Raw genomic sequence first — 72,089 nt, forward strand, 5'->3', positions numbered from 1 at the left:
TCATTAACAAGTAACTTTCAACTAAATAGGCTGTAGGAGTTTAAAAAGTGATTGTATCCAGAATTTTTTAGTGTGAACAGTTTGCTACGAACCTCAAAGATATTAATGGTGACAGTCGGATGTTAACTTTAAAGTTCAATACGACGCAGATAACAAAATCTCAGCCCAAATGTTACGTGAGCTAACCGGAACTTTTTCTGATAATTAAATCATGTTTCAGGGCCTTGCACGTCAGAAAAGACTATAGAGTTTAAAATCATAAAATTATTTAACTGACTCTTGACGCAGGCCATCCTGAATAATCGACTCAGTCCGTTATACACGGTGGTCCATTGATAGTGACCGGGCCAAATATCTCACGAAATAAGCATCAAACGAAAAAACTACAAAGAACGAAACTCGTTTAGCTTGAAGAGGTAAACCACATGGCGCTATGGTTGGCCCGCTAGATGGCGCTGCCATAGGTCAAACGGATACCAGCTGCGTGTTTTAAATAGGAACCCCCATTTTTATTACATATTAGTGTAGTACGTAAAGAAAAATGAATGTTTTAATTGGACCACTTTTTTCGCTTTGTGATAGATGGCGCTGTAATAGTCACAAACGTATGAGTACGTGGTATCACTAACATTCCGCCAATGCGGACGGTATTTGCTTCGTGATACATTACCCGTGATAAAATGGACCGTTTACCAATTGCGGAAAAGGTCGATATCGTGTTGATGTATGGCTGTTGTCATTAAAATGCCCAACGGGCGTGTGCTATGTATGCTGCTCGGTATCCTGGACGACATCATCCAAGTGTCCGGACCGATCGCCGGATAGTTACGTTATTTAAGGAAACAGGAAGTGTTCAGCCACATGTGAAACGTCAACCACGATCTGCAACAAATCACGATGCCCAAGTAGGTGTTTTAGCTGCTGTCGCGGCTAATCCGCACATCAGTAGCAGACAAACTGCGCGAGAATCTGGAATCTCAAAATCGTCAGTGTTGAGAATGCTACATCAACATCGATTGCACCCGTACCATATTTCTATGCTACTGGAATTGCATGGTGACGACTTTGAACGTCGTGTACAGTTCTGCCACTGGGCACAAGAGAAATTACGGGACGATGACAAATTTTTTGCACGCGATCTATTTAGCGACGAAGCGTCGTTCGCCAACAGCGGTAACGTAAACCGGCATAATATGCACTATTGGGCAACGGAAAATCCACGATGGCTGCAACAAGTGGAACATCAGCGACCTTGACGGGTTAATGTATGGTGCTGCATTATGGGAGGAAGGATAATTGCCCCCATTTTATCGATGGCAATGTAAATGGTGCAATGTATGCTGATTTCCTACATAATGTTCTACCGATGTTACTACAAGATGTTTCACTGCATGACAGATCGGCGATGTACTTCCCAGAATATGGATGTCCGGCACATAGCTCGCGTGCGATTGAAGCGGTATTGAATAGCGTATTTCGCGACAGGTGAATCGGTCGCCGAAGCACCATACCATGGCCTGCACGTTCACCGGATCTGACGTCCCCCGATTTCTTTCTGTGGGGAAAGTTGGAGGATATTTGCTATCGTGGTCCACCGACAACGCCTGACAACATGCGTCAGCGCATAGTCAATGCATGTGCGAACGTTACGGAAGGCGAACTACTCGCTGTTGAGAGGAATGTCTTTACACGTATTGCCAAATGCATTGAGGTTGACAGACATCATTTTGAGCATTTATTGCATTAATGTGGTATTTACAGGTAATCACGCTGTAGTAGCATGCGTTCTCAGATATGATAAGTTCACAAAGGTACATGTATCAAATTGGAACAACAGAAATAAAATGTTCAAACGTACCTACGTTCTGTATTTTAATTTAAAAAACCTACCTGTTACCAGCTGTTCGTCTAAAATTGTGAGCCATATGTTTGTGACTATTATAGCGCCATCTATCACAAAGCGAAAAAAGTGGTCCAACTAAAACATTCATATTTCTTTACGTAGTACACGAATATGTAATAAAAATGGGGGTTCCTAATTTTAAAAAAAACCAGTTGATATCCGTTTGACCTATGGCAGCGCCATCTAGGGGGCCAACCATAGCGCCATCTGATTTCCCCCTTCAAGGTAGACGAGTTACGTTCTTTGTAGTTTTTTTGTTTGGTCCTTATTTCGTGAGATATTTGGCCCGGTCACGATCAGTGGTCCATCCTGTACAGCGTGTGGATGAACAGTGCATTAGTACCTATGCCACGCAGTGCGTATTAAAAACTATTAAAACTACATATAATAACGAAGTGTGTTCCTCGGGGCCAAGTAGTATCTAGTCAATGTTTAATACGACGAAAAGAAAGCGAAAATACCAAGAAACAAAATAAAATTCCGACAAACAAATTAAAAGTCTTACTAACATGTGTGACAGGACGGAATGGCGCGAGTAATGAGCGTAACGGGCAGCGTGCAGTCCGCCGGCAGCGCGCGGATGGGTCGAGTGTTTGGGCGTGGCGGGGGGCGTGGCCAGGGCGGTCCGCTGTGTCCGGATGGCGTACTGGTCGGAGCGCCAGGCTGGTAAGCAATAGACCTGGGTTCGACTCCCAGTCTGGCACATATTTTCAACTTTCTCCATTGACTGAAATCAATGCCGACTCGCAGCCAGTGTCTGTAATTCATTTGTGACTTAATTCATAGTGGTTGATGGATCAAAACGGTGTTGTCCTGTAGGAGATATCAGATGGAACAGACGCCACGAACTTAAAATTTAAAAATTTTCAGTGATTCTGGTTTCGGCCGTCGGCGATATCTGTCATCGAGTACGGGGCCTCACTTTCTCCACGATAAGCCACACATTCTTTGCATATAAGCATTATTATATAAGTATATTATTATGTGAGTATATTACGATGTAAGTATGTTATTATGTAAGTAAGAGCATAACTTAACCATAGCTAACACTTGGTTCAAGAATCGTGAAAGAAGGTTGTATACATGGAAGAAGCCTGGAGATACTAGAAGGTATCAGATAGATTATATAATGGTAAGACAGTGACTCAGGAAACAGGTTTTACATTGTAAGACATTTCCAGGGGCAGATGTGGAATCTGACCACAATCTATTGGTTATGAACTTTAGATTAAAACTCAGCAAATTGCAAAAAGGTGTGAATATGAGGAGATGGGACCTGGATAAACTGAAAGAACCAGAGGCTGTAGAGAGCTTCAGGGAGAGCATTAGGGAACGATTGATAAGAATGGGGGAAAGAAATACAGTAGAAGAAGAATGGGTAGCTTTGAGAGACGAAATAGTCAAGGTAGCAGAGGATCAAGTAGGTAAAAAGACGAGGGCTAACAGAAATCCTTGGTTAACAGAAGAGATATTGAATTTAACTGATGAAAGTAGAAAATATAAAAATGCAGTAAATGAAGCAGACAAAGAGGAATACAAACGTCTCAAAAATGAGATCGACAGGAAGTGCAAAATGTCTAAGCAGGGATGGCTAGAGGCCAAATGTAACGATGTAGAGGCACATATCAATAGGGGTGAGATAGATACTGCCTACAGGAAAAATAAAGACATTTGGAGAAAAGAGAACCACTTGCATGAATATCAAGAGCTCAGATGGAAACCCAGTTCTGAATAAAGAAGGGAAAGCAGAAAGGTGGAAGGAGTATATAGAGGGTGTATACAAGGGCGATGTTCTTGAGGACAATATTATAGAAACGGAAGAGAATGTAGATGAAGATGAAATAGGAAATATGATACTGCGTGAAGAGTTTGACAGAGCACTGAAAGACCTGAGTCAAAACAAGGCCTCGGGAGTTGACAACATTCCATTAGAACTACTGACAGCCTTGGGAGAGCCAGTCCTGACAAAACTCTACCATCTGGTGAGCAAGATGTATGTGACAGGCGAAATACCCTCAGACTTCAAGAAGAATATAATAATTCTAATCCCAAAGAAAGCAGGTGTTGAGAGATGTGAAAATTACCGAATTATCAGTTTAGTATGCCACAGCTGCAAAATACTAACACGAATTCTTTACAGACGAATGGAAAAACTGGTAGAAGCCGACCTCGGGGAAGATCAGTTTGGATTCCGTAGAAATATTGGAACACGTGAGGCAATACTGACCCTATGACTTATCTTAGAAAATAGATTAAGGAAAGGCAAACCTATGTTTCTAGCATTTGTAGACTTAGAAAAAGCTTTAGACAACGTTGACTGGAATACTCTCTTTCAAATTCGGAAGGTGGCAGGGGTAAAATACAGGGAGCGAAAGGCTATTTACAATTTGTACAGAAACCAGATGGTAGTTATAAGAGTCGAGGGACATGAAAGGGAAGCAGTGGTTGGGAAGGGAGTGAGACAGGGTTGTAGTCTCTCCCAGATGTTATTCAATCTGTATATTGAGCAAGCAGTATAGGAAACAAAAGAAAAATTTTGAGTAGGTATTAAAATCCATGGAGAAGAAATAAAAACTTTGAGGTTTCCCGATGACATTGTAATTCTATTAGAGACAGCAAAGGACCTGGAAGAGCAGGTTAACGGCATGGGCAGTGTCTTGAATGGAGGATACAAGATGAACATCAACAAAAGCAAAACGAGGATAATGGAATGTAGTCTAATTAAGTCGGGTGATGCTGAGGGAGTTGGATTAGGAAATCGGACACTTAAAGTAGTAAAGGAGTTTTGCTATTTGGGGAGCAAAATAACTGATGATGGTCGAAGTAGAGAGGATATGAAATGTAGACTGGCAATGGCAAGGAAAGCGTTTCTGAAGAAGAGATATTTGTTAACAGCGAGTATAGATTTAAGTGTCAGGAAGTCGTTTCTGAAAGTATTTGTATGGAGTGTAGCCATGTATGGAAGTGAAACATGGACGGTAAATAGTTTGGACAAGAAGAGAATAGAAGCTTTCGAAATGTGGTGCTACAGAAGAATGCTGAAGATTAGATGGGTAGATTACATCACTAGAGGAGGTATTGAATAGGATTGGGGAGAAGAGAAGTTTGTGGCACAACTTGACCAGAAGAAGGGATCGGCTGGTAGGACATATTCTGAGGCATCAAGGGATTACCAATTTAGTACTGGAGGGCAGCGTGGAGGGTAAAAATCGTGGGGGGAGACCAAGAGATGAATACACTAAGCAGATTCAGAAGGATGTACGCTGCAGTAGGTACTGGGAGATGAAGGAGCTTGCACAGGATAGAGTAGCATGGAGAGCTGCATCAAACCAGTCTCAGGACTGAAGACCACAACAACAACAACAACAACAACAACAACATAAATACTATAGAAATGTGGAAAGATTTTCAAAGCCTTTCGCTTGCGATGAACTGCAGTGGTAAATATCCGTGCAGACAAATTAAAATCGATGCCGTCTCTCTGAAATGAAACAAAAGACACTAGACTGGACTGGTTTCGTTTCTTCCAAGATATCGGATTATGTGAATTTTCTTCCATTAGTTCTGCCGATGGTTGGACGTAGACACGGCTTTCCAGCAGAGTCATTCATACTACGCTATTAAAATATGAAGCCATACAAGTATGGAGTTAGCTTTACGCTGTTAAAACTCAATGCAATTCTTCCTTTAGTGGGACTTGTGAAATCCATTTCTTGTTGCAGATAATATGGCTCTGAGCACTATGGGACTCAACTGCTGAGGTCATAAGTCCCCTAGAACTTAGAACTACTTAAACCTAACTAACCTAAGGACATCACACACATCCATACCCGAGGCAGGATTCGAACCTGCGACCGTAGCGGTCACGCGGTTCCAGACTGTAGCGCTAGAACCGCTCGACCACTCCGGCCGGCCTGCAGATAATAGCCGACTACATTCCACCTTGCGAACTCACCCACCTGTACATCCCACACACAGTCTCCCAAAAACACGGCCGACAGTTTTCTCGTTGTACCCACCTTCGCAGCTGGCGTGTGTAGACTGTAGGAGTCTATACGATTTTCTTCATAGTTTCGAACTCGTTTTGGATCTGTTCGCGGAAATTTTTTTCCTAACGAGTCTTTTGTAAGCCATTTCTTTCACGGGTTAATTAAGTTTGCTTCCATTTTTTCGACTCACCGTGATAGCTGTTTTCCCCGCAGGTTGTTTTATATCGTCCCTCCATCTCAGGTTTACCTAGACGGTTACTCCAGGCTACAGATGAAACTTGCGACAGCGTGCTGAACAGCGGTCAGTCGGCGAACGGGGGGAGGGGGGGGGGGGTGCCGTCTGCGTCAGTGTCGTTACTGCCGGCGGGCGACACGTCGGCTTTGCCGCCAACACACCTCGCTCAGAGTCGCATGAGACTGACTATCTGACTCGCCAGTTCACCTAATAACTGTCTGAAAGAATACACATACATCGAAAATTTCAAATGAATTGTTTATACGATTTTCCTATTTCTTATCCATTCATAATTGACGTCCTTTGTGCTAGTCGCTAATTTCGTTCATTTGTGTTTGTTCGATGTTGAGAAGAAATCACAGGAGAAAGAGGGAGGGTGGGACTCGTTTGGACGCCAGCAAGTAGCGTAGCGTTGTCCCGCTGGAATGTCGTATCGCAGTGACGGTGCAGGAACAGACCCTGAATGGGCGTTATTTGGGCACTCACTTAAAAATTCCCGCATCTTGCCCCGAACTGAGGAAAAATGGCCAACTGGAAGACCAGTTCCCACTAACGTTCTCGGAACGTTAGCTGAATTGGCATTATTCGTGCACTCACAATCAGTTTCTCCTCAGTGCAAACAGAGCGCTTTTTAGGCGACATTCCTTGCAACATAATGTCAGGGCACGGTCATGTATGAAACTGTAGGGAAGCTAAGAGAGTTAAGAAATGGCTGAGGTGAATAACAGCACAAGTAAGAAATGTGGATTTCTTCAGTTGCAAGAGAAGGACGGCTGAGCTCAATATTAGCGTAAGTAAGAAATGGGGATTTCTTCAGTTGTAAGAGAGAGAGACCTGATGATTCTCTACAAATGGAATCTGAAGAGGCCTTATTTATCATTCTCACTTCGATGATTCTTCAACAAGGTCAAAACTTATTTTATACTACTGCTCCTCACACAGCTGGCAGATTAGTTTACATTAATGTTTTGGAAACAGAAGCCGAATGGTAATTAGTGATGCCACGTTTTTCAGTATTCCCACAACACATCCAGCGGTCTTTTTAGCCCACATCCCTAAAACACATTACCAGGAGGTATTACTGACATCGCCACAAAGGCTAGTTCCATCCGGTTGTTCCATTCAACTGAAAAACTGAGTCAATCGATAAAGAATTGATTAGCCAGACAGTTGTTGAAACCAGTTGGGTGCATCGTCACTAGTCTTTGAGGAATGCTGCAGTGCATGGCACAAAACCAGCCCGTGATGCTGCCTACACCACGACATGAGTCGGACGTAGTCTTCCAGCAAGACAAGACAGCGCTGCTCCCAAATGCCCTCACACGCTCCTCTCTTATATATTATCCAAAGTTTCGTTGGCAATGGCATACAGCCCGCATGGTAGTTAATGTGTTACAAGGAATTTTGTTTTAAAATGTTGTTGTTGTTGTGGTCTTCAGTGCTCAAACTGGTTTGATACAGTTCTCCATGCTACTCTGTCCTGTGCAATCTTCCTACTGCAACCTACATCCTTCTGAATCTGCTTAGTGTATTAATCTCTCGGTCTCCCTCTACGATTTTTACCCTCCACACTGCCCTCCAATACTAAATTGGTGATCCCTTCATACCTCAGAACATGTCTTACCAACCGTTCCCTTCTTCTAGTCAAGTTGTGCCACAAATTCCTCTTGTCCCCAGTTCTGTTTAGTACCTCCTCATTCGCTATTTGATCTAGCCATTTAATCTTCAGCATTCTTCTGTACGTTCTAAAATAATTTGCAGTTTTTCTAATGAACATAAACGTCTCACTATGGCATATAAACTCTTCCTGCTTGACTGCCAGTCACACACCTGCACTGAGACAGCCACTTTCAACACGTCCACACTGAGTGGCAGAGTTGAATGACAACGTAAGCGAGAAATTATGCATTGTCCTCCTGGAATACTATGTCCCAATAATGTTGTAAAAACAAAGGGAAGGTTAGCCTTATAATTCAACACACTCCAAAGTGCCGTTAGTAACCACCAGAGATTACTTTAGGTTACTGTCCCCTCCTGCCTCATACCTGCAGTTTGCCTTGCATGTCACAGCAAGGGAGCTGAGAAACACACGTGAGGGTTGAAGAACGGTAATTTATAACTAAAGAATGGGTTGTAATCCTGCTTTATTATATGCTGCTGATGCTGTAGTAAATCAAGAGGATTTCGCTATATCTATATTGTTCACTGTTCACTCAGATATTTCGAAACGCTGTTTTAGATTACTGTACACAGGAGTAATGGAGGTGAGGAACTCGATGATGATCGAGAATAGCTATGTGGTAACTTAGGAATGGGGTATCTTGCAGTTGGATCCTTGTGTGGTTACTGATGGTGTCAGAATGGAAGTAAAGTACACTTACCCTGCACACTTCATTGTTCCCTCACAGAACAGAAGACTTTGTGCCAGATTACTATTCGGTAACCGGAGCTGCTCCAGTGTGTCACAGCAAAGGAGGTGAGGAACAGGCGTGAGGGCTGATAGGAGTAACGAGGGAAGCGTGGTCCAGCTGGAAGATGACGCGCCACTGACTGACGTATGGACGTCAGGTCTGCCACCACACTACGTTCTGTGTGCTGCAGAATGTTTCCTCCTGACAGCTGCTCGACGTCATCAGGAGGTGGCGGCTGGCTGCAGCTGGCAAGTAGCAACTGACCACATCCACACAGCGATGGTCTGAACTGTATGAATTCTGTACGAAATGTGAATTCACAGACTGAGCTTTTTTCCGATTGATTACTACCTGCATCTCGATCCAAGGTATATCGTTCTGCATTCCGAGTCTAATGATGATTTTTGTGGTTGATGAGCTATTAATCTCATCCTTATGCACTACTGACCATTAAAATTGCTACACCACGAAGATCACGTGCTACAGACACGAAATTTAACCTACAACAAGAAGATGCTGTGATATGCAAATGATTGGCTTTTCAGAGCATTCACACAAGGTTGGCACCGGCGGCGACACCTACAACGTGCTGACATGAGGAAAGTTTCCAACCGATTTCTCATACACAAACAGCAGCAGACCGGCGTTGCCTGGTGAAACGTTGTTGCGATGCTTCGTGTAAGGAGGAGAAATGCGTACCATCACGTTTCCGACTTTGATAAAGATTGGATTGTAGCCTATCGCGATTGCGGTTTATCATATCGCGACATTGCTGCTCACGTTGGTCGAGATCCATTGACTGTTAGCAGAATATGGAATCGGTGGGTTCAGGAGGGTAATACGGAACGCCGTGGTGGATCCCAACGGCCTCGTATCACTAGCAGTCGAGATGACAGCCATCTAACACACATGGCTGTAACTGATCGTGCAGTCACGTCTCGATCCCTGAGTCAACAGATGGGGACGATTGCAAAAACACGAACAGTTCGACGACGTTTGCAGCAGCATGGACTATCAGCTCGGAGACCACGGCTGCAGTTACCCTTGACGCTGCATCACAGACAGGAGCGTCTGCGATGGTGTAAACGACGAACGTGGGTACTCGAATGTCTAAACGTTATTTTTTCAGATGAATCGAGGTTCTCTTTTCAGCATCACGATGGTCGCATCCGTGTTTGGCGACATCGCGGTGAACGCACATTGGAAGCGTGTATTCGTCATCGCCATACTGACGTATCACCCGGCGTGATGGTATGGAGTGCCATTGGTTACACGTCTCGGTCACCTCTAGTTGGCATTGACGGCACTTTGAACAGTGGACGTTACATTTCAGATGTGTTACGACCCGTAGCTTTAACCTTCTTTCGATCCCTGCGACACCCTACATTTGAGCAGGATAATGCACGACCGAATGTTGCAGGTTCTGTACGGGCTTTTCTGGATACAGAAAATGTTCGACTGCTAACCTGGCCAGCACATTCTCCAGTTCTCTTACCAATTGAAAACGTCTGGTCAATGGTGGCCGAGCAACTGACTCATCACAATACGCCAGTCACTACTTTCAATGAACTGTGGTATCGTGTTGAAGCTGCATGGGCAGCTGTACCTGTACACGCCATCCAAGCTCTGTTTGACTCAATGCCCAGGCGTATCAAGGCCGTTATTACGGCCAGAGGTGGTTGTTCTGGGTACTGATTTCTCAGGATCTATGCACCCAAGTTGCGTGAAAATGCAATCACATGTGGGTTCTATTATATTTGTCCAATGAATACCCGTTTATCATCTGCATTTCTTCTTGGTGTAGCAATTTTAATGGCCGTAGTGTACTTCTAGGTCTGAGAGCTTTCTATGATTTAAAGTTGAGATTGTTTCTAAGTAATCAGAGTTTTCTCTTCAAAGATGATGAAAAGGACTAATAATTGAAATTTAAGTTTAATGTTAACAAGAACCGTTTAAAAGAACGTAATCTGGCAAAATTCATTAATTTTTTCTTTTATTTAAGAATATTAATGAATTTTTGGCTTTGTTTATGTATATCTCTTAGCTACTGCACTGCAGCATCGAAAAAGTGTTTCATTGTCTATTTATACGCCATATTATTACATTAAAACAATGTTCTTAATGATATTCAGATATCTGAAAACTGTATTAGAGTATTTGGCAGTTACAGTGGAAACGAGGTTACACAGTTCATTATCATGTTGTATACGTTAATTACTCATTCGATTATCGATCTACTAATCTCCACATAAAACGAGACGAAGTAAATGCAGCCGGCCGGAGTTGCCGCGCGGTTCTAGGCGCTACAGTCTGGAACCGCGAGATCGCTACGGTCGCAGGTTCGAATCCTGTCTCGGGCATGGATGTGTGTGTTGTCCTTAGGTTATTTAGGTTTAAGTAGTTCTAGGGGACTGATGGCCTCAGAAAATGAGTCCCATAGTGCTCAGAGCCATTTTTGAAGTAAATGCTTCAAAGTTTTCACCTAACTCAATTTTACTATTTCACAAGGACAAAGATTTTCTCTATACGTGTAGTGACTGACACCTTCAGAATGAGTAGGGCAGACTGTTTTGTGTACATAATTGTAATTATAGTTGATTAATTCAGAAACAGATTATGTGCACTAGGTTTGGCGACTGTTTTGATTTATTATTTGATTTTCCATTGGAATAAGAATAATAGTCAACCTTACTTTCGGCTAATGAATAGTTATGAACCATTATCCCAGGTAACCAATCAAAGCTGAACTTAGTAATTACAGTTATTTTACCTAAGTCTCGACAAAGACAGTACAATAAATTACCATTTTGGCCATTAGTTGCGTACTTTCTGATATCGTTTTGTTCCAAATAACTTGCAACTGCTTCCATACCGAATTATTATGTGTACATAATCACAGCAAAACTTAAGTAAGCCTAAGTGGGCGGGCTACAGCCAGGCTGCTGTCAGTTCTTTTCACGTGCTGGGGACTCAGCTTCCAGTTCGGCGTGCAGCAGAGCCTCAGCTGGAACGCCCACGCGGCCAGAGCTCTGCTGGAGAGGGAGGCCACGCTGCTGGGCCCCTCCCCCCTCCCCCTGCCCGTATTGTCTTCTGCCGTACGAGGCTTGAAAAACGGGGGCGCAGAAACTGCTTACAAGCAGCACCTGTTAACTTGTGCAGCGACGTGTCTGGCCCGGGGCGTCTTTGTAATAGAGATTACTGCTGCTCTGCTCCCATTGGCACTCGAGGATTTACACCTGCCCAAACTCGTCTATTGTGGTTATTTATTGTCTCACCTGTACGTAAATCTCTCCTCATGCAGAAATAAAATGCAAGTTGTGAACTTTCGATCTTCAGTGCACGGTCTTAGCATCGAGTGGGAGAACTCCAATCTAGCACACTGGTCTCATCAGTTGAGAGCTCGCACATGCTGTAAGTGATACGGATCAAGTAGCTCTCTACACAGAAGTGACCATCCAAGTGCGTGCATAGCTCCCTCAACAACTCCAGTTAGTCACACACTTTTTGCAGGACCATCTTCTGGTCGTCGCAACCTTCACCACCCCCACGACCCCCCTCCCCCACTATATGTGACACGTGACCTGTGCGAGGTCTACCACGATCTGTTGTCCTTGCTGCGAGTGATCTAATGTCCCAAAGTCGCCAGAACAACCTGCTCAAAGCTGATGCAATGCGGTGTTACAAGATGTCGCTCTGCATACGTGACGACTGCCTGTCGGCTAATGCCGCAGCACAGCGTCACGTCTGGCATTTGCCGGGTGGGATAACAGAATCTAATTTCACTGTTTACACCGATCACACAGCACAGAATCAGCAGTCCTGTCCTGAGGCCAGCACCACCTCAAAACGGTACGTGGGGAACGACTCGTGGACGAGACACTTGTAAGTGTTGTGTCTGAGACGATGGCAGCACAGTGAGAGGGAATAAGCGCACAGGCAAGCAGCAGCAACAGGAGGCGGGCGACGGACGTCTACAGGGAGTCTGCCCGGACTACTGAATACTGCGTCTAAACTATGAGAAGAGGTGGGTAGTATACAGTATGTGTGAGGACCAAGAGGGAGAGAATGAGACCATACACAAAGCGCTCCAATTATGAAGGTGATAAGAAAAATGGCTCTGAGCTCTATGGGACTCAACATCTTAGGTCATAAGTCCCCTAGACCTACTTAAACCTAACTACCCTAAGGACATCACACACACCCATGCCCGAGGCAGGATTCGAACCTACGATCGTAGCAGCCCCGCGGTTCCGGACTGCAGCGCCAGAACCGCACGGTCACCGCGGCCGGCAAAGCCGATAGGACAGGGATGTATTGTGTAGTCTTATTGTTCAGGGTACACATCACTTAATGACAGCAATGAACGAGATTCAGGACTGTGATTAAAATTCGGGATGAAATGATGTCTATAACAAGATTCGCAAGTGACATTGCTATCCTCAGCGATAGAAAGAATCGCAAGACATCTCATTCTGGAAACATCCCCGAGGTTGTGGCTAAGCCATGTCTCCGCAGTATCCTTTCTTTCAGGAGTGCTAGTTCTGCAAGGTTCGCAGGAGAGCTTCTGTAAAGTTTGGAAGGTAGGAGACGAGATACTGGCAGAAGTAAAGCTGTGAGGACCGGGCGTGAGTCGTGCTTCGGTAGCTCAGATGGTAGAGTACTTGCTCGCGAAAGGCAAAGGTCCCGAGTTCGAGTCTCGGTCGGGCACACAGTTTTAATCTGCCAGGAAGTTTCAGTTGCAAGACATGTTAAATGGAATGAACGCTCTGCTAACCACAAAGTGTGGGTTGAAAGGAAAACAGAAAAATACGAAAGAAATAAGGTGTATCAGTTGTGAGATTGGCGATAAAGTTAATATGAAAACTGGGAGGAGTGAGATGGTACAGGCAACAAAGTAGACAAAGTAAATCAGTTTCGCTACATTAGAAGCAAACTGACAGACGGCGGAAGCAGACTCACACGAAGAAAGAAGTCTAGTGCTATCCAACACTGACCTTCATCTGAAGAGGAGATTTCTGTGGAAGTGAATCATGCAGTGTGGAATAAATCGGAAAAAAGAGAATGTACGCGTTTCTGGTGGGGTGCCGTAAACAAGTTCTGAAAATCGAGTGGACTTGTAAGATAAAAGGAGGTTCTGAGTAGGAATGCTGAGAAATGCAACAGGTCGCAAATATTGGCAAAATGAGTGGACAGGATGAGGGGACATTTCTTAAGACATCGACGAATAAAGTCCGTGACACTTGAAGGAGCTGTAGAGGGTAAAAACTGTAGAGGAAGACCGAGATTGGAATATATCCAACGAATAACTGAGGATGTTGATCGCAAGTGCTACTGCGAGATAAAGAAGTTCCCACAGGAGAGCATTTCGTGGAGACGCAAATCGAACCAGCTGCAAGTCTCACGGCCAAAAAAAGTATAGCTACACGAAAGTAAAGAATTATATTATGCATGTGCCGGCCGAGGTGGCCGAGCGGTTCTAGGCGCAACAGTCTGGAACCGCGCGACCGCTACGGTTGCAGGTTCGAATCCTGCCTCGGGCGTGGATGTGTGTGATGTCTTTATGTTAGTTCTATGGGACTGATGACCTGAGAAGTTGAGTCTCACAGTTCTGAGAGCCATTTGAACCAGCCATATTATGCATGTACATATTTTCAAGCGTCACAGACTCATTTGGGCTTCTTTCAGCTGATGTGCTATCCCGCTGTTAATTTCGTGACTGCTGTGACTCGTTACTATTATTGTTCGCCACGTTGCAGCACGGTTTATTTCGGTGTACAGCACGTCCAACACATCCCAGTACGACGTGGTCCAGAGACGTGTCGTCACCTCGGCGTTCACTGCGTGTGGCAGCGGCCGCCCCTCCCCCCCTCCTCAGGAGCACAGGCAGGCGTGCGCGCCGCACCCCTGTCAGGACAGGTGTTGTCGCGCGTCGCCTCACAAGGCGTGGTGCGCTAGACTCGAGCGAATGTCAGCCGGGTTCTCAGCCGCGATACTTGTCACTGCTCCAGTCTCGTACACCACGGCATTTGCTGTGAAAAAATTGTAAATTATTCAGGGAAAGGGGTGACCCATTTTCTCTGATTGACATCAGTCTGTACTGTCGCGTTAAAACGCGTTTATCTAGAAATGTGAGTGAGCTGACAACAAGCGATAAGCTAAAATGCGAGGCCACCTTATCGGAATTCCCGACACCTGTGAACGCCAGTCCGGCGACGTGTCGTCGTGCACGTTCTGAGGTGCGTGAAGGTCGCTTCGCACGGCGTGGGGAACTGCCGTCTACGGTAGGGTCGTCAGAGACGGAACACGGGCTACGGTCAGAGGAGTGTGGGGAAGGAAATAACACGTGCTCTTTTAAAAGGAGCTGTAGTGGCATTCACGATAATTGGTGCCATATTTCCGGATGGGCGTGTCAGAATCCGTGGCAGTATACGAGCAGGAGTCGTCAACTTCACGCGATCTGCGAGAAACCGAGGAAAGCCTGAACATGGGAACCCGACAGGGAGTCGAACCACTGTCCTCCCGAATGTGAGTCCAGAGTGTCTCCCCGCTGCGCCCTTCATATGCGGCCCAATACCTGCGCGTCACACACGTTTCTCACTCGGTTATACGGCGCAGGTGCGTAGGAAGATTGTCTCTCCCAAATGCGCTAAAGGTATTCGAGACCATAGCTCGCTGTCGACGATCGTGCTCAGTGTCTTGGGAGATTCGTCACTAGCTCGGGAAACGTTTGAGTGATCTAGTACGTTACACCGCGAAAGCTCAATGTAAACAACAGTCACACTCCGACCCTGATCTATAAAAGACAGTACATAAAAGATTTGTAAGATGCAATCATCTGTTCCTTAGACGAAGAATGTGTCGTTGCTAGAAGACTATATCGAAGTGTGAACAGCAATGGAGCTTTTTTCACTTCGTTTACTGACGTGCAGTACCACTTAGATGTAGGCAAATACGGTAACAATACCTGTAAACAACAGATTAGAACGCCAGTCTCCAAAGTAATAAGCCAACAGCATTGAGTGAATACTTGGAATGTGGAGGCGAAAAAACCACAAAGCGATATAAAATGGAAACAAGTGTACAATTAACTAACGAGGGGTGGGGAAGGAAGACTTGGGTTGGTCGGGTGGCTTCCAGAAGCCTGCAGTGTACGTGTTGGCCTGCGACCCTGCGCTGACCTCCGGCGCTACGCTCTGTTCAGCACTGCCTCGGCGTCTCCATCCACGTCGAGCGGGCGCGGCAGAAGCCTTCGGACGAGTTCTTAGGCACTCTGCTGGCACCGTAACGGTCCGGTAGACCTCTTACGCTGGCGGAATGGAGATGCTAAGTCGGCAGGTTTCGAAAAAAGTGGACGCCGTGCTCGCGAAACCCACTTGTCTGAATCTAGGAAACCAGTTTACACTGTAGGGTGTGGAACTGTTTCACTGACTCCGTCGTTTGCCCCTCATACGACCAGGAGAGTCAAAACAGTGATGTCGGAGGTGTGACAGATCTTGCTTTGGTTCAGCCATGACGTACGTGTCATCTAATAAGTATCGGAACGTTCTATGGAGCAAAGATACAATATAAACACGCCCACGCCGAAAGGAGATATGTACGAAAAGAAATATGACCGCGCATCCGTATTCTAATATTTCCCCTAAACCCGATATAAATTTTTCACTCTTTTTCAACACTTTCTCTGTTTCCATCTGTGATTCTTGGCTGATGTATGTGCAGAAGTTCCACAATACATCTTCTGGAAAGGGACGCACTGTCGTTGATTTCTAAACTGCTCAGGCTGGAAATGATACCTGGGTACACCACAACCTTCAACTTTCGGATAAGACGGCGACATTATTCATTATTGTATTATACAGCATTCTTTACCACGGAGATGGACGCTGCATCTTTTTCTTAAGAAAGAAGACGCAAATATCAGTCTGTTCAAAGGAGAGAGGCCGAGGGGTGCAGACAGACATCTGTCCCTCGATAGCCGCACCACAGGAATAAGACAGGAAGTGGATAAGATTGGTGGAGAGCGCACACCTTCCTCCGCCAGTCTCTGTTCTTGAGGATTATATAGGCTGTTTGAAACAGTGTTCCATAATCTTAAAAGGTAACTGCGTGAACTCTTACCCTTAGAAACCCATGGAAACTAACTTATAATATAAACTGCTCATTCCAAAATTAATGGTATTGAGCATTCGCATGCAAAACAACACTTCATAGCGCGAGAGACATTTGAATGATGACCCGCTCGAGTTCTAAGTCAAGACTGACAACACGAAGGAACAAATTATCGACATAACAGCATCAAGGACACACACACTTGAATGTCGTGACGTATTGCTGTACTCCCCCCTGCTTAAAATAACTACAGCAACTTTTTCAGCTGACCAGAAAGAGTTGCAGAGCCGTTGACAGTTGGAAGTACGGGAGTTGGGATTTCAGTGCTGAACCGTAGTGGAGTAGAACAATTTTGAGATTACGATTTTGTAGTCAGAAATACGATTTTAGTTTCCCTTCACTCATAAAATAACAAGTCCTGTCAACATGCGGTATATATCTTTGACCTAAGGGTATCCAACGTTTTTTAAATACTTCCCTTTAAGACAACCATCTGTTACTCTGACAAAAGTCAGTGGCATATGACCAGTCAATTTACGCAGAATATACGTTGTATATTTATTGTTAAAAAGTACCTTGTTAGAAAGTATTGAATTTTAACTGAGCTCATAATTTTAACTAAGTTCATACTCAGTGGCTCAAACAAAGGAAGAAAAAGTAAGCATTGCGAAATTATTTCAAACACAATCAATCATAAACAGTTTGAGATGGATTAAGAAAAACATTTCCATAGTACAATATTCCTTTCATTATACACTTCATCACTTCGTGCCTTTGACTGTGTAGCAAGTGCAGAATGATATCCCTTCGCCAGCCAAGACTTTACGTGACGCCCACGTTCGTATCTAGCTGCAGGTGGTCGCAGAAGTCTGATGCGTGATGAACTACAAACAGTGCTGATGTAGAGTGAAGATCTCAGTGGTGTCATAATTAAGTTCACTGCAGAAAAGCCACGCTAACACTCCGCACTCGACACTGCAATGCTGTTCATTACTGATAAGAACGTTTTGAACATTGGTGGCTGTACAAGAATAGTTGGCGTTTCTCCGCTTAGTACTAGTTTCATGCGCTGTTTGTACTCCCTGAAGTCCTTCATTATTTCACGAGGGCTATTGATCTTAAATATTTCACACATTCGCTAAATCTCATTTTCTCCGTAAGTGATCGATATGTTATGAGGCCATAATTTGGAATGAATGACCTTCATGTCATTCATAACAACATCGTAGCTTTCAGATGCATTCACTGTTGATAACAGCCTGTATGACAAATTATTTGCCAAGCTGCGACAAAACTGTTTATCAGAAATCTTAGAAATATTCGTTCTTTCACGAAGTTCGACACATTGAAAGTTCATATTTTCCATTACAATGTTAGCTACATTTGCATGTTATCCCATTGCATCAACCCGACTTTCAAACACTTTTATGAAAAGTGTAATGTCGTAGTGAGCTTGAACAAGGTTTGCACTTGATCTTTGCAGCTGTAGGGATAGATCGGCGAACTCTTCAAAGACATTATACATTACAGCTAGGTTGGAGACTAAAGACGTCGATGACAATGTGTTACAAGGCCCTTTGTAAGTAGGCCGTTGTTTTGAGTCCCGTCGCGTGTCCTCTGATGCTTCTAAAAAATGATTGTACAGAGCCATGGCAATAAGCGGGAGGCCACCCAACGAGTCTCAAGCACACGATCGATTTTCAAAATTTCTTGCTCAAAACCTTTACCAACAACTGCCAGCTCCCTGCTGTTTTTCGGAGAGCAGCTGAACATATTTCTTACTTTATCGATGAATATTTTATAGTGATTAATTCCCGCCACTTCTTCTATCGTGTCGTCCACGGCGAGTTCTATACGACGATTCAAACAATGCCAGGTGAATAAGTTTGGAAACATTTCCAACACCTGCTTTGCGAAGCCAGACTTTTTTCCTAACATGATACAAGCTCCATTGCAAGTCAAATCGATTATATGGTCTTTCAAAAAGTCATAGCCTAGACCTAGGGATTCCAACTACTTTAAAAGTTCTTTCAAGATACCAGATGCTGTTTTGTCATGTAGCTCAAAAATCGTCAAAAAATTGTCATGGGGTTTCCCATTCCTTTTAACAAGGTTTTAAGGTATACAAAGTGTTCTTGACTTCATCCAAAAGAAGTGAAAATTCGGAGTCACTCTTTATTAATTTATTTATTAGATCTGATGTCATCTGATCAGAAATATGAAGCACTATATTAGAGCAAGCAACATTTTAATGTGGTATTCGTCCCATATCCAAACCATTTTTAATTTGCAGATCAATTTCTGTCTCAAACTCATAAAACGGTCTGTTTAACTCTGCTTGCTTATAAGCTGTGCGAAATACACGCTTAGTAACTACTTGTTGCTCCTGTACCATTGAAGCAACTGGCTTCTGAATGTGACGTTTTTCTGCGTTAGTCTGCATTTTGTTCGCTAAACCGTGAGCCTGAGATGTGCGGTTATCAAATAGTTTTTTCCTAAGAGACGTTAGTCGATCTTTTTTGTTTGTTCCATATGAACTTACAGTTCCTAAAATCCATTGCTCACCCAGTTTTAACCCTTTCGTTTTTTCAGCACCTGGTGCATATACACTTCTACAAACTAGCTTTTTTAATAATTAACCACGGGTTTTTAGCTTTATAATCTGTACATTGTTCGATAGACCAACAATCTGGCTTTTCATCATCATTAAAATTTTCATTACTGTCTATAGATGTTTTGCCCATATCCATATCCACCAACTTAGAGAAATTATCATTTAGCGACGACGACTTAGGAGAAGAACCGTCTGCTTTGCTGTTTGCATCTTCTTCTCCAGCCGCAGTTGAAGACGTGGCTGCCGTTTTCGTTGCTCTCACTAACTTTTTGTCTTTTAGGTTTGAAGAAGCCACTTATTTTTTGTAGAGGTACACGTAACTATTGAACTCTCGTGTCCACTCACATTCACAATGTGTGAATAAACACTACGAACAGACCGAAACAATGCTGTCGCTTCTGAGCAGATCAGCAACTGAGCTGCAAGCGACTGACGTACATAGAGTGAGTGAGTAATATTGTTGAATGTGAATTCCGAAGGCAGCTGTTGGACTGTTTGTTGGCTTCTCTGTGAGGCAGCGATGGCTTACAAGGCAAACTGATTCGAACAGAAAAAGCCGTGGTCACGACCCGTCTGAATCCTGGACTACAAAGACTGAATTCACAAACAGACACACAGATAGGCAATTATAACTCGAGAACCACTTATGCGATTCACATGTTTCTTTATTTAACTGACAGATATATTATTTTACTATGTATTAGTATATATTTGGCTACTTTAGCTAGCACAAGAAATAAGCTGTGGGTATAATTGCAAGTGAAGTCGCAAGAAAGTGGGCTGCCGTAGCGCTCTCTTGCAGTACGCTGCTTGAACTATTAGAGGAAAATCATTTGATTTAGTAATGAATTGTAGACCTCAGAAAGAACCACAAAATTCGACGAGAGCATATGTTTGTCTTTCACAGTTGAGTCACAATCACACTTTTTCTGCTTTGTAGGTGCAGAAACAGGCGACTTCAGAAGACAAAAATCATCATTGTCGTTCAACCGTAATCTTTCTATTTAGATACATCTTTTTGAGCTCTACAATCTGGTACTACATAACGTGGTGTAGTTCTTATGGACTACGTAAGGTATTTCAAGAGATCACGCTGGCGGAAAACATTTTTACTTCATGTAGCTGATGAAATTTAAACGGCTGAACAGACTTTCAGAACTATAGGTAAGAACCGTCCAGATTAAACCAGCTTTCAAATTAAAAAAGTGCTTTAAAATTGGAACTTTAATTTGAGAACTATGTAGGGGCAGACAGACAGACAGATAGACTTACGGGTCAAACATATACACCTCCGTTCTACATTGGGAGTTGAAATTTGCCCCCTGTGGGAGCTTAAAGGTCAAGAGTTCTGTGGACAAACGGCCGTATCGTCTCGAAAGGCTGCCAACTTTTAGTCATGCGTGCTCCATACGCACATTTTATTAGTAGTTATGACATAAATTATGTCACGGAATAAATTGATGTCGTGAAAGCACATTGTACAGACGTTGACATTCAAAAACGGCTTACATTATTTATTTGTCATTGACACACATAACATGAGACGTCGCCTTGCTACTACACCGCTGAGGTTGTAGGCAGTCGTAAATAAAAGGCGATATGTACCGATCACAACTTTGGAATGATACTCAACGTATCTTGGGTGTACTGTACGTGCGTACACGCACACACACACACACACACACACACACACACACACACACACACACACACACACACACGCAGTACCTCCTGCCCGTCACATCACGTTGGTGTCCCATTGACACGTTCACTTGTAACTTGTAACTTATCGTTACGTTGTGATTTAATACACGCGTACTATTTCAAATCTCCGGTGCTGAACTGTAAAAGGAAAAAAAAAAGGTCTCTGGGAGGTGTCGGAACGCGTTCGGCTGAAATTGAGCCCTGCACCAGTGTGAAGATCCAAAAACATTACGTGTATTATTTGTGGAGAATATGCCTACTGTGTGGATTTCACTTCCGTCTATTCATTCGAGTCAAAGAGAACTGACTTGCAACCATCAGAAGTACAACCGCAGCCGTCCTGCAGACAATGCGAAAATAAACTGTTTGAGTCTGTTCAGACACAGACTGTGTGGAAAGTTATCTCTTAGGAAGTCCCAAGTTTCAATCGGACAAAGAACCCGTGTCCAAATTTTCGATTTCCCAGCGTCAGGGGCGTCACTTGGCAACAGGAGACTGACTGTACAATATAAGCCCGACGGCTCGGCGCACTTTAGATTAGGGATCGCCTGATACGGGCCATCACCAGCCGTCGGTGACGCGTGCAGCAGCAGACAGGCAGTGACGTCACCCGCCACCGGCCCGAGGCCAACGAGAAAGACAGGCCGCGCCGCGTACGTCACACAGAGGATGTCACGTGACCGGCAGCGTCCTAACATCTTGTCACTTCAGAATAGATAGCACCTCTTTCTCAAATGCGTCCACGAAAGTTTTATACGAATTAAAGTTGTGCTGGGTACATATATACTAGATTTCTGAATACTGGTAAACTTCGATGCGAGATATACTTAGAAACCTAGCAATCAAGAACACTGATGTAGGCACACGTATTTAATAGCTGAAAAACAGCAGGTCTGGCATGACAAATAAAACATATGCATCCCAATTACGAGTTTATTCAATTTGTTTGCTTACTAACCAAGCACAGTTTACGTCTAGATGTATGTGGTTTTAGACATTTTTGTCTCCAGTAACCGGTAAAGTAATTACACTTCACAATAATTGCATGAAGGAAAGGAAAGAATGTGTACAGATTTTTATCTAAAATGCAGTTACAGACAACTAATTTTCGGCAGCCTCTCACATAGAATTCCATTCATAACATTATTTGTAAGTGTATGAACATTTCTAACAGATAGCGAAATATTCAAATCATAATGATCGAAACAAGTTAAAAGATAGACGTGTCGTAGGCATTTTCGTTCTAGATTACATTCACGCAAGGCGCAGAGAAATATAGGTAGGCCGCCTTTGCTCTCAGTAGGTGTTTTTTTCCTCACACGAAAGAAAATGTGAGCAGCCGATATTTTTCCTCTTATATTTCGCCGAATTTTCTCCAAGGTGTTTCATTTTTGATGAGTGAAAATTTAATTACAAAAGATGCTCATCTCTACAGAATGATTTCGACGACGTTGTGCATTACGCCACAGTTTTGACAACACTTGTAGGGCGATCACCTGAATGTAATAGATGTACCTTATTTCCTGTTTTGCACAAATGCCACATTGTTTCTAAGAGGCATAATAAAATTGCTTCTATCAAATACTCTAAGATAGGAATTATTATGTTCTTGGATATGAACAAACCTAACGTATCGAATTGTCAGAAGCAAATTCTCACCTGTATTTTTCTTGCATATTTTATTCATTGCAATTAGAAAAAGGCACCTGATAATGAGGAAGAGGTTTCCTCGAAACAGGGTGTGCAAAATAAAGTAACTTGTAATATATTTATGCACCATTTCAGTGCAGTAATGTGTTCATTGTAAATAAGTATTACAGTAGTTCTATTACCTTGTAAATTAATAAAAAACTTTTTTATTTTAAATTCAGTGCATTAGTATTTGTAAAATGACTCTTAGTGTTCATTAAAAAATGACGATCATTCCACTTGGGACCTGTGGAATGGTACATTAGCTTATTTGTTTTAGTTGTAAATATATGTCATGTATTGTTGTTTTTCTGACATGTTCCACATCCTGGAGGGCCTCCTCACTACGGATCAATTGGAATGAAAGTTAATCTAATCTAATCTAAAAACAAAAATCTCACCTGTAGTTTGACAAGAATTTGTCACTTACCTGTCTCTTGAGGAAGTCAGTGTTGATGCAGATATTATGTTTATGGAATAAGGGCTATTAGTTTTTTGGAAGAACTGCTACATCATTTCAGAATTCTCCACAATGGAAAAATTTCTACTTGGAGTACTGACTGTGTAGTAATTTTTAAAACACATTCACAAGGCTACGAAGTCAAAAAAGTACTTTCTGTCAATATATATATTGGTTTGTGTCTGAAGATGACACTACAAAATGCATAATCTAAGTTGTGTATTTTTTTCCATTTTATGCTCACTGTATATTCTAAGTAGTTCCAATATAAAATTGAACATTTACCATCTTGGATTACCAGTTTAATTCTCTACTGGCCCCCTAACTGTCAAGCAGCACCCACATATACAAATAGAAGGAGCTGATGGAGAAGGAACCAAATAAAAGTAAATGAATTTCCAAATTGAAAGGACAATTTCAATTTATAAGGGGCCCTGTATCCAGGACAGTAGTATCTAAAACTTTTTTGAATATACCCACATGTGTTTGTTGGCTTACATCTGCAACACCTGAGATAAACTATCATCAAACAGTATACTACATGTAACTTTCCACAAATCAGCAACAAGCACTACTTGATAAACATTCAAATTTCTTTAGCTTTATGCTTTCTGTACAACACGAATTTATACCAAGGTCTCTCTGTCCTAATACCCCCCCCCCTCCAAAACAAACAAACACACACACACACACACACACACACACACACACACACAGAGAGAGAGAGAGAGAGAGAGAGAGAGAGAGAGAGAGAGACTTGAATATACCAAGAATAAACATCAGTAGATTTTTTTCACTTTTCACTTCATTCCTAACTGAAGTGTAGTATAGCAAGAACCAGGTATCAGACAATAATGAACAGGAACAAGCATTTCACATACATAATTTATTTTAACAAATTTGTAATGCATTTAAAAACACACATTTTCATTACTCATAACAGTTGATATTAATTGAGGTAAGATAATAGATTAGTTCATAAACATTAGGGAGGTAAATTTGTGGCATCTTTTAAACTCACTACAGTAGTGTGATAAATTTGTAAATATAATTTTACATCTTACTGTGAGCTTTCAAGTTTCCAATAGAAGTGACTCTATATGCCCCTTTGAAGGTTTTAATGAAACAAGATGTTTCAACCTATTGGTGCTATACATTTCATGGCAATACGATACTGCCTTAGGTCAATTTATTATTCATTTAATGGTACTATTCTCAAAAATTTAGAGGCAGTTTACACTTCTAATAAATTCTTTACAGGCATTGTAGAAAATATGATAGAATTAGCCAAATAATCACAAAATCTGTTGCTGCCATGGATGTGACACCAAGAAAAACAAAAACATATGCTTCAATCAGACTAAATGCCTGACTATATAAAAGAAATTAGACACAAAGTTCTCTGAAAATGCTTTACAACCATATTTGCAGTATCACTACTTTATCAAACAATATTTGCAGTTGAATTTGCTTTCTCATGCTGTGTATATATATATATATATATATATATATATATGCAAATCTGAGGTATAGATGCCAAGTGTGGAGACACTGAAGCATTTGTACCAAGATTTATTTTCTGCTCCACATCTGTGTTCAATGTAATTTTAATGTAAACAAACCAGCCACAGAAACAACATATGTATAAGCATTATGTAATTGTAGATTATATGTGTAATGTTTGCAGTCTGGACAAAAATAAAGAAATGAAAACTCAAGCAATCAAGTGGGCTACTAGTGTGCCCTGTTGCACTTTTCATTATCAGGAAAGCATGAATAGACACAAGAAATCTAACAGGAGGAATTGAATCTGTTACATTCTATTTCCTACTATGTGAAATAAACTGAATGGGAGGGTGGAGATGCAAGTATGACAAAAGAAAAAAAATAAACATACTTCACAGAGGAAATAAACAAATTCCTGACAATCCATGGTGTTTCCATGGCATTATCTGTAAGTTACTGAAAACATCATCCTCACCAACATCAGAAGCTGCAGAATCACCATTAGCAGCAGTAACAACATCAACAGCACTTTTGAGGGATGAGAAGTCAGTACAAGCAACATTCTGTAGTACTGTGTGGAAACAGAAAATCATGCCTGCTCTTCATCCAAAGGATTTTTAGTCAAGGACAAAAAGAGAGAGAAACCTTCAAGGTAAGGTTTCTTAATCCTCCACCAAAATATTCTGTCCATGAGAAATAAAGTCCAGCAACTACAAGTGGAACTGCAGACTATAGACAACTCACTCGTTTGCATCACAGAAGATTGATGTAGCACACCTTACATAAGTCTTAATGGTTTAAACTCTTATAATCTAGCATTTCAGTATAGCATAACCTTTATGCGGTATGGTGGGCCATGCATGTATGTTAAGGAAGGCATTATGTATGAAGTCCAAAATGATATTATTTCATTAAGTGGAGAAAAACATATAGAAATATCAGCCATAAACATATGGGACACAAATATGTTCCAAAGCCTAAACATATTATATATACGTCGTTCTCCTAGCAGTGATATGGAAATTTTCATCACAAAACTGAACCTTCTGGGAGGTAAATGGGCAGAATATAGAAACACTTGCAACTAAAACAAAGGGTTATACATATTATATTAAACAGTAACTAGAGAGCTCACTGGAGAGTGCTGTTTAAAAACGTGGGTATCCTGACAGTTCCATGTGAATACGATTTTCAAACAGTGAGATACATAGAGAAAAATATTGACCAGTACCCAACCAACAGTTGCTTTCACAAACATGGAACCACATCTGGTCACTATTTACACTTCCACAGGAAAAACAAAGTAAAAATCAAAAATAGTGTGTTACATAATGAAATAAAATTGTACAATAAGAACAGTGAGATATCTGTAAAACTTGATAACACGAGGAAGTACAAAAAAAGAAATGGTATCTGTGTAGAGGGCTTCAAACTTATGTGTCAGTCCTAAGCTTCTTCACTTTCCTTGAATCTATTTTGGACTTACTTGCCTTATCATTATGCATTTTCTCAAAATTGTTAATGAGTATCCTGTTGGCACAGAGAGATACATATTCCAGTTTGCTTAACAATGTGTTGTGAAGCAAACACATACATTCAGCATTATCCACTGCTTTCACAACTTTTGACATGCATATCCTCTGAGAAATGGAAAGCTGTTTACCACACGACATAAATTGCTGAAGAAAGTCATTCACAAGTAGAGAGACTGTATGCCACACTATTCCAACTGTGATCACTACTGTCTCTGTAGGCAAAGTCAGTTTACCCCTGTCCAGTTCCTTCACAAAGTTGTAAGAAGAATCTACCTCAACTTCTTTGTTCAGCTGCAACCATTCAGTACATTTGTCACACTTAGATTTCTGAAGGGCTTTCCTAGCTGCATAACCTCCTATGTATGTCAAAATAGGTAACATGTTAGGTGGAACATCATCCATACCGAATGTAATCCCATAATATCAGAAAAAATGCTAATGTCAATATTACGGTCTAGCTGTTGTTGGGCAGGAATTATGTGTTTCAAGTGCACATTATCATTTTGAGCTGCAAATAGTACATCATTTTTGAATCTTAATTTTCTTTCATTTTCTAAAACTTGGATGTAACTAATGTAGTAATTTGCTCCACTCAACTGTCGGTAGCACCCAAAGCGGCCCTCTAAATCATCACTTTGAAATTTTCCTAGCAATATGTAGTCAATGTCATATTTCTCAAATAAGTATGGAATTATCTGCAGAAAAGATTCAGTTGTTAATATTAAAGACTGGAATGTCTGTGATGTTAAAGCATCACTTATTGGTACAGATACTCTCCAAACTTTTAGCCAATGACACAGATTATTTAGAAATGTCACCTGATTGTCTGTTGTCTTCCTGATGGCTTCTCTGTAAGGATCATTGAATCTTTGTCCTTCAAATACACTTCTAACATTCACAATCTTCCACCAGTTCACAATCACCTGAAGGAAAGTCACTGTCTGATTTATGTGCTCAGTAACATTAGGCATATCCTTTGTTGCATGTTTCAAAGCTACTATGTTATTATCATTGAAAATTTTCAAAGCTAATTTAACATTTTGTTTTTGAATAGACGATGGATACAGTACTCTAGCTGATAGTGTGTGGCCATATTTGACTAAAGAGTTTCTTTCTTTCTCATATACCAGCTCCAAATGCTTGTACTGTGCTGTCAATATTACTGAATGATCAGTCATGTCAGGAAACTGTAACACTTTATTAACACTTCTCTTTGTCTGCCAATTGTTCCTGATACATTTCAGAATGTGTACAGTGTCAAACATAAAAAAAAGTTTCCTGGAAGGATCTAGAGGGTGTTCAATACTGGGTTGGAGAATTCTACTGGGGGTAAACAGTTCATATGCCTTCCTGTTTACACTGTTGTTATCTGCTATCAGACTAACAACTTTGAAGCCCACTCTTTCCACCATGCACAGAACATTACTGATCAAAGATTTCAGCTCTTCACTTGTCATATTAGCTACTGGTATAATTGCTACAACATCAACATATTTAGACAAAAGGGAAGAGACCATAAAAACCTGTGCTGTTTTGGCACACGTCTCAGGATGAAAAAAGCTACTCCCATGTATTGAGCCAGATTTAAATGAAAGTTGTGGTTGCACATAAATCTCATCTAACAACAGAGACACTAATAACTCATGTTTTTCTAAATATTTCACCCTGTTTTCTAAATAAGGACTCGTTTGAACTGATGAAGTGACTAGCTGGTAATTACAAATTATTTTCTGCAGGGTTCGTGGGTGGGGTAAAAACATTAAATCACTTTTCCTCAAGGCATTGTATGCACTGACAGAATGTACATATAAGCAGCATGCCACTATCATGGTGTTGTTGCCATAGTGTCTGTTGTTTTTTGAGATTTGTGATACATGGAGTTGTTCTACAATAAATTTCAGTTGTGCATTTTCATCATAATTTGGGATAGTCTGCAAGCAATTGACAGCACAGTTTATTTTATCTGTAACACTAGGCAAAATTTCCCCTTTCTCAACCATTGACATTACATTTTCTAAAACGTTTATGGAAGTTAATTTCTTCACATCATTGATGGATGCATTAATTGCAAAATGAATTCCTTCACTAACATTTACTCTAAAGCTCAAATCACTATTAACAGTGATGAATGCAGTAACACAAGGTATTCCCCTGTCTAATCCCAAAAGACAGATATGCAATTTTTCATCATCTCTAATCACAGACCACTTGTTGCTGCAAATTTTCTGGCCTTCTAGAAATACAGAAATATCATTGAGACACGAAAGTGAATTTTGTTGGAGGTGTAAGTTGTTTGACTCAATACTGTCTTGAATAGCTTTTCTAAGATTATCGTCTTCCACATCAGCAAGACGTCTCACTTTTGTAGTTGACTTAGAACAGTATGAGGGAGTGTTGGGAAAAATAGTTGGCACAGCATTTTCGGTGAGTTTTGGGATTATTCTGGGAAATTCTTTCAGTTGTCCTTTGTCCATAATTACGTCCACTCGAATTACACATGATTCATCGAAGTGTTTTACACAAATATTTGGCCGTTTTAGTTTGGTTAAGTCTGTTGGGATATTTCGAAGCCGCAGTGCACGTCGACTCTCGTCAGATGGCAAAGAAAATGTAGTCGTTCTCTCTGTTTCAGAATCATAATTCGACCGACAGCCGAACACACTACATCGACGTGGCATTTCAAGAGTTCCAGATCTAGAAATAAAATGAAACCGTATTTCAATACGTTACCTCGAAGTTACAGTCAGGTGTAAGATCTCAAAATCACGTCAGGATAAACACACACAGACGGTTAGAATCTTCTAAAGTAGTAAACGAAGATGCATTTGAGGTTAACATACCTTGCTTACAATTATCAATGTTTCGCACACAACACCGCAAACATAACAAATTGAGGATGCATCACCATCACACATGCACATATACACACGTATTCTGTCGATGCACTTAGTTAAACACCACTTTTGTAGTACGAAAAACAACGAGGCAAATAGCAATGCTCTTTCACACACGTTGCTTCCACTAGCAAATCAAGACGCCGAGTGTGACGTCACGTTCACGCACCGGGGCCTGTCTTTCTCGTTGGCCTCGCCGCCGGCCATATAAGCGGCGGGCAGGCTGTCCGCCCCACACTGCTGCACCAGCGTTCTGCTTGCTGAGCCCACTCCGTGACGTCACTTCTCCCCGAGTCCGAGGTGAGTAGAGGCTGTGTTACACGACTTTTCTCTTCGACAATGTCTTTCTCCTTTAAAAATTGCAAAAAACGATTTTGCTGCCGCTGGAAGACGTCACAGTCACAAATTGTTGCAAGCATAGAGTTATCAACATGGACAGATGCTTGAAATAAAGCATAAATCGTATACTTTTCAATCGAAAGATGTCCTTCACTTAAGTAGCAGACCCATTTGCAGTGTCTGCCTCGAGCAGGATAAGCTCAGAGGACGTTGCTGTCACTGTTACTCAGAGATCAAATAATTGCTCTCGTGTTATTTACTGTGTTCCGTGCAGATTGCTCAAAGTGCATCGCAGGACAGCTCACGTGACACAACTGTGAAAAAAGCTAACAGATATTCGGTAATTCAGTTTCTCAGCTTTGCCTATGCTGACCTACCAGCACTTCAAAATTAGGAGTAATATGTGTTGGTGTTGTTACACTGAAGACCCAGAGAAACTGGTACACCCGCCTAATATTGTGTGCCGCCTCCACAAGCACGCAGGAGTGAAGCAACACGGTGAGGCATGGACTCGACTAATGTCTGAGGTAGTGCTGGAGAGAACTGGCACCAAGAATCCTGCAGGGCTGTCCTTAAATCTGTAAGAGTACGAGGAAGCGGAGATCTCTTCTGAACAGCACGTTGCAAGGCATCCCGGATAAGCTCTATAATATTAATGTCTGGGGAGTCTGGTGGCCAGTGGAAGTGTCTAAACTCGGAGGAGTTTTCCTGGAGCTACTCTGTAGCAATTCTGGACGTGTGTCAGGTCCCATTGTCCTGCTGGAATTGCTCACGTCCGTCGGAATGCACAGTGGACACGAATTGATGCAGGAGATCAGAGAGGATGTTTAAGTACATGTCACCTACCAAGAGTCGCATCTAGACGTATAAGGGGTCCATATCACTCCAACTGCACTCACCCCACAACATTACAGACCTTCCGCCAGCTTGAACAGTCCCCTGCTGACACACATGGTATACCGATTGACGAGGTTGTCTTCGTACACATACTCGAGCAACTGCGCGATACAAATTCAAACGACGCTCGTCCGACCAGACAACGTGTTTCCAGTCATCAGCAGTCCACTGTCGGTGCTGACGGGCTCAAGCGAGGCCTGAGGCTCTGTGTCGTGCAGTCACAAAAGTTTTCCGAAAGCCCGTATGGATGATGTTTCACTGAACGTTTCACATGCTGATACTTGTTGATGGCCCAGCAATGATATCTGCTGCAATTTGCCGAAGGCTTGCACTTCTGTCACCTTCAACGATTCTCTTCGGTCGTCGTTCGTCCCGTTCCTGCAGGATCTTTTTCCGGTGCAACGATGTCGGAGATCTGATGTTTTACTGGATTCCTAATGTTCGACGTACACTCGTGAAATGGACGTTCGGCAATATCCCTACTTCACGGCCACCTCGGAGATGCTGTATTCCATTGCTCGTGCGCCGACTATAACACCACGCTCTAACACACTTAAATGTTCGTAACCTGCCGTTGTAGCATCAGTAACCGATCCAACAACTGCGCCATACACTTGTGTTACATACAAGTTGCCGACCGAAGCGCCGTTTTCTGACTGCGTATCTCTGTATCTCAATACGCAAGTCTATACCAGGTTCTTTGGCGCTTCAGTGTATGATCCTAGATGGAAACATAAACCGTGAAACATAAACCTGTCCGTCTCGTCAGCATTCCTAGTTTGCCCCTTTTAAGGGAATAGTACCTGATTACAGCAGCAGCTACTCACGGTGCATTCTATTGTGTGAATTGTTTTTGAGACGAATTTACATGGAAATCTGTACAGCAGTCAATAAAACATTAAAGTTCCGTGGAATAGGAGAGGCATCTGGGTTTCACGTTTAATCAAAAATGGTTCAAATGGCTCTGAGCACAATGGGACTTAACATCGGAGGTCATCAGTCCAATAGAACCTAGAACCACTTAAACCTAACTAACGTAAGGACATTACACACACCCATGCCGGAGGCAGGATTCGAACCTGCGACCGTAGCACGTGCGCGGTTCCGGATTGAAGCGCCTAGAACCACTCGGTCAAGGTGGCCGGTCAAGTTTAATCGTGCCTAGCCTGAGACATTCACCGAGGAAACTGATTTCTGCATTAGATGTACTTGCTTCTGATCAGGTGTCACGGATCTGAGGAACTTGGGATGAGGAGGAAGAAAATTTTTCCTAGTTAGAGGTGCCACCAACTTGGATTTAAATATAAGTCGTGTAACTTTATGGCTGAAACAAGTTTGTTGCTTTGCTAATTTTTTTGCTGAGACATAAATAAACCATCTTTTGACTGAGAACGATAACATTTTTAGAAGGTGAAAGCAGTCTATCACAGCAGCTCGCTGGTAGTTACAAACCTTAGGTGATCGCGAAGCAGTACGGACCCTTGTCATTTTAAGGAAATTGGTGACGTTGCAATTGATTCAGGATGGACAACACAGCTGCTGTTTCATACAGGTTTGCATGCGCCTCGTACAAGTGTTGAGGGTGCAGTGTGAGGGCTGCTCAGTGTTACTGTGTTTCAGGACCACCCACCATGTCGGCAGTTACGGAGGTTCAGAACACCACAACCGAGGCCCTGGCCGCCCTGCTAGACGGGGGTGACGGCGCCCTGGTGACGCTGGTGGCGGGCGAGACGAGGGTGGCGGCTCACAGGGCCGTGTTGGCAGCCGCGAGCCCCGTGTTCGCAGCGATGTTCGCGCACGACATGCTGGAGGCCAGCTGCGGCCAGGTGAGCATCGACGACGTGGAGGGCCCGGTGCTGAGACTCCTGGTCGCCTACGCGTATACCCTGCAGGCCCCCCAGCTGCCCGACACGGCCCACCAGTTGCTGGCGGCGGCCGACAAGTACGGCTTGTCGGCCCTGAAGGCTGCCTGCGAGCGGCAGCTGATGTCGCAGTTGGCCGTCGAGACCGCAGCGACGACGGCCGTCACGGCAGTGAGGCACTCGTGCCCGGACGCCACCAGGGCTGCCGTCGCCTTCATAAAGGACCACCCGCAGGTGATGGCCACGCGGGGCTGGGCGGACGCTGTGCTCGAGTACCCGCAAGAAGTCATTGAAGTCAGCAGTATGGCCGGAGGGCCACCAGCAGAAGCCAGGTAAGCGCGATTCCCTTTTTGGCAGTGCTAGTGTGAATTAGACGTCGTCCTTGCTTTGTTCGTCGTGGGTTTCTTTGCTGCCTACGTTGCGTAACACCTTAACTTGATCTACTTACTGATCATCAGTCACGATGCTAAGTCTCTCGCTGTTTTCACTTCTACTGCTTCTATCAATTTCGCCTTTCTCTGAATTACTCTGATTCCCTATTCTGTACTCATTAGACTGTTCATTCCATTCAGCAAACCCTGTAATTCTTCTTCACAGTCACTGAGGGAATCAGTCATCAACAAATCTTATATCATTTCACCCTGAATTTTAATTCCACTCTTCAATCTTTCCTTTATTTCCGTCATCGCTTCTTCGGTATATAGATTGAGCAGTAGAGGCGAAAGATTACATCCCTGTCTGACACCCTTTTTAACCCGAATACTTCGCTCTTGGTCTTCCACTGTTATTTTACCTTCTTGCGTCTTGTACATATTGCAAATTACTCGACTTCTCCTATGGCTTACCCGTATTTTTCTCAGAATTTCAAACATCTTGCAACATTTGATATTGCCGAACGCTTTCGCCAGGACCACAAATCCTATGAACGTTAGGAACGTCAATTTTCTTTTCCGTTCTCCTGTGTATTATCCTTCTTAGCAACTGGGATGCTTGAGTTGTTAAGCTGATTGCACGATAATTCTCACGCTTCTCTGTTCTTGGAGTCTCCCAAATCGTGATGATTATATTTCTCTCAAAGTCAGATTGTATATTGCCAGACTCATACATTCTACACAACAGTGAGAATAGACCTTTTGCCACCTCCCCCAATGATTTTAGAACTTCTGATTGAATGTTGTCTATACCTTATGCCTTCTTTGATCTTAAATTTTCCAAAGCACTTTTAAATTCTGATTCTAATCACCAATATTTTCCATACCGACTCCTGCTTGTTCTTCTGTCACGCCATCGGACAAGTTGCTCCAATCAGAGAGGCCTTCAGTGTACTCTTTCCAACTATCCGATCTCGCCTCTGTATTTAACACACGAATTCCCATTGTGCTCTTAATGTTACGACGCTTGCCTCTAATTCCGTGGAAGATTGCTTTGACTTTTCTGTATGCTGTGTCAGTCGTTCCAAGAATCATTTCTTCTTTGATTTCTTCACATTTTTCGTTCAGCCAATTCACCTTAGCTTTTCTGCACTTCCTATTCATTTCATCCTTAGGCCTAAGTGACATATTTCTCTATTACTGAATTTTCCTGAATATTTTTGAACTTATATATTTCATTGATCAACTGAAGGATTTCTTATGTTTTCCATGGTTTCTTCGCAGTTAGCTTCTTTGTACCTACGTTTTTCTTTCCAACTTCTGTTAATGTCGTTGTTAAAGATATCTATTCCTCTTCAACTGAACTACCTATTGAGCTGCTTATTATTGCAGTATCTGTAGCCTCAGAGAACATAAATCTCATCTCTTCTTTCCTTAGTACTACTGTATTCCACTTCTTTGTACATCGATTGCTACTGACGAGTCTCGTAAAATTGAGCCTACTCTTAATCAGTGCTAAATTGTTATGACTCTATATCTACTCCTGGGTATGCTTTACAGCCCAGTATCTGATTTCAAAATGTTTGACTGACAGTAATATGGTGTGACTTTAAACCTCCCATATTTCGGTCCTTTTCCAAGTATACCTCCTCGTCTAGTGATTTTTGAACAGACTATACCAGCTATTATTACGATAAATTTACTGTAGAACTTAACTAGCCTTTCTTCTCTCCTATTCCTATTATCAAGTACATATTCTCGTGTAACCCCTTCTTCTACTCCTTCCGCTATGATCACGTTTCAGTCCCTCCATGACTATTACATAGTACTGAATTACCTGTTCAATATCCTCACTTTTTCTCTCTCTCTCCACCTTCAACTTGCGACGTCATCATGTATACCTGAACTATGCATGTTGTTGGTTTGCATTTGATTCTCACGAGAACATATCTATACTCAATTTCTGCCCTGCCTTTCTATTGATACTGAATCCTACTGCTGTTGCTACTACCCTATTCTCATGTGACCAGAAATCCATTTCTTATTTTCTGGCTTCCGAACCACATTCGAACTCCTCACTTTCCAGCTCCCGAATCATAGAATGTTATCCTTTCATTGGGTACTCGACCTTTTTTTCGTGGTCACCTCCCTCTTGGGCCACCTCGCCTGGAGGTTTGAATGGGGGACTACTTTTTTGCCAATGGAGAGACCATTATGGCTCTTATTGAATCACATGCCACATGTCATGTTGATGCACACAGTGGTTTACATTGCCTTCTGTATCCTCACGTTGTTGATCATTGCCAATTCTTCCTCATTTAGGACCAGTTTCAGACCTCAAGAGAAAGAGTGCCCTGAACCTGTCGGCCCCTCCGCCCTCTTTGGAAAGGCTGTTGGCTGAAAGAGGGCGACACCTTACGCTGGAAGTCTTCAGACACCGATGCTGATGATTCTTATTCAAAATTCAAGTGATGATGAGGTTCAATCCTGGGACTGAGGATTTTCCTGATTACTAAAAAAGACGCTACCCCCGGTTGACTGGCCCCAAAGAGCAGGGTATGACCCCCTGAGATATCCAGTAAAGCAGGAGCTATGAGCACTGGGGCTAGTCATGCACACTGGGGGCAAACAGGAAGAGAATACTCCAGCCAGCACAGTAACATTGTCACACTCAAGGCTGTGCCCTACAATCACATTTCCTTCTCGTCTCTGTTCAGCTATCACCCCGAATTTTTTCCGTGCATTCCCTTTTACAAAGCAGACAGGAAATCTCTGCCCCCCTGTCTTGTTTGAAGTTCCCTGTGGTGTTACCAGAGGTCGTCGTCCAGGGAATCCTATCAGGTTTCCTGCTACGGGGATACAGCAGATTATATTCGTTGTCCACCTACAAGTGTACGACATATCTCCCACAACGTCAGTATTGATATGACGTTTTCATCCAGCTATCATTTGTTGCCTCTGTCTCTCGGATACATATGCTCCATACAAGTCTATTTTGTTTCTTTTTAAATTAAAAAAAAATATCCATATTCAATAGACTACAGGTTACTTCGCAAGTTGTAAACGTTGTCCATCAGGTAAAATTGCATACACTGCGTAATCCGTTTTTTCTTTTAATGGTGGCCTCTACTGCAAACTGCTCAACACGAAAATTGTTGTTTATGAAACACATCACCACTGCTGTCTTTTCAATGAATCGAATTGTGGAGACATTACATGCATATATACAGTTCTATTTGCTTTACTGAAATGCAAATTTTGAATATACTCTCGATAACTTTTATAGCATAGCTCTTGTAATTCATGTCCATCTTCTTCATTCCCTCGGGCTTCACATCAAACAGCGCCTGCATATCCATGACCATATAGTTTCAACAGTAAGTTGATACCCCAACTTATCAGTTTGTTTCTCTATCGCTGGATCTCTCTCTCTTCCTCCAGTGATATAATTCAGCATCCATATATCAGTTTTCAAATCACCTCACAACCAAAAGTAGCAGCCAGTTAACTTTAACTGCTTCTAAATTGTGTCTGATAGTTGTTCTGTCAGGGCAGCAAAATTGTTGGCCCTTATGTTTGGGATTTGGTTTGTGCTTCATTGTGAACAATTTGTTGTTTTGCATCTTAGGCTACGCCAATGGGGAATATAGCAGAAGTAGTGTAGAAAAAGATCAGTTAATTGGTGGCACAGTCACGTTAAGTGACAGGCTGGTGTTGTTGGCACTGTGTGTTCTGTTGCCCTGGTGGACAGTCCCTCAGCTGTACCGCCTGCAGTGAGCCCCTGTGTGAACACGCCCACCCACACAGTGTTTCTCTGTGCAGCTCGCCGACCGCCACAGGGGGCGCGTCCACCCCCAATTCTGACCGTCAGCCCCACAGCGGCCACAGCCGGACTCCTGCTGCAGCTGCGCCTCCCACGTCTGCCCAACACACCCCTCCACCTGATGACGCAGCCGTCTCTCGCTTCCGGTGAGTTGTGTTGCCACACGTGCCCAAGTCTTACCCTCGCAGTACTGCTTATTTTGGCATTAACCAGCCAATATAGTAAATAAAATAAAATACAGATTCCTTCAGTTTTTGGATAGAGGTTACAGTTGCCATTAAACATTACTCCTTTCTCACTTTTTTGGCTATGATATTTTGAAGACTGGGCACATATGCAGAAGATTTCTCGTTCTCTGTATTTACCGTGAGAATTACGTTTAGTTCAGAGTCACTAAACTGTAGTTACGTAGGAAGTGTCCCATTCAAATCATACCGATTTCCAAATTCTTTATATATTGATGTGTTTAATCTAGATTTTGTTTTTAGTGATGTTTGTATGTCATACAAATTGATTCTGAAGTAAATGGGTGTGGAAACGGGATTTTTCACACAATTCCACTCAACAAAACCTATGTGAATGGTTGTAGATGTAAGTTATTGAAGACACTCAGGAAGAAATGGCGAAAGAAAGGTAAACAGAAATACAAGTAAGAATGACAAAGTTAATATTTAGTACAGTAATGAGGATACAGCTTGTATTGAGTATGTCTTAAAATGTAAGTCGAATATTCCTTAAATGGTTCCCTGGTCAGTTACATCTGTAGTGACTATTGGAAATCTGTGCCGCACTGGAACAGGAACCCAGATTTGCTGCTTATTGCAGGCAGTCTCCTTGACCAGAGGCTGCCTGAGCACACCTCATCGACACTTCCACTAGAGTTTATCCGGGGGGACTTTTGGGAAGAGTAGCAAGAGAGAAATCGAATGGGTGGATGTGTTATCTTACTTCAGAGGATGTACATGAGAATCTCTGGCGGTAGTGTTTGCAAACCATGGCTAAAAAACATCATCCACAATGGTAATTCCATCTACGCCAGCACACACACTCAGCTGGTCTAATGGTTGAGGTATCTGCTCTCGAGAAGTAAGAAATGCAGTGGGTGTGGCTGAGTGGAGATGCGTACAGCACTGTATGGATTGTCACATGTAAACAAACTGATGGATGATGGAGAAGTTTTGCATAATTCCATGGTGTAGTTAACTTTTATTTTTAGAAAAGAGCAACCGACGTGGGCAAAGATAGTTGGTCCTACTGAAAATATACTGCCATCTCAAAGTGAACTGACATGTTTGCAGGATGACTCGATAGCTGGTGGATTTCAAAATAAAGTATGGACCAATTTATGCTTCAGTAACACACACACCCACACACACACACACACACACACACACACACACCTGGGACCAACAGCAGTGAGACTCTTCGACATGCCTTTTGAAATTAACCGGAGCAGAATGCAATAAGCTATTGTATAATACAGAAATTTCTCCCGTATACAAAGGGAAACGTGGGAGCCAAAAAAGTAATTTAATGTGGATAATGTGGCAGGGGTCTTTTAAATGGACTTGACTTATTCCCTTTTAATAGTTTCCACAAACATTGTCTCAAAATGTGGTAGAAAGCCCAAAGACATTCTGGCCGTATGTAAAGTACACCAGTGGCAAAAAACAGTAAACACCGTCACTGCGCGATAGCGATGGAAATGTTACCGATGATGGTGCCACTACAGCGGAGTTACTAAATACAGTTTTCCGTAATTCCTTCACGAAAAAAGACAAAGTAACTATTCAAGAATTCGAAACCAGAACAGCTGTTAGCATGAGTGACATAAAAGTATATATTTTAGGTGTTGTGAAACAACTCAAATCACTTAAGAAAGGCAAGTCTTCTGGTCCAGATGGAATACGAGTCAGGTTCCTTTCAGAGTATGCAGACACAATAGCGCCTTTCTTAGCAGTCGTATACAACCGTTCACTTGGCGAAAGGTCTGTTCCTAAAGACCGGAAAGTAGCACAGGTCACACCAATACTCAAGAAAGGAAATAGGAGTAACCTATTGAATTACAGACACATATTACTGACCTCAATTTGCAGTAGCATTTTGGAGAATATACTGTACTCCAACATTATGACTCACTTTGAAGGAAATGACTTATTGATACATAACCAACACGGATTTAGTAAATATCGTTCTTGTGCAACACAGATTTTCATTCCCATGAAGTAATGAGTGCTGTCGACAAGGGATCTAAGATTGATTCCATATTCCTAGATTTCCAGAAGGGTTTTGATACCATTCCTAACAAGACACTATTACGTGGTGTATACGGCCCGGAAGCATGGAGAGCTGCATCAAACCAGTCTCAGGACTGAAGACCACAACAACAACAACGGCCCGGAAGATCCGGGAAAGCCCCAGGAATTTTTTCATCCGCAAGAAAACCGGGAAAAACACGGGAATTTTCTAGAATCCCGGGAGTTTACCATTGATTTAGTTTTCAGTTAATTTTTTGTCATTTTGGCTGGTAATAACCGATACTCTAACAAAGGACATTACTGTATTCCGCTGCTGCAGAATAATACTGCAGCAAAAAAATATGAACGAGGGAATGAAATTTAAATTGCAAAGGAAATGCTTCGTATATAAACAAAAAACACACAGTGCTCATACAAGCGTCTGCCAACAGCAAAATGTGTGAAAGGCTGTAGGAAGACAATGCAGTGCTTCGTAACAACAAATTACCTCCGATGAGCGTTAAGTCACAACTGTTTACATTATATTCATTTAAGCAGTTACGAGCGGAACCACGCGCATGAGCAGTTGAGTCGCGTCTCAGTAGTACCTTCTCCCGCTTCTGGAAACAGGAATGTCGCTGTTGGTTCTGCACGCAGCAAACCGGAGTATCTCAACCGGGCGGCAATTTCGATGGCGAGGGGGGCAAATTCGTATTCTTGAGGAAAAAGAACGTTATTTCACAAAACACCTAGCATCTAGTGCATGTTGGTCTATCGATTATTCAAATGATTTTGAAGCTAATCCCTGTTGCATTTTGAACATTTTTGATCACATTTTAAGTTGATTTCTAAATGAATCATAATTTGATTTTTGAATGCGTGCATAGTGTACGTGATGTCCTTGCCAGGGGAAGCCTAGTCGCATCTGGAAATAAACTTTCCTGCAGACAAAAGGACACGGGATTACACGAGCTGAGCGGAGTAAAGCCACCATGTAACCATCTAGTATTGCCCTGGTACGAAATATCATAGATCCGGGGCTGATGCGCAGAGCAGTTTGAATTACAGTGGTTTGGGGGGAGGGGGGAACTCCACGTGATACGTATTTACATTTAGTGATTTTGCTGTTTCCTCTTCATTTACTGTTCTTACGCCAATGGAAAAAAAGTGATTTCTGTCGTTGGGAACTATCAAGCGAATTAAAATAAATTCACATAATTACGGAAGGCTAAAACATGTTACTAGTTCCAGATTTTAATATAATATCCACCCTTCTGACAGTCAAGCATTAATCGCCCTGCAGAACAACGAAGTTATTTTTGTCGCTTTGCTAAAGAAATTCGGCTTTTATTTACGATGAATTTCTTAAATCGCACAGTGTTTGGCTCTAATTTAAAGACAAACTCTTTGATGACAAGCCATTTAGAAAAATTTCGAACCCAGAACATCAGAGATTTATGTTGGTGTTAAACATTTTACTGGCACATTGTGTGATGTATCTTAAAGTGCAAACGCACAAGAAAGATCGACATTATATGTGAAAGCTTAGCTTCTCTTGTAGCTTATTAATCTTCGCGACAAATATTATATATGAAAGCTTTGCTTTTCCTGTACCAACACTACGTAATTAGTTTAAACCATTAACTTGTCCAGTTTGTGTTTTTGCCCTAATTGAGTGATGTTGTTATTCGCTGACTATATCACGTGTCCTATGTTCTGAATACCCGCTGTCATCGGCTGGCGAGATCACGTGACATGAGCTGTGACAGCTTACAAAAGCGCGTAACAATGTCCATTTCAATGCTTCGGAAAGTAACATGCAGTGTTTTGTGAAATTCGAATTCGTACTTTCGTAGTACTAAAATATGCAACGTATATGTTGCTGCACATCAAAGAACTTCCCAAAACGTGTTTTTTTCCCCCTGTGTTCCCTTTTCTGAAGTACTGGGAAATTCTAAGTCACTGTATAAAACCATAACCATTGAAATGATTGATAAATTTTACAGTTCCGAGGGAAAGTATACTCTCACTTAACACGGAAAAAGTGTATTTTCACCTGGGAGAAAGTCTTTTTCACCCGGAGGAGTGTGTATTTTTAATCAGAAGATCTGGGAAAAATCCGGGAATTTTTTTCCTTCTGTGCGTAGACACCCTGCATTAATCAAATTGGGTGCGTGTGAAGTATCGCCTCAGTTGTGTGACTGGATTCGTGATTTCCTCTCACAGAGGTCACAGCTCAGATAGACGGCAAAACATCGAGTAGAACTGAAGTGATATCAGGCGTTCCGCCAGGTAGTGTCAAAGGCCCTCTACTATTCCTGATTTAAATAAATGATCTGTGAGATAATCTGAGCAGCCCCCTTAGATTGTTTGCAGATGACACTGTAATTTACAGTCTACTAAAATCATCGGATGATCAATTCCAATTGCAAAATGATCTAGAGAGACTTCTGTGTGGTGCGACAAGTGGCAATTGGCACTAACCAAAGAAAAGTGCAAGGTCATCCACATGGGTACTAAAAGAAATCTGATACATTTTGGGCATACGATGAATCGCACAAATCTAAGGGCTGTCAATTCGACTAAATACCTAGGAATTACAATTACGAGCAACTTAAATTGGAATGACCACACAGATAATATTGTGGCGAAGGCGACACAAAGACTGCACTTTGTTTGCAGAGCACTTACAAAAGGCCACAACGGTATTTTATTAAATTTCGATACATGGGAAACTACATTTTAAAAATATGAACAGTCATAAACAAGTTCTATAATTTCGCAACCGAAGTCTGTTAATTCCCGTCGTGCGGCCATGAAGACGTCGGAAAGCCTTTCCCAGGAGCCACCTCAGTACAGGTGACAGCGGCGCCAACCCGCCGCCCTTTTATACCTTGCATACGCGATACTGCTGCCATCTGTATGTGTAGATATCGCTATCCCATGACCTTCTGTCAGCTCAGCCTGTCTCTGCCTGGAAGCACCCGGGTGGTTCTACAGCGCAAGAGACCTGCTGCCAGTTAGAAATTAGAAACTACTCGAAATTGTGCGTAGATGGAATAGATTTTAAATAAGCTAAAAATTTATTCAAAACACGTGATGCCTTGTCATCCACAAACTAAATACTTTCCTTAGTGAAGTATGGTTTCACATTTTAATGAACAATATGGTCAAATTGCACACCATCGACTGCTAGACACATTTGGAATGGCTGTTTGTGTGTGGTTGTGGTTGTGGTTGTGGGTGTGATTGTGGGTGTGGTTGTGGGTGTGTGGGTGTGTGTGTGTGTGTGTGTGTGTGTGTGTGTGTGGGTGTGTGGGTGTGTGTGTGTGAGAGAGAGAGAGAGAGTGAGAGAGAGAGAGAGAGAGAGAGAGAGAGAGAGAGAGAGAGACAAACTGGACAAGCTACATTGGATGATACATTGTCGTGTGGTCTGGCGTGTATCATGTGACACAAGTGGGTTCATGACACTCTATCTTTCAGTGCTCCCCGTAGAAAGAAATCCATTTGAGCCGGATCAGGGTACCTGGCTGGCCTTTGTACTGCAGCATTCCGTCCCATACAACGGCCAGGAAACTTTCCATTCATTGGTCGCTTTGGAGCAGGCGAAGAGTCTGGGCAGTGGTCGTGTTCGATCCACATACACTGTCGCTTGTCCACAGAACTACCTCTAGAAGAACAGGCTGAATGTTAGTAAGAATATGTGCATACGTGTTTCCATTTAATCACCCCGTGGAAGAAGTAAGGTCCCACAGTATAATTTCGTATCGTGCCAAATCATACATTGGTAATTCAATACCGTTAGTATTCTACCTGATGAAGTGAGCGCACATTTTCAGAATCGTTTGCCATGCACTGCAACGCAGAAAGACAAAATTTTGAGCCACGTTCAAAGTCACGTCCTCAAGAGTTCCCACTGGAGTGTCAGATGGTAAGGGTGGCATTAATGTAAATGCGAGGTGCGAGTGACACTCGTCTGGCTGACCCCTCATTCAATGAACACAGGATATCTTAAAGAATACCCGGTCTGCATTTAAATTCCTTCGTCCGTTTCTGAAGGGTTGCCCTGCAAGGCAAAGGAATTTTTCGCTTTCGCAAATAAGTGTACGCTTTAGGTGACAGAGCTCTTAAAGTTAATGCATGGGCAATGTCCTCCGAATTCCACTTCGCCCTTTTATTTTTATTTAATAGACATCTTATTTGTGCCAGTGTAAAACACTTTGACAATACACTATTTACACTTTTGTGCAATACGACTTTTGCTTTCACGCCAGATGACTTTTCTGCCCGCTTCGACGAAAGAACACGTCGGAGATCGTTCGTTTTACTTCGTAAAGCTGCATCACATTTTTTAGTGCCGCTTCTTTCTGTGCATTCAGTTTTTTTAAAAGTTCAATCTCGGCCCTCAGTTCCTTAATTTCGAAATCCTTATTCACTACTTCAGTGGGCTTATGAACGCAGTCTGTACATGCGGTTCGGTCGACTTTCTTTCGGTGGCACAGTTTCTAAAACTGTCAAAGATAGCTTTTGCAAACTTCTTGCTCCACAGCGTTGTGCACGTCTTCCGAATCTCTAAAGCATAAATTTAATTTTATTATTCCTAAAATTATTTACCGAGTAGGCCTACTACTCCTAAAATTCTTGACCAAGTACTATGCAACTGCATTAATTTCTCACTAAAAATCAGATCAATTGACAAAAGCGATTAAATATCAGTGGCACAAGCGGCTGCAATAGCCCAGTTTGATAAACTGTAAAATTACAATGTAAGAGGAAATACAGGTATACGAACCCATAACCTCCAACATGGGAGTCAGAAACCACACCACTACGCTGCGAAGTCAGCTGGTCAGCATCAGCTATTGTTACAGAAGTAGATGTAAACAAATTACGGGAAATATGATGATTTTGTCATTGAATTATATACTAGCTTTAAAATAGTCAACATATCGAGAATACTTAAAAATAACGGCTATTTCTAAGACAAATGTAGCTATTATATCCAGGAGGAAAAGCAAATACACTTGAGCAACATTATTTATTGCCTGTACAATATAGCGAGTCATTCACTCCCGTAAAGCAATATAGCAATGCGTCAAGAAGCATTGCATTTATGTGAATTCGTTTGTATTACGGTAATTTTTCAGTTTCAATTATTGAAAGTGGTATGTATGTGCAGACGTCTTACCCTTTCGTTTGCATCACCGGTTTCCACAATTTCTTGTCCACGCCAGTTCGGAATGTTTATGCAGGGGATTGCTGCTGGTAATAACTTCTTCCTTGAAGGTAAGCCTAGAAGCTCATTTCTCCAATCCCGTTCATAATCTTCTGGCCGGTAATGAGCTGACCACACACGTGCAGGTTTCACATTCACTTTGTCCTTGCGTTTGCATCGAACCATCCATTCACGTTGCAAGTGCTCATCCTTGGGAAAAACGTGATACGTGACGTCCGTCGTCGTTCGAGCACCATTGATGCAATGTTGCCACGGCACACTTACAGCGAGTCTTGCTCGTGGCTGTCTCAAAGCTGAATGCTCGGCGCTGCAGCCTCCTCTCCTCCCCTCTCCGTGACGTCAAGGCGCGTGAGGCCGTCTGCGAGTTTTTTACTCGCTTGGGGCCGGAATGGCCTGCCTGCTTTTTCTATACACCTCGGTTCCGAAATGCCGTGCCGGCGTTCCCGCGGTGCGCGCCTTAAATCGGTGGCGACGCACTGTGCAGACCCATCCGGGCAGCGTTCACTTTTAGTTAAATGAGTTGGCACCACTGCGAGACAGCAGACGATAGCCCTCTCCCGAAACACAACATTGTGGAGTAAATCACATCGACACAGGAACAGAAATCAAAAACCAGGGTTGCTACATCTATTACAAATATACGTCAGAATGCCTGTTCATCTGAATGCATTTTCGTCTACAATTCCCTCCTAAATGGATGGATATATTCCGAAGCGATTATAAACGAAATGTGGTGTAATTATACCGGACAACTGAAGACTTGCTCTTCCATTGTGTTTGCTCTAAGAGGTAAAAGTTCCCCTTGATTGGGTGGATTGAAGCGCAACCATTCTTGTGATAGGAGTAGTGCTCAGAAGTAACGGGAAACTCGCCATTTCACGCGTTTTATTACTCAGATTCATACGTCCTTTTTGTCATTGTGTGTACAACGTTGTGTGTATCGGTTACTTAGTGTGTTGTCAGGTGTTAGAAAGGTTACTGGTATTTTAAGAGTATCAGGGATTATTTGTTTAATAACGGATTACCGCATTTGTATTAAAATTTGCTATGAGAACGGATTAAAATGCATCGTGGTTTTAGAAATATTATATACTGCTTTTGGTGAGTCTCCTACGAGTGAAATAGGTGTTTACGACTGGTATAAACATTTCGAAGAACATGAGGATGACGAGAAGGTCATAATAGAAGACGAACTGAGAGTTAAACCAAACTATGCGTAAACTAAAACTCAATTGTCTCGGTGACAGACGGCCAAGACCACTGAAATGTGAATGTTACGTGTCTGACAGTAATCTTCGGTTTTGACAGTACAGTGCACCACGACTCCTTGTCCCAAGATGAAACGGCCAGTAGGCAGTACTTCTCACCAGCTCAACCCAGATGGCCTGAAGCAACGCGGAAAGGTGTCCCGCTTTGTGGCGGAACAATTCATTGCTTCTGCACTGCGATAACGCACCTGCTCACAGTTCGTTGCGTGCTTGTGCATGTTTGGCTAGAAACAATACTGTAGTGATGTCCTTGGCCCCACGTTCGCTCCGTGTGTGACATTTTGTTCCCAAAAATAAAGACAAACCTTAAAGAGCTGTCTTTTACATAAGAGATGAGATTCAAACTGCACGTCTGAGAGAACTAAACGCTACCGTACTGATTTTTCCAGAATAGTTTTAAGCATTGGAAGAACCACTGGAATAAATGTATAATATGTAATGGGAAATATTTTGGTGAAGACGGTATTGATGTAGAGTAATAAATAAACCCAAAGTTGGATACAACATTCACCGTTGTTGCTTCCACTATCGTATTGTCCATTTTGGTGCCAATGTCACGACCCTGTCATCGTCTTCTAAGAGGAATGTCGTTGGTTCACCACCAAAGTTTCGTCAGCATAAATGAGTTCTGTTAATTTCCTGACTTGTATCAAGTATTTGCATCGCCAGTCAGTAATGACTTCTCTCTAGAGGGACCTTTCCTTTACTTAGAGGTCTGTTGCAAGTAAATCGCATTTCATGCAGTGTCTTACGCTAAACATCTCTCTTCCTAGGAAAATAATTTTTTTTGTTTTTACGGCAACAACTAATTTGTGTAATGTCAGCACTAGTTTTTAGCCATACAAAAGTCCCTATGGTTGATCAAATTACCTATTTTGAGAAGCTGCTTGCAATGATGGATTTATACTTCAAATTTGGTAGTGCACTTTCTTGGCGGTTCTGGCAAACCGCGTGGTTTATTTTCGGTCGCCTTTGTGATGCGTCCAATAGCGGTAAGGCTGACTTGTGTGTAAACTACAATGCTTTTTCTTTTTGAGACTGGCAACATTAGCCCCCAGTTCTCTCTGTGCCGACTCTTTAATACAATCCGTGATGCAACAGAGGTGACTGAGCCATTTTTACCCCAAAGATCGGAATTCTTTGCATTGCGCAGATTTTCCTGTTATGTGGTGCGCTTATCCATCACCTCTGAATAACATATTCGTACATGTCCACAGAGCGTTTCACACCGTCAATTACTGTCGACTGTTGAAGGAGATAGAAACGTGTGGAATAGGTTCCCATGTATGTGAGTGGACCTCAGCTCTTAAGTGACAGAACCCAGTATGTTGTCCTCAGTGGCGAGTGTTCGCCAGAGGCAGGAGTGCTGCAGAAAAGGGTGATGGGACCGCTGTTACTGTCTGTGTACATAAATGGTCTGGTGGACAGGTATCTGCAGCTGTTTGCTGGTGGTCCCCTAGTGTACAGTAAGATGTCGTCGTTGAGTGAGTGTAGGAGGGCACAAGGCGGGTTGGACAAAATTTCTAGTTGGTGTGACGAATGGCAGCCATCTGTAAATGTAGAGAAACGTAAGTTGATGCAGGTGAGTAGGAAAAACAGACACGTAGTGTTGAGGTACAGCAGTAGAGGTGTTGCGCTTAAATGTCTGAGCGAAAGTTCGCAAAGCGATACGAAATGGGTAAGGGTTGAGAGGACTGTGGTAGGGAAGGCGGGAGGTCGACTTAAGTTTGTTGGGAGAATTTTTGGAAAGTGTGGTTGGGCTGTAGATGAGGCTGCATGTAGGCCGCTGGTGCGACCTATTCTCGAGTACTGCTCGACTGTTTGGTATCGGCAACAGGTAGAATTAAAGGAAGACAGCTATAGGACTGAGAGCTGAGCCGCTACATTTGCTACCGGTAGTTTCGAGTGACGCAGAGGTATTGTGCAGAATCTTCAGGAACTCAAATCGGAATCACTGGAGGGGAGGCAACGTTCTTTTCGAGGAACTCTGTTTTTTGACGCTGACTGCAGAACAATTCTAGTTCTGGCAATGTACACTTGAGACAAGGCGTGTGAAGATAGGGCGAGAGGCATTGTCGCTCGTACAGAAGCACACAGGCAGTCGTTTCTCCCTCGCTGAATTTGCGAGCAGAAAGGAAAGAGGAAATGACTGCAGTCAGTTAGGATAACTTTTTATGTGTACCAGTTACTACTTTTGTTTCATACGGTTGCTGCTCCACCTACATTGATTATTTTCTACTAAATGCACCAGTTTTATTACCTCTGTAGTTTCTAGTTAGTATTTCACTTGTCTTTGGAGCTTATTACTGGCTCTCTCGTTTGGGATTAGGCTTCAACTGTGGTGAGAGGTTCTCGCGACATTGGTTCAAGTTCAGCAATGCCAGATCTATACGAGTATTTTGATATTTCTAAGTGAACATCCGATAATGAATCAACACTGTCCGTTTCTATTTCTTACAAACACCTGATTCCTTTCTGGCATGATCTAAATTTATGCACAGCATCAGATATAGGGAAAATTGTACAGTTTTGTTACGGTTAGTGACAGTGTAACTTTGTACTACTACTGAAACAGAAATTTTACTCGGAAGCAGCGTAGCTGGTGTACACTTTAAGTTTACTTAGACGTTTTTAAGTATAAATGTAAAGTTTTACGCCTTCTGTAGTGGTGTGTAACTTATTTTGTGTCCAGAATTTTCAGAAAATGCAAAAAGTTACACAAAGTTAACATGACTGAGTATAGTAGTTGTGCAGGATACCCCCTGCCACAGACCATATGGTGGGTTGCAAAGTTTGTAAGTAGATGGAAATGAATGTTCCAGTGGTTGTATCTATTGTTGCATGCATGATTATATGAGCATATGTGACGATTATTATGCAGCGGGTAGTGTGTGTGTGTGTGTGTGTGTGTGTGTGTGTGTGTGTCAGGGAGAGCCGACCCGGTGCCCTTGTTGTATTTGAAATATGTCGACCAACTTATTGTGTACGAAGCAGTGACTTTTATATTTTTCGTCGGTATGTCAGAAAATGTCAGTGTTACTGGTCTGAATCACTTAGCTGTCTGGTGAGGAAGTAATATTTCAGTACTTACAGATGCGTTTAGTTTCTATTGTTTTCTTCCTAAGTGAGTGAAGGAATTGGTACCCAGAGAAGGTAGTTTTGGGGTGTGTTTGAATGTAGATGAAGGATTGGGTAGCAACTGCATGCCGAGGTGAAAGGAGGCGGATCTGTGGAGTGAACTATGAGGGAATGTGCCAAACGAATATGTTAAGAGATGCAGTGCACCTATTTTTAATGGGAGATGGCTGAAGTTTTTGATTATGGGCTAGTGCTGTGCATCTGTCTGTAATACGCTGGTTAACCCGTATCGCAGAAGCGAGATTTCTAGATTTGTGACCTGTCGCTCGGAAGAAGTGTATTCCGAATTGTTGGCAGTTTTGCGGATGTGACAGTTTCTTTCATTTGGTGTGTGTGTCTCGATAGTAGAGAGTAAGTGTGTCGATGTTTTGTGCAGGAGCCTTTCTGATGCAGAGCGAGGCAGGAGGCTGATAGAGGCGGCTATGGAGGGGGAGGTGGAGGAGGTGCGGGCGTTGCTCGCGGCTGGGGCGGACGTGGGGGCGAGGGACTGGGCCGGGCGGACCGCCCTGCACTGCGCTGCACGGAGTGGCCACGCGGCTGTGGTGCGGCTGCTGCTCTCTGCGGCGTCCGACCCCAACGCCAGGGATCAGTGGGGGCAGACGCCGCTGCACTTGGCGGCATACAATGGCCACACAGAAGCGGCGGCCGCGTTGCTGCAGGCCGGAGCCGACAGGGGGTGAGGGCTAATGACGGGAACACCCCCCTGGACATCGCCAGTCGGCAGAACGATCAGCAGCTCGTCGAGATGCTAACACAGAGTTAATACGCGCCACTAGAGGAAATGACATCCTGTACTTCATTGTACAGGATATTAAAATATAAAAATTGAAAAAAAAGATCGCCTTCTCTATTCATTTGTACCTTTTGCAGTCCACACAATTACTCCAGTAACACCACAACTACTGCAACAACAGGAGATATCTGTAAACCAACGTGACAAACCTTCCTTTTGAGAATTCACTATGTAAAACATTTCGCAAGCAATTTCTGCAAAACCTCAGCAACAATTGACAAATACTCCATCATTCATAAAGTCCACTTCTCTCTCCCTCTCTCTCTTGTGTTTCTCGTCCCACATAGAATATTCAAACAGCTTACAAGAATACAGCCGACGTCTCTCACAACCGCCTGTATTTCGAAACGTAAACACCCAATCTCTTCCAAGAGACAAATGCGAGAATACCGGTTGTTGCGTAACACGTCGCCCAGCCGCAATAACGTGACTTCTTCCCACCAGTCCGCTACATTACCTAATTACTGCAAACTATTTGCTAGCAGTGTCTATGTTGCTACATTACATCACTGCAAACTGCACCATACTCATATTACTGCCATATAAGCTGTTCACTTAGAATGTATCTTCACTTGCGACCTCACACTGAATTCACTTCTGTGCGTGCACTGCACAAGTACTTTTCATGTTTAACTGTAATGTCACATTGGTAGCAGTGCTCACACCACATCATGCTCACACCATCTGCAGCCTTCTTGCCAGCTCACCTTCAAATAAAGAGAATTGAAGAACCACCTAAAATCATTAGACTCCTAAACACCTCCCTTGCTGTTCTTACAGAACAAACTACCATCTCTCAGGGAATTATACTCAATCATGTGAGACATATAGCGATCACTGGAATTATACGGCAGTTTCCCAAAGTACACTTTTGCATCTCTATAGCTGTTTTGGAAGCAGACCACACTTCGAACATTCATTCCCCTGTCTGCTGTGATACAATTAGACTTGGCGTCCCCATGCGTGCATGTGTGACCAAGGTGGCAGATTGCATTCTGAACAAGAGCTTCTGTGGCCCTCATGTGGCGGCGTTACACACGGAAGCTCCTCAACATTCTCTGTGAGGAAGCAGCGGCGCCAGGAGACAGTACTGACTTGGTGAGTGACCTCCACGGCATTGATGAATACTTCAGGCTCTGCCAGTTGATCCTCAACATAAATAAATGTAATACACTCTGCATACACAGGAAAAGAAATCCACTACTGTACAATTACACTGCTGACCACAAATTGCTGGAAACAGTAAGTCACCTACCGTAAAATATCTAGCAGTAACTGTCCAGAGCCACCTTGCGTGCAATGACCAAAAATAGCAATTGGTAAGAAACTGCGGCAGATCTTTCCTCAGCGATTCCACAATCATATGTTTTGGGCTCCTAAATCCAAATGTCGTGCTTCCTGCCCTGTAGTATGTAGGCTTCACAACGAAAGCCTCAACATTTTCCGACTTTTCTCAGATTTTCATTTATTTCACAAAGACTACGTGTTTCTCAAAGTTGACAACCCAACACAAAATTAAATTGGACAAACTCTTCTACAACATGCAGCAATCAGCAGTGATTTTCTGACGGCGATGGTGACCGCGCTAGAGCGTCCTAAAAAAACGGTGACTCCCCAAAATTCGGATCGCGCCTAACGCCATTCACCTGTTGCACTCTGCTATTACGGCACTTTGGAACGGTATGGCACGCATCAGCAGACGGAAAACAGCCCAGAACTCCACCTGTGTTCTTCGCGTCGTCAAACACAATAGCACTCACGGCAAACATCCGCTGTCGAAACGGACGTCATATATTTTGAAACGTGTTCGCATTTATTTAAACTAGTGCTTGTAAGTGTGTGGTTGGTATCTGATAAATGGCTAAAATTTATTTTGATATCGAAATACGTAAATCTAAGTCCAGTGGGACAGAAAAGTCTAGAAATAGAATTTTGTACGGAAGTATGCGAAGCACACGCTACACGATGCGAAATCCAGGCTAGCCGGTACATCAAACAATTCGCCTGCGAGAGAGGAGGTCGTTTTCAATGTAATTTATACATACCATTTATCTGCAAAACAGATAACTCAATTTAAAATATTGGTCCTGAATATTGTAAATCTTTATCTTCAGACTTGTAAACAATAACTGCACCAGATCTGCTATCGTATTTATAGTGCAAATGAAGATAAAATGTAACGCATCCCGCTTTGTGTCAAAACTGCTCCAAAATTCACAAGACAACGCCTTTCTGAAATAATTTAGGGATTCCGAAAGTCTGAAATGATAATTTCACAGATACATTGTGGTGTGTGGCGGAGGACAGTTTGAGTACCACAGCTGTTCCGGCCTTTTCCTGTTGCAGTCGCGATACGAGAAATATCTTTGAACTACTCGTCTATTAAGAGCTCTGAATGGAAAGTAAGAAACCCGGAGAACATCTGGCGTGCATTTCCTCGCCATGTTACAATTTTAGGTGGAACCTTTAACTGGCCATCTCTGCAGTGGGCGACATAGGTGGCTGAGCCTGTTGGCAGGGCCAGGGAATCGTGAGAAAGTGATCCAGGTGCTTCACTCAAAAACTACCTCGGGCCATTAATCTGAGAAACGGGTCGTGAAGACAGCATCTTAGGCTCGCAAGTCACAAATAGACCCGAACTTTTAGAATCTGTTAGCGTAGAATGGGGATTCAGCTATGACAGGAGCGTTACAGTGTCACTGAATACGACCGTAAAGAGAAATAGAAAATAAGTTGCGAATATTATTGTGCTTAGCAAGAGCGACGAGAAACAGGCTTCAGCTTTTCTTTCATTTCCTTTTCTCTGCAGCACCAACAGCGCGGGTATCAGTGGAAGCAGCTGAAGAGCATTGTGAAATAGGCTTCAGACAGGTGTGTACTGACCAAATGCGTTTCAAGCTCGGTTTCACAGCGAGGAGTTCATGGCACTTGTTTTCATTTGAGTGCGCGTCTCCGCACGCCAGATCACGAGATAACAAAGGAATTTGCGAGATCCGAATTTCATCGATAAAAATGACGCCAAAGAAAGAGTTGTTTCTGGAAAGAGTAACATATCTGTAACATGTTGCATTACTCTCTACGCAACGAAAGCCTGTGTAAACATTCTGTCTTGTCTGTAAGGCAGAAACGCTTACAGCACTGTTATTCACGTGCAAACAGCAACAGGTGGCGTCAGACTGCCCGTGCAGTCGCCGAGGGGAAACTCGCAGGTGGGGGCGCGACGCAGAATGCGGGCAGCGAATCCGGCAGAGGGCCGCGCATGCGCAGAAGCAGCGGCGGGGCGGGAGCAGGCGGCAGGGGCGGTCCGACCACGGCGGCGGAGAAAAGACCGGCCACACGACAGGGGGGCCGAAACTAAGTCAGGACGATCACTTCCCGCATAAAATCTGTAATACTGTTTAGCGATTACTGCTCCAGTTGTACTCGACAATTTCAAAGTCGGTGATGATCGCAGACACCCGTGTCCGGCTGCCATTTGATGTCCCACTATTACAAAGATATTTTCTCTCGCCCTCCCAGCAGTTTCGCAGTTACGTCACAGCACGCTACATCTGTCTAATGGCAATCCACTATGTAGTAACACTAAACATTATTTCGATAACAACCTCTGTTAAAATTAGTGCTCTGGATGATTTAATACATGTACTGTTTTATTTTTGCAGCAAGTCTCAATGACGGGTATAGGTACATCCGCTGACTTTCAAGCTGTCATTACTATCGATCCAGAAATCAACAGCGCAACGGCAGTTCTTTTAAGGGATGGGTTTACACCTGAAAACGTCCAACTTTATCCCAGCAGACGTGCAATCGCATGTTCTGCCGCTGAGACATTCCGCTTAAATATTTACGCGCCATCCGGGACTGACGTTACACATGCACGGTCGGACTATTTTTTAATCAGGATGTCCCACATCTTTTGGTAAATGTGTGTATGCGAAGCACACGCTACACGATGCGAATTAGAGGCTACTCAGTATATCGAACAATTCGCCTGCGAGAGAGCAGGCCGATTTCAGTGTAATTTGTATATGTCATTTGTCTGCAAAACAAATTACTCTGATTAAAATGTTGGCCCTGAACATTGTTGATCTTCATGTTTAGACTTCATTTACCCGTTTAAAACATCTAAAATGATATATTTTCACAGATATATTGTGACAGTCGCTGTACCTTGCGGTGGACATGAACATTGATGGTGATTAAATTTGTTGGCCTAGCTGTGTGAACGGAACGCTCCTCTGTTCTGGAACCAGTTACTATTAAGAGAGTGACGGAACTGTCAAAAACGTACGGTACAGGTCCAGCGCGACAGCCGTCTGGAGGCAGAAAGGGTGCCAGCATCACAGAACCAGCAGAGGGATTCGATACGCCCGCGCATGCGCAGAAGTACCCGTTCTGCTTCTCGCTCGGGTGGCCACCGGCCAAGTGCAGAGTTTCGTAATGCAGATTTTGCGCCTTTTGCGGTGAGTAACTCTTCACGAACACAGTAACTAAAGGGTGTAGAAAAAGAGCCGGGAGGACGCATTGTGACAGGCGTTGCGAGTGTGGTCACCTCTCTAAACCTCTGCACTCCCTCCACATCAGACAAGAGAGCTCCAAGGGAAAGGTTTTTCAGCGATCGAGTCCCGTATTTTCTGAGACAGGCAAAAGGCGACTTCGTCAGCGCAGGACATTTTAACTGTATTTTAAGGGCGATAGACTCAGAAGGCCCGACACCCTTCTGTGTCTGCCCTGCAAAATCTGAGTGCAGGTCTGGACACGGAAGCCGTAGCTGAGCGGCGCGCCGCCACACGCACTCACTGCACGCACGCCTCGCCAGTGTCGGCTTCGAGGCCTGACAGACTCCACACCACAGCGGGCTGCGAGTAACTGTGCAGGATTACGACGCAGCCCCTGTCAGCTTTTCCGACCGTGACACTGTAAATGTGAAAGCAAAAGGTCAACCTCGTCCCAAAATAATTCACAGAGGATACTGGAAATTAAATTGTAACCTGTTGCACATAAAATCAGTGAATATGGATTTCATTGCTCGGTACAAATCGTGGGTTAACCGGAAACGTTCCTCCGTAATGAGAGTGAGTGGCGGCTGAACCTTGCAAAATCCGGTGTCCGGAAATTATTTACCAATGTCGCCTTCAGGATTGAAGTAAAGCGTGAATTTCATTTTGAATCATTTGATACTTGTAAGAATAATTAGTAATTAGCACTACATAATTAAAAAAAATAATTCGTTCACGTGACATATCAGACTGTAAATAATACAAAACATGTTGGCAAGTCCTAGATACGACTTATTTATTTACCGAATTTTCGTTCGGGGGGTAGTAAGCAGTTATATTATGTATAAAATACTGCACAGGCAACCATGTCCTCCAGATAAACTCATGTGTGTTAACTGGAGAAACACTGGCCACGATAGCAGGAAAGGAGCAAGTAGGGGCGAAGCCTTCGACTGCAGGCGACAGACTAACTGGGCGACATTTTGGAAGAAAAATTCCTCCAACTGACGGCAAAGCGAGGCCGTGGAGATGGTGTAAAGCAGGCTGTTCCAGCTCGTCGGCTCCGTTGTGAGCCGCGGAGCGCTCCCTGCCCCAGGGAGCCGTGTCGCTCGCTGTGACCGTTCCAGTGGGCCGGCACGTGGCACGGCTGGCTGAGGCAGGCGGCAAGGTGAGCGTTCTGATGTGCCAGCTGCGTCTTACAAGATCGACAACCTCACACTCTTAGATGCTAAGACGTGGTGACGTGCTACACCAGGAAATACGATGTTCAGGAAATATATAAGAAACAACTGTTTTACAAGAAATTGCATACTGAATTTATCGGGCCTCTGTAGCTTGACATTTTCTTTCAATTAGATGGCCTTCATTGTTGCATCCTGAATAAACGATCGTTCCTTACTTTTTACTCTTTGCATTGCTGAGAAAAGCTGCTCGCAACAATACGTAGATCCAAACATGCACATGATCTGAGCGGCATTGTTATGAAGCTTGGGAAATGGTTCAAATGGCTCTGAACACTATGGGACTTAACTTCAGAGGTCATCAGTCCCCTAGAACTTAGAACTACTTAAACCTAACTAACCTAAGGACATCACACACATCCATGCCCGTGGCAGGATTCGAACCTCCGACCGTAGCGGTCGCGTGGTTCCAGACTGTAGCAAGCTTGGGAAACGTTTTTTGCTGTAATGAACACTACCATCCTGACAAATACAACGTATTCTAGTACCTCTCTTTCAGCAAAGTTGAATTTTCCAAATCAATAATCTCCAATTGAAGTGACGGTGACAAGCCATCGGGGGAAACTGAAAAAGGAGTGCTGAACACCTTAAGTTCCATTTCGAAACTCTTGAGGTCTCGGAATCGTGTTTCAAACGACGTGATGAGCTGTTTTAACTTTGCTTGGTAATCGCCGGAAGTAGTGCCTTCAGGTAGTTTTAAAGAAGCAAGACGATTGAAGAACGTTAAATTTCCATTACTCATCTGCCTCTCAAATAAACGTATCTTTCCCATGAACGCTTTGATCTGGTCGTGCATGTCAACGATTAGCTGCCCTTTGCCCTGCAGTGACCGATTTAAATTATTCAGATGCATAGTTATGTCAGCTAGGAACGCCAGGTCTCATATCCATTTTATATCTTTCAGACAACGCATTTCTTCCCATTTCATTTCGAGAAAAAGGGATATTTTCCCACGAATGGCAAAGAAAACATCAAGAACTTTTCCCCGACTCGGCCAACGAACTGTACTGTGGTAAGGTATATCCCCATACTCCGCTTCCATATCTTTCAGGAATCCTTTGAATTGGCGATGATTCATACCGTGACGCCGCACAAAATTCACACACTTCACGACATCTTTCATTACGCCACCTAGCTCTACTGTTTCAGCACACAGTGCCTCTTGGTGAATAAAACAATGAAGAGTCAAAATGTCTTTCCCGAATTCATCCCTGAGTTTATTTTTCAAACGAGAAGCAAAACCTTGGTGACGCCGGATCATTTGTGGTGCACCGTCTGTCGCTACACAATGGAGCTTATCCCACGACAAATTCATATTGTCCACTGATTCACAAACAGCTTCAAAAATGTCACGTCCTGTTGCGGTGCAGTCGAGTGCTACCACATCCAAGAGTTCTTCAGTTACTTGCAGCTCCATGTCGACACCACGCACAAAGGCTGCAAGCTGAGCACAGTCCGATATGTCGGTGCTTTCGTCAAGCGCTAGCGAAAATGCAACAAAGCTCTCCGCCTTTTTTCTGAGCTGTGTCTCTAAATCCGCTGCCATGTCCAGGATTCGACGAGACATTGTTTGCTTCGACAGGCAAACCCCTCCAATTGCCTGCACCTCCCTTGGAAACAAACATTCTGCAACTGCTACCCTGCACGATTTTACGAGAGGTCCCACCGAAAACGGTTTGCCACTTGTCGCAATGATGTGAGCGACCCTGTAGCTTGCTCGAATTGCAGATTCAGTAGTGTTTTCTCCGCTCTCATTCACCTGAAAATCATAAACGCATTACAGAACACGAACTATGTTGCATGTTTTGATACCCTCCGTATTACGAAACCGTTTTTGAACTTACGTCTCCTGGTATGTCGTTCTTAAGCCTGGCTACCAGTTCTCTGCGTGCAACGCCTTCTACCTGATCGTAGTGCGCTGCGTGAAGACGTGAATAATGTCGTTATATATTGCACCTCTTCGCAGAATTAAATACTTTATGACGTACAAGACATTGCAGACGACCATCCCTCTCAATGAATAGAAAGGTATGCTCCAGCAGAGGTACAGGGCTGCCGCGGCTAGTCATAGCCGTCATTGAGCACGGATTATTACGTCTGCATGCGACCAGGGGGCAGTGGGTTCGCTTTCCCCCTCCACGCGGGCTCCGAGCTGCCGCAGTGAGCGCTCCGGCTCCCTGGAGCTCGGTTGGAACAGCCTGGTGTAAAGTGTCTGGTAGCAAAGCTAAAAAAGAAACTGGAGTGTGGGAAAGGAAAGAAACAACATACTGTTGTCCAGTGTGTGATGTTGCGCTGTGCATGCCAGAATGCTTTGAACCATTTCACACGAAAGCCAATTACGTATACAAATTATTTGTAAAAAAATAGTAATTTAATTTAGTTGTGTATTAAGATATTTTTTAGTAAATGCCTTTCAGTTTGTTTGTTTCCAGACTTCAAAGTGTTGATTTGTTGTTCCCGTGAGAGGCAACAAGGCCAGGCTCACTCGATTGCGGGGCCAGCGTGTGTGGCGGTGGTGTTGTGACGTCACCAGAGTGTGTCGGCAAGAGGCGCCTGCCGCGGCCTGCAGTTGATGACAGACTGAGGCAGAGAAACTGCAGGGACACTCACTGAGGTCTTGGTGACGCGACACAAAATTACAACGTTTTTCTCTTCCATTATCGTCAAGAGAACTGTAACATTTTCAATATGTGGAACGTAGTATTGAAAGTCTAAACCAGATGTAATCACTGACCAAATGAAAGGAGGAGGTACTGATTTCTGTACGTTTCATAGCGTGCTTTTGGGCAGGGCATCTCCAATTTGCAAATAAAACACAGTTCTTGACAGAGGAAATGGTGGCAGCCAAAACACATTCATAACCTGCTGGAAAAGAACAGTGCTATTACTACAATTCATGTGGGGCTCTGTAGAAAACATTTGAGGCAGCAGAATGTAATGTTTAAAACGTTAACCAGATGTAATTTGTTATAAAAAAGATGTTCTCAAAAAGAGTGTTCGAGTAGGGCATCTTCCATTTGCAGATAAAATGCAGTCATCGCCAGAGTAGAGTGAAAGACGTCCGTTAAATGCTGATAAAGAACAGCAGAATACCCCCCGTTACCACATTCCAAATAGGAAGCTGTAGGCAATAGCCTTTGACGTTGCAGAGAATAATATTAAAAAATGTTAACCACATGTAATTACTTACCCAGTGCTAGAAGGAAGTACTTATTTCTCTTCATTTAAAAGCCTCCTACCGAGCAGGGCAGGGGATCTTTCCTTGGCAAAAAATAAATAAAAGAATACAGTCGATATCAGAATAAATGGCGGCAGCGACGTGGCGCTTGTTAACCTGCTGGTAAGGAACAGGAGACAGCATTTGAGGCAGCAGGGTGCCATATGAACAGTGTCTGACCAGGTCTGTTTACCTACCAAGCGGAAGAAGGGAGGAGCAGCTGCGTCGCTGGAGGGTGTCCACGTGTTTGTCGTCGCTGCCGGGGAGAGAGAGGGGCGCTGGAGTTCCAGCGTCAGGGGGGTAGTTGTGAGTTGAGACGCCGAGCAGGGGACTCTGGGCAGTGCAGGCGTGAAGTTAAGAGCGCCTGCGTTTAAGTAAAGTGCTTTGTGTTTGAATGCTGTGAAACAGAGGAGAGAGATACGATTAACGGTTCAGAATGAAATGAGGTGTAAGGACATCAGATAAGAGTATGAAGAGGAATGAAGGTAACCTTTTTTTTTATTTAGTGGCACTGCAGTCGCGCTAGTTACATTAGTTTCATTTTTGAATTAGACAGCAACATCAAGGAATTTGAGATTTTTCATTAAAGATTGTTTCATTTTCACTGTGAGGGTTGTTTCATGCCTGTCAATTATTTCACTGACGTTTGTGAGAGTAAGATTTTGGTATCGGTGTCTTCCTTTGACAATGTTAATAAATGTTGTAATATGAAGTGCATACAGGTAATAATATATCTGATAATGTAAAAACATTTTGCTAAAGGCATATTTCACCACATCCTCGGTCCAAGCCATTTTCATTCAAAGCAGTGTCTCTCTCTCAGTGGTGTGTATAAAACAGTTTGCTCGCTGTCTGGAGCATTGCACTGGGCCCTCAGCAACTGGAGTCAGAAATTTGCAACTGGAGCGCAGACAGCAGCCAAGCACTGTGTTTCCAAGCAATTACATTACGAGGTGAGATGTTTCCATTTCAGGATCTGTTTGCTACGAAAATTATCAATGGACAGGGAACATTTCACGAACAGCATTACTTGCAGACCATTAACACACGGTGACCACTTTGCTTTTATTAAAGAGATTAATAGTAAAGTTCAGGATTTAATCAGTTTACAGTTTTTACGGTATCAATACAGTAAGACAACACATCATCACGTTGGAACACATAAGAGACATGTTATTGTAGGGAAAAGGACAGCCACAAAAGAATGTGCACCATGCGACTAGAAGCATACCAACTGACTTACATAATTTCACCGCACTGACTGACTATGGATCTCCAGTTACATCGATTAGTGATGCAGCGGGCAATAAACACAATGCGAATAATTCTTGCTGTACAATCCCATTACAAAAGACTAAAGTTGGAGTAGCAGTTTCACGAAAAAGAGTAGATGTAAAAACCACACACGCACACACTTAAAATTTCTTGTTCACAGCCACACAATTTATGCAGATTTTTGGATCGTCCCACTTTTAACAACTGAAGTTAAGCTGCGTATGGATTTGTTAATAGAACGTGATGCGATTTCGGACTATGAAGGTGCATTACACTTTTAGCAGAGCATTTCAATACACGAATAGGAAATTAACGGATTAGACCTTTTTTCATACACAAAAAATAACCAATGGTATACGTCATTGTTTACTGACACGTCTTTTGCCACCGACAATGCAGATGGATTAAATTTCGACGTTTCGCAGACAATCAAAGCCAAGGAAGACAGTCTGAAGCAGCAACAGACGAACCAAACAACACACTCCATTGGACAGATTTTTCAGATCACCACTAATTCTGTCCCTACTGATGCAACTTAGCTCTCGAAACATTTAATTTTGAAGGATAAAAATCAGCCAGACAAAATAAAAGAACTTGTGTCTCTCCCCAAGTCACAGCGTCTACGTCATCGTAAACTGACAGACACTGCAAAGTTAATACAAAAGTGGCAGCTGAGAAGAGGAAAACCCTACAACAGAAGGTAAGTCACATTAGAAAATTCGAATTTGACAAAAACTTTTATTTCAAACATGCCCATTGTCTTGTAAAGCAAAGAACAGGTGTCAGAAATTTGCATTGCTTTATAACGGACCATTCCGGAATCGACGAATCTCACTTCGGAACGTAGGACATCTTGAAACACTCACAAGGGAACCTCGCCATCGCACCCCCCTCAGATTTAGTTATAATTTGGCACAGTGGATAGGCCTTGAAAAACTGAACACAGATCAATCGAGAAAACAGGAAGAAGTTGTGTGGAACTATGAAAAAATAAGCAAAATATACAAACTGAGTAGTCCATGGGTCACATAGGGAACATAAAGGACAATGTTAGCTGATGAGCGCCGTGGTCTCGTGGTTAGAGTGAGCAACTGCGAAAGGTCCTTGGTTCGAGTCCTCCCTCCAGTGAAAATTTTACTTTCTTTATTTTCACAAAGTTACAATCTGTCCGTTCGTTCAATGACGTCTGTGTTCACTGTAATAAGTTTAGTGTCTGTGTTTGGCGACCACACTGCAAAACCGTGCGATTAGTAGACGAAAGGACGTGCCTCTCCAAAAGGAACGGAAAACATTTGATCGCAAGGTCATAGGTCAACCGATTCCTCCACAGGAAAACACGTCTGATATATTCTATACGACACTGGTGACGGCATGTGCGTCACATGACAGGAATATGTTGTCGACTCATCTAACTTGCACACTTGGCGAATGGGTGAAAAGATTCTTCTACCTTGCCCGATTTAGGTTTCCTTGTGGATGTGATAATCACTCAAAAAAAAGTGATGAAAACATAAGTTTGTCACATAAACTGCATCAAATGAATGCAACAGTTTCAGAGTCGCACAGTTTTCCCTGTGCTGTGTCAAAACATATGTTTTTTTTACGTTTCCAAATGTTTCCGTGCGAAGACCGTCAAATTCTGTATATGTCCAAGCAAATCTGAACATGTCCTGGAATTTTGGAGAGCGAAGTTGATTATCTGTGAGTGCCTGAACTTTGATAATTATCTGAAAATAAAAAATTAAAATTTTCACCCGAGAGAAGATTTGAACCAAGGACCTGTCGTTCTACAGCTGCTCACGCTAACCACGGCGCTCGTGAGCTTACACTCTGCTTGATGTTGCCTAACTTGTGTATGGACTACTGAGTTTGCATATTTTGCTTATTTTTTTCATAGTTCCACACAACTTCTTCCTGTTTTCTCGATTGATCTGTGTTCAGTTTTTCAAGGCCTATCCACTGTGCCAACTTATAACTAAATCTAAGGCGGGTGCGATGGGGAGGTTCCCTTGTCAGAACGAAAGCTTCGAGAGGTCTTCATCACATCACCAATACAAAACCGTTCACTGTGTAATTGTTTGACTTTGTACTCCTCATGAACACAAAACCATACCGATACATAAGACTTCGTTTGCTTTTGACGTCAGCCGTTTGTAGGTAGAAATTAAACTTTTTCTATAGGTTTTCTTTCATTGACATGTATGTGTACATGACAATAACATTTTTATCTCATACAGCACAAGCCATTTCGGATGTTTATTTTCACTGTGTCATGATTGTTACAGAGTATATACCATTCCGTGTTCTAACATAACTGACCCCGATTTTTACAATACATCATTTTAAAAGCAAAAGTTACGTAAAAGAAGACAGTAACGACTCCTTCGCCAAAGACAAACGCATCATAAAAGATAAAAGCAACATCTGAAACAGTAACATAGAATTTCGCCCGAGCTAATACATTTTCTCTTACAGGTTAAGGTACAGAAGTATGTAATAACGGATTCCAGATAGTACTGATAAAACGGGTAGACAATGTATATTTGCACAGGTATGACACGTACTGTCAACTATCGGAGAAGATATTTAATTTCTTCGTCTTCCACTGGGATACTCTAATCCTGAGCTATAACCAGGGTTTCTTCATTGACTGTAAGAATTTTACTCTGCGTCGTATGTGAAGACTTAAGGATTAATTTTAGATGGAGCATGTGTGGCAATGATTTATGGATTTTTGCAACAAAGATATGTTGAGATAATAGGAAGTGAGGATAGCGAACTTTTCATGATTATTATGCAGACGTGTATGATTTATAATATGAAGTGTGGCACACTGATGTTTGGGAGTGTTAGGTATTACGAAATGATTTCATCTTTGGAGCATGCTTTGTTGATTGTGTTTTGGTGTGTTTCTCTGATGAATAGAATTTCTAATGAAACTTCCGAACAGATAAAAACTGTGTGCCTGACCGAGACTCGAACTCGGGACCGTTGCCTTTGGCAGGAGAGCTTCTGCAAAGTTTGGAAAGTAGGAGACGGGGTACTGGCGGAAGTAAAGCTGTGAGGACGGGGCGTGAGTCGTGCTTCGGTAGCTCAGATGGTAGAGCACTTGCACGCGAAAGGCAAAGCTCCCGAGTTGGAGTCTCGGTCCGGCACATAGTTTTACTCTGCCAAGAAGTTTGATATCAGCGCACACTCCGCTGCAGAGTCAAACTCTCATTCTAGAATTTCTAATGGTTTGCGATAAGGTGTTACAAAGCGGCGAGACAAAACTATGAATTTACAGGAAGATAAACACTTTCTTTCAAACATTTACATGTTTTTCTTTGGGAATAACAACCTGAAGGATTGAAGACGCTTATTACGATTTACTTGCTTTGATGAAAGTTGTGACTTTGCTCCCACTAATCGATTTTCTTCTCATTCACAGAATAATATCATTTATCATTACTTTTCACCCACATTTAATCGACTTCATCGGAAAAAGAATTTCTTAATTATTTTCATTCTGCACGTTGAGTTTGTTGTTCATAGATATTAAGTACTCTCCTTGATAACACTTAAATTTTGCATTTGGGGTAATTATAAGTAACTGGCACGTGCATAGGTTAAGGTTTTGTGGACACATTTTCATTTGCTTTATCTTTTTTTTTGTGACTGACAGACAGCAGAGAAATGCAAAATATTGTTCACTTTCCATTCCTTTGCTTTAGCCTGTATACTTATGCGCATTTACTCGAGTACATAGAAACACACACTCTGCAGAAATCACTATTGTACTCTTGCATAACAACACAATGTTTACCTATTGATATTTTCATAATGCATTATACATGTAATGATTACTGTATTTTAATGTTTCTTTTCTAGCACAGTGAAAACAAATGTCGAATATGATTTTTCTGTTTGACGTGTTACTACGGACACATCTGTCTAAATTGTAATGTCGATATTCGTGAGAAATGTTTGTTAGTCTTTGTCATTTAATCCGAGAATCTACCATACGTAGTTTTAGATAAACGTCTTAGCTTTATTTTATTTCACTGTATTGTAACAGAATATATGTACTTTGTGAAAGCGGCACATTCGTGGACTCGAGTATAGTTATTCTTTGGACTGTGAGCAAGTTGGAGGTATTATTAACGTTTTCCACACCACGACATGCCGCATCGATTATCGTGATTTTGGGTGACTTCACAGACATTTTGTTAAAAGTGACATGGAGGTACCTTTTGTGAGCGGTCTGGCTCTGAGTTGTCACTGGATTTGTTACTGACACGTACTGAGTGCACCAAGTCTGCTCTCAGCCGCCTCCCAAACAATCACGATACAACGTCATGAGTGCTGGAAGACACTTCAACATGTGCTACATAGCGTGCTGGGTACACCAACAGCATCGTGTATGAAAAGCAGAAAAAGACATTGCTTCGACGTAATCACAATAAGTCTCACGAGATTTTGTGCAGAACAACGATAAAAAATAAAGCAATGAATGTAATTATTTCCCTCAATTGATGACTTTATAGCTAATGCACAATAATGGAGTAGACCATTTTCTCAACTTGCGCACACTTCTTTCAAACGAAATGTAACGTATTCTGAGTACACCCGAGCACCAATGTAAACAACATTTGTAACTTGACTTGGCGTTCACCTGAGCACGAAATGGACGAAGCTTCCTCCAAAATAATTTATGAGCGAGTAGTCGCCACTACTTGCAAAACAAGTGAAATATTTTCATTTCAGGATCAGTTTGCTACGAAAATCGTCAACGGACAGGGATCATTTCATCAACAGTATTATTTCCAGAGCATTAACACATGAGGACCACTTTGTTTTTGTTAAGTAGATCAGTAGTTAAGTTCAGGATTTAATCAATTTGCACATTTTTACAATATGAACACAGTAACAGAACGTTTATCACGTTGGAAGATATAAGAGACACGTTATTGCAGGGAAAAGAACAGCCACAAAAGAATGTGTATCTTGCGATTATAAAGATACCAACTGACACATAATTTCACTGCGGGAATTGACTAAGGATTTCCAGTTACATTGATTACTTATGCAGCATGTAATAAATGCAGTCCGAATAATTCTTGCCCTACAGTCCCATTAGAAAAGAATAAAGATAGAGGAGCAGTTTCAGGAAAAGGAGTAGATGTAACCCTAAAGACAAACTTAATATTTGCTGTTCAAGTCGACATATTTTATGCACAAGTGCCGCAACACGACGAGGTATGGACTCGCCTAATATCTGAAGTAGTGCTGGAGGGAACTGACACCATGAATCCTGCAGGGATGTCCACAAATCCGGAAGAATAAGAGGGGCTGGAGATCTCCTCTGAACAGTATGCTGCAAGTTTGACAGCCGGCGGAAGTGTTTAAAATCAGAAGAGTGTTCCTGGAGCCACTCTGTAGCATCTCTGGACGAGCAGGATGTCGCACTGTCCTGCTGGAATTGCCCAAGTCCGTCGTTGTGCACAACGGACGTGAATGGACGCAGGTGATCAGACAGGATGGTTACGTACTTGTCACCTGTCAGGGTCGTATCTAGACGTGTCACGGGTCCCACATCACTCCAGCTACACCAGTACAGCGCCTCCACCAGCTTGAACAGTCCCCTGCTGAAATTCAGGGTCCATAGATTTATGAGGTTGTATCCACACCCGTACGCGTCCATCCACTCGATACAATGTGGAAGGAGATTCGTCCGACTAAGCAACGTGTTTCCCATCATCAAAGTCCAGTGATGGTGTTGACGGGCGTAAAGCTTCGTGTCGTGCAGTCATCAAGGGTACACGAGTGGGCCTTCGGATCCGAAACCCCTTTTCGATGATTTTTCGATGAGTGGTTGGCACGCCGACACTTGTCGATGGCCCAGCACTGCAATCTGCAGAAATTTGCGGAAGGGTTGCACTTCTGTCACGTTCAGCGATTCTCTTCAGTCGTCGATGCGCCTGTTCTTGCAGGATGTTTTCCTGTATCCTGATATTGTAGGTACACCACTGAAATGGTCGTCCCGGAAAATGCCCACTTCATCGCTACCTCGGAGTTGCTGTGTCCCATCGCTGGTGCGCCGACTATAATACCGCGTTCAAACTCACTTAGATCTTGATATGCTGCCATCGTAGCAGCAGTAATCCATATGTGTAGATGAACTACACTTCGTATAGGAATCTGTAGATATCATTTTTATCAAATTAAAGAAAGGAGTACTCATTTCTCTACCTCTGAAAGCCAGCTTTCGAGCAGGGCATGTTCTGTTTGCAGATAAAATGCAGCCGACTGCAGAGTTAATGGTGGCAGACAGGTGGTACTCGATTGCTGCAGATGAAGTACAGGAGAATAAGCGTATTACTACATGGCGTGTATGAATCTGTAATGAGTGTGTGAGATAATGGCATTTAATTTCTAAAAAATTACCCAGTAACAGAATGTAGTATTCCGTTATCCACCTTTCAAAGGAAACGTTGGTGTAGTTTATCTTTTCTTTGCAGAATTGTAGTAGCGAGGTCTCTAGAGTTGTGGTACCCGTTGTGGATGTCCAGCAATGTAAGCCGGTGGGTGAACACACGGCATGGGTTATCGACCATCTGCCTGCAGACCTAAGTGAACGAGACACGATGAGTGTGGAATTACTTGTAGAAGCACAGGCTGCTCCTGCAGGGGGACAAGAGGTAGGAATTAAATTTTGACCTTCCGCTTGTAAGGAAAAATTCGAAAGAAACTGTTCGACCTAAAATGAGACGAAGTGCTGATGACGTTCGGTCGTATTACCGTATATCGAATCACTCCCGTCTCCGTTAAGTATTCAGTTTCCCCTGAAAGTGTTCCAGCGCTTGCTCTGAACAAGCTACATCCCCTGAATATGTGCAAAAGTAGCGCAGTGAAATTCCATAAAAACACCGAGTTGTTTTAAAAGCTTCACGGTTTTAAGGCCATTGCCATTCAGCTGCACCCGCAGTACAACTGATCGAGGAGAAAGTGTGTCTGACTCTAAATTAAGTGGTTTATAGGTCGCTGCTCTGTTTCACTAGGGCAAGAATCTTTTCTCTAGCATTATAGAAGCACTAAATATTTTGAGTACTATTCCACGGAAACGGTGGCTATGGAACGATGCTTCAATACTCTACGACCAGCAAAGACTTGGCTCAGAACCGAATCGAGACAGACGAGGGAGACTGGCTGCGTTGTTCCTGCTGAGCGAACACCGAAAATACGTGAAAGAATACGGCGAGATTTAAGAAAAGGAAGTATCAGAAACATCTGAGTCCAATCCAAGAACTTAAATTATTGTATTCTTTGGGGAGTGCATTCTTATGTTTAAAATGTTTATTGAAAGCAGTTTGTCACCAGTTTTCTGTTTTCTCTATCAAGAAATGACGCCTGGTTTGCCTACTCCCAATTCTTTGCGAATAGTATTACCTGCCCCCTCCCGCCACAATTCCTCTAGTTTATGTCGTGGGTACGTCCTTCGATTTCGCATTCATGGGGAGAAATCGTGAGGTTAAGGAGTCGTATACATAAAAAGACGTCTTTGTCCGGAGAAGATTATCAGAGCAAAAGAATATTCTCTCAGAAAGTTTTCAGTTTCGCGTGAATGAAAAATCGGAAGCGTATTCTCCGACGAGAGGGTTTCCTTCCCACTGCCTCCCCACCTCCCTGAGAAGGTTCTCTTGTGTGTGTCGTCTGCCGTGTCACGCATAACGTCAGACTTCATTCAGGTCGCTCAAACAGGCAAACCGTTCAGTGTACAAAGATGAAACTGGCGTCAGTGTGTTCAGTAAAGAGTTGCACTACGTTTAGATTTCATTTTTATGTGCGGCAACAAATAGTTAAGACGATTAAAGACAATTTGGAAAAACGCATTTTCTGCGATCGTATTGAATTTACGACATGTGGGGAACCTTTCCTGTTACTGAAGTTCGGTCAACACATTATGTGAATGAAATCTTAAACTCACATGATTTTTTCATCTACTCCAAACCGGAACTGTCGCAGAGTTTTCTAAGACGAGATAATTTTGTTCAAATACGACGCAGAATGGTGTGCTCGCGTGTCAAGGTCGCAAGCGATCGCCCGTGGGGTTCGTTACGAGAAACCGATTGCTAGGTTTGTAATCAACCAGCTGTTAAGTTTTCTGATCCGCCTATATTTCTAACGTAACAAAATGAAAGATTTACGGTGTGAGAAGAGATGATGATGAATATCCGGAAATGTCAGTTGCGCACTTGTTCTGTGTATACCAAAGTTTTCTCGTACATCAGTGTGAAAACTTGAGTCTCTTAAGTAGCAAAAAAAAAAAAACATTTTAATTTTCACTTCTTTTGAAAGGTCGCTCATCTCTTCTTTCATGGTTTTTTGGAAGGAAATTCGCCATGCAAATAATGTTTTTATTGTAAAACTCGTAGAAGTTTCTGCGGTTCCTCTCTTCTGTATTTCTTCGGGAACGTATACCTTCTTGCCGTCCAGGCAATATAAACTCTGCCTTTAATACCAAAAAGTGTGCAAAAGCTAACGTCATCAAAACTTAATCAGTTCGATGTATGCTACAGAGCACACTTCAAAAAACGGAGAATGTTCTCGGTTCGTGATTCGCCCCTCTAGTTTTATTCATACGAAATAGGAGCATGTTCTTTGTTCTTAGCGGCTTCTTCCACTCATTTACTCAAGCTGAGAAATTTCTCCGGTGAAGTATATTTTCCGACTCGCTTCATTCGCGCGAACCTGGGAATGTTCTCCACAATTTCGAGTATAAAGTACATTCTCCGTTTTATTCATACAACCGAAGGTCGCGATTCTGTAAGTTGCACCAAACCATGATGACGCACACTTAGAGAGGTAATTCACCTCAGAAAGTTTTCACTCTGGACGGCGGCAAGTACTGGGTGTTCAGCAGGTTGTTTCAGAAACTGTTACATTATTCACTCTGAAGCTGCAAATCGAAATGTACAATTCTGTCCCAAACACAGCAACACTACTTGTGGGGAACGTTTACCCCACAGGAGGCAATGTACTGTTCTTGTACGACGTTAATACCACATACCTGTCTATTTCTGCGGGCTTTCGGCGGAATCGGGTTGGGCCAACAGTTATTTCGGTCCTTTCCAATTAATGGCGTCCAACACTGGGTTGCCAATCGCCAGAAACGTTGTATTAGATAGTGTTTCCGTGTTTATTCCTGTTTCCTTTCTCTTTAATCTTCACTCCTTCCACTTTGGGATTCCGAAATCAACCCCTTTTCCTCTTGCATTTTCCTCGTTAGCGACGTCCCTGCAACAGTGCCGCTCTCACTCCAGCCTAGCGACTGGAGAACTGAAGTCGGTGTCTGAACGAGATCTCTGTCACGGCTGGAGTTTAGCGTGGAATACGACTGAGTAAGTGCTGCCAAGCTTAGCCCGAATTATGCACAACTTTTCTCCCGTTTTTTAATTTACGATTTCCCAAGACCATTTGAAATTTAATTTTCAAGGTTACTGCGACCCCATGTGGTGATTAAAGTACTTTAAAGAGAAAGCGTGTAATCCATTTGGAGTTGTGGATGATAACAAATCGGACCCCACATTGCATTCCAGCATTGCTGATGGGGGGCGCCACGAACTTGTAAGTCATTTTCCGCCAGGTGTCCCGATACTTTTGACCACACAGTCTATGTGAAGGCATCGTCAAGATCTAAAATGGATGTTCCAGCATCAAGAAAGTGCTTAATGGTCTAAGTCAACGACAGACAGGTAGCAAATATGTTTTCCAGTCATTAAACAGTCGAGCCACAGAATGAACATCAGTGCAGTAGTTACATGTGTAATGAATCTGAACTGAAATTATACTATGGAAGATACTGGTTGACATGGCCAAAGATGAATAACATGTCTATGTTGGACAATCCATGTTCACAGGAAGATCATAGGTACCTGAAATCAAACATCTTTGGAAGAACTATGTTATCTGTGAATACATTTATAAATACATCTGTGGAAGGGCAGTGTTATCTGTGAGCACAAGGTGTAAAAAGTATGTTTGTAGCACAAAAATATGACATCATGCCGAAAGAAATACCCACGTCTTTACTGGTCTAACGAGAAAAATGTCCATGTTTCATACATACCATGGTACAGGAAATTGCGAAAGTTTGCCATAAAAATAGTTAGCGTTGTAATCAATATGTGGCAGATCATTACAGTTTCAGGCCTATGGCCTGAATGCCAAAGTTGACAGCGACATGAATCAACACACCGGCAGCTCAAATTCGCGCAGTCTCTACTAATTCAGTTCTAGGGAGATGAGAAGCCAAGGTAACGTGGCAGTACTGCACTGGTGTTAAGGATGCGAATTACATTGGCACAAGGATGATAAAGGCGCCTCGTTTAATGATAAACAGAAAAAAACAGTGAACATATTCTAGTGCTCGATTCCACCCTCCGCTTTGACCATAGAGTGAGGATTCACACGCACAGAATTTATTTTCTGTTGTCGACACACATTGCCACAGTGGTTGTGTATCCTTGGGTTGGCATAGGTGTGTGCGTAAAACGTCCTATAAATTTTGTATGTCGCCAAATTGTTAGTTCAGACAGATTCCAATCGTATGTGCTGTGTATTAGGGACAGGCGTTATGCAGACACCATAACAACTTGCATTTGATACCTGCAATAAATTGTTCTCTCAGCTTTGACGAACAAAATGAGCAGACATCACGTCGCAGCACCGTCACGTCAGCGTGTACTCACACCGTCTGTCACGTCATGTAACGTCAATTCGCTTAGTCTGTGTCAGAGTACAGTATTTCAATTGAGGAACTAAGGTTATTAATGGCCAAAGCAAACCTCATAACTTGTGTTCTTGATCAGTCTTGTTTGGTGAAGTGCTGAGGCGTGAAGCAACACCTCAAAACATCGACATTTCTATGTTATGGGTGAGTGCGCGTCTCTTCTGTTATTGCCAAACCTAAATAATTTTTCGCTTTCAGATATCTCACAAAGCTTGTGTGAGAACATCCAGTGCAAAAAACCTCCAAGTCGGCATCGAACATTTACAATTTGCCGCGAAATCAAAGCACAATAAGAAAATGAAGAGTAAAAAGTTACAAAAGCACAATATCCACTACTTTAGAACGAGTTAACTTACGCTGACAGCAGATGATGATACAGTCGACACTTCATTCCCTGGAAACCGTGACCTGCCGTGACGTGACGGTCTGTTGACGACTTGTCTGAATGCCGCCATTTGAAATGCATTGTGGGATGTTTCCACACGACGAGACTTGACGGCATCCCGAGATCATGCGACAATTTCAGCTTAATGTTGACAACATGCACACCACGCAATGCTCACACCAGAGATTTTTCTACTCTATGGCTTTGATCGACGTCATATCTGACTCACAGATGCTACTTAGAGGCGACATCTAAAGGCAATGAGGTTCAATCCTAAACCAAAGAATGTATCACTAAAAAGACAGATAATATACATACATACAATAAAATTCCATTGCAACTCATGCGATTAATTACATAGCTATAAGCTATATTGCAAATAAATTGAGGTAACAAAAAAGAAAGTAACAACATAAAAAAACATACATGCATGAAACAAATTATCACAGTTTACGCGTGCAAGTGAAAGCAGCATGCATGTCCTTTAATGTCCACTACAATATCACTCGTAGTAAACTCGTAATTTACATCTACATAGACAGTTTGCAAATCACACTTACGTGCTTGGCAAAGTGTTCATCGAACCATTTTTCACAATAATCCTCTATTATTGCAGTCTGAAACAGAATGCGGAAGAAGCGAACAGATGTACCTTTCCGAGCGAGACCTGATTTCCTTATTTTATGATGATGATCGTTTCTCCCTGTGGATGTCGGCGAAAAAGAAAAAATGTTTTCGCATTCGGAGGAGAAAGTTAGTAATTAAAACTTCATGGTAAGGTTCTGCCGCAACGAAACATGCCTATATTTTAAATATGGCCGCCCCAAATTCTGTATCATGTCAGTGACACACCCTCCCCTATTTCTCGACAATACAAAATGTGCTGCTTTTCCCTGAACATTCTCGATGAAGTCCGTTAATTCTACCTGGTAATGATCCCACAATGCACAGCAGTATGCTAGAAGAGGACGGACAACCGTAGTGTAGGCAGTCTCTCTAGTAGATCTGTTGCACCTTCAGCCAATAAAACGCAGTCTTTGGTTCTCCTCCCCCACAATATTTCCTATGTGTTCTTTCCAATTTATGTTGTTCGTAACGGTGATTCCTAGGTATTTAGTTCGATTTCCGGCCTTTAGATTCGACTGATTTATCGTCTAACCGAAGTCTAACCGATTCCGTTTAGCACTCATGTGGATGACCTCACACTTTTCATTATTTAGGATCAATTGCCAATTAATACGAATTGTGAACTGTGGGACAGGAAATCACGAATCAAGTCACTGGCCAGCCTGTGACGATATTCCATAACCACGCAATTTGACTACAAGCCGCTTGTGACATACAGTGTCAGCTGTCTTCTGGAACTCCACAAAGACGAAATGAATCGGAAATCCCTTGTCAATGCCACTCAATACTTCGTGTGAATAAAAACTACTTGTGTTGACTGTGTGTTAATAGACCGTTCTCTTCGAGATAATTCATAATGTTCGAACACAATATATGTTCCAAAATCCTGCTGCAAATAGACGTTGGTAATATGGCCCTGTAAACTGATGGATTACTCCTACTGCGTTTCTTAAGTATTGGTGTGACCTGTGCAAGTTTCCAGTCTTTGGGTTACGAATCTTTTGTCGGGGAGTTTCAACACTCAGTTTCGCTACGACAATCCTGTGTTCACTAATCTCAGT

The 72,089-nt window shown here is 42.7% G+C and overlaps 1 protein-coding gene across 1 annotated transcript; it reads left to right on the forward strand.

The window, feature by feature from the left end:
• The first annotated feature begins 35,110 nt into the window (after positions 1–35,110).
• LOC124719670 (ankyrin repeat domain-containing protein 39-like) lies at positions 35,111–48,900 on the forward strand. Its single transcript, XM_047244881.1, has 4 exons — positions 35,111–35,174; positions 36,147–36,291; positions 36,341–36,487; positions 48,597–48,900. The coding sequence occupies exons 1-4, from the start codon at positions 35,111–35,113 to the stop codon at positions 48,898–48,900; spliced, it is 660 nt and encodes a 219-aa protein (XP_047100837.1).
• The last annotated feature ends 23,189 nt before the right edge of the window (positions 48,901–72,089 follow it).

Source organism: Schistocerca piceifrons, chromosome 11, assembly GCF_021461385.2.
Source record: "Schistocerca piceifrons isolate TAMUIC-IGC-003096 chromosome 11, iqSchPice1.1, whole genome shotgun sequence".
NCBI lineage: Eukaryota > Metazoa > Arthropoda > Insecta > Orthoptera > Acrididae > Schistocerca > Schistocerca piceifrons.

Bases quoted from the DNA above. Each gene is read 5' to 3' on its own strand.
- LOC124719670 (XM_047244881.1), top strand. From the start codon at position 35,111: ATGAGCACTGGGGCTAGTCATGCACACTGGGGGCAAACAGGAAGAGAA. The intron at 35,175-36,146 runs GTAACATTGTCA...TTTGCATCTTAG, and splicing joins AGAATACTCCAGCCAGCACA to GCTACGCCAATGGGGAATAT. The intron at 36,292-36,340 runs GTGAGCCCCTGT...TTCTCTGTGCAG, and splicing joins CCTCAGCTGTACCGCCTGCA to CTCGCCGACCGCCACAGGGG.